The sequence below is a fragment of the Suricata suricatta genome, chromosome 5, assembly GCF_006229205.1.
Source record: "Suricata suricatta isolate VVHF042 chromosome 5, meerkat_22Aug2017_6uvM2_HiC, whole genome shotgun sequence".
NCBI lineage: Eukaryota > Metazoa > Chordata > Mammalia > Carnivora > Herpestidae > Suricata > Suricata suricatta.
The window spans coordinates 39,872,804-39,944,892 of NC_043704.1; the positions used below are offsets into that span (position 1 = coordinate 39,872,804).

The 72,089-nt window shown below is 36.8% G+C and overlaps 2 protein-coding genes across 2 annotated transcripts; one reads left to right on the top strand and one right to left on the bottom strand.

Moving 5' to 3' along the window:
• Positions 1-1,949: 1,949 nt before the first annotated feature.
• Positions 1,950-37,295, top strand: CHMP2B (charged multivesicular body protein 2B). Its single transcript, XM_029939152.1, has 7 exons — positions 1,950-1,999; positions 2,122-2,205; positions 15,321-15,412; positions 27,497-27,691; positions 31,046-31,148; positions 35,325-35,431; positions 35,615-37,295. The coding sequence occupies exons 2-7, from the start codon at positions 2,172-2,174 to the stop codon at positions 35,723-35,725; spliced, it is 642 nt and encodes a 213-aa protein (XP_029795012.1). The 5' UTR covers positions 1,950-1,999; positions 2,122-2,171; the 3' UTR covers positions 35,726-37,295.
• Positions 37,296-40,989: 3,694 nt separating this feature from the next.
• POU1F1 (POU class 1 homeobox 1) lies at positions 40,990-58,853 on the bottom strand. The gene is made up of 6 exons (XM_029940656.1): positions 58,655-58,853; positions 56,201-56,350; positions 45,632-45,856; positions 42,930-43,094; positions 42,174-42,234; positions 40,990-41,360 (listed from the first exon to the last, which is right to left on the bottom strand). The coding sequence occupies exons 1-6, from the start codon at positions 58,794-58,796 to the stop codon at positions 41,150-41,152; spliced, it is 954 nt and encodes a 317-aa protein (XP_029796516.1). The 5' UTR covers positions 58,797-58,853; the 3' UTR covers positions 40,990-41,149.
• Between the last annotated feature and the right edge of the window lie 13,236 nt (positions 58,854-72,089).

Consider the following 72,089-nt stretch of genomic DNA (forward strand, 5'->3'; position numbering starts at 1 on the left):
TAAATGCCTATATATCCTAGTTTTTTAGCTCCTTGGTATCTGCCTCTCAGCTATATTTAAGTGTACATTCCTTTAAATAAGGAGCAAATACAAAACATACTGGTGGTTTGGTCACCAACTAGTCAGAATGGATGCCAGTCAGTCTGGTGTGTATCAGGTAAATATCTGCCTGCTTCAAACTAAGGGCGAATCAAGCTATTAGAGTGCTGAGTTTAAATACTACATATTTTTATTTTGTCTTTATTGTAATGAACAAGCCCTGTCTTTAGCTCCTGCTGTGCACTTTTGGAGGGTCTTCCATATGGTTGCTGCTAAGTATTTTGGCATTTTCCCAACTGTTACAATTGGGTCAGTGGGGGGGATTGTATAGGAGTAATAAAACAAGGGTGACTGCAGCAGGGAGGAGTATATTTCTACACACATAACAGCTTATTGCCTCACGCATTCAAGCACAGCTCAGTGCCATCCATTACAACAGGCAGCGAGGGTAAGCTGCCTTTCGCCATAGAGTTTACACCAGAAAGGACAGGCGCAGGGACTGAGTGTTCTTGTTTACATTTTTTCCCAGTTTCCTTACTTCTCCATTTTCCCATAAAAGTTAGAATAATTTGAAGAGACAAATATACATTGCATATTACCATGGCATTCTGAGAACGTTTCATGAGCAGTCTTTTAGCCAAATTTTAGCAACAACAGCAGGATTATCAGTGGCATTGAGGACTTTGATACCAGAGAGAAACAAAATGGGGAAGTGAAGTCTGACTCCCACAAACACTTTAAAATCCTTGAGACATGATTCATAAATCCAGAGATGACTAATAGTATCGACACTATTACTGGAATGTTTTCCCAGGCAAAAATGACATGAAACAAAAGCTACTATTATTTTTATCCTATGGAAGGCAGTGTGGCTTAAAACTCTAACAGATTGGAAGGAAAAAAGTTCACAGTAAAATTAATATTCTAAACAGTGAATATATTAAGCTGAAATATGTGTGTGTGCGCACACACACACACACGCCTAAGTAGAACAATGAATTTAAGGTCTTGATCCTAAGATTGTATTTTCCATATTTATGCTTATACACACAAGTATTCTTTGAATAATTTAACATGCTTTTCTTTTAGGGGCTCCTCCCCCCGCATTAAGCACCAATATGCAGCTATATCGCATTCTAATAGGTACACTGTATAGCCATGTTTCTTTTCACGCAATTACAAGAAATCGAGATTTTAAGAATAGAGCTGGAGACGTTTAAACCGTTAAGCAAATATGTATGGATTTTTTTTTTAATGTTTCCAGCCAAGAATTGTAAATAACAAGTGTCGCATTAAAAAAGTTGCTCCTCATTCCCTTCCTTCCCCGTCATCCTCCCGCCTAGAAACAGGACTCCCAGAGACACACCGGGTGGTCGGATGCCTGGGCCCAGGACTGCAGGTGAACGCCTCCGGACCCACCCGGGCTGCGCGGGCGAGTGCCACGGAGATCGCCGGCGAGTCAGGGCGGGAAAGAACGTGAACTTCTTAGACAAACACCGCTGGGGCACGGACCACAGCACTGAAACCAGCCTCTGCACTTATGAAAGTATTGATACTGACAGCAACGGTGTGATCGTAAACCAACTGGTTCCGGGACAACCCACACTTGTCCTAAGATGCTGGGGAAGTCCACTTCCAGCTTCCCCCGAAGCAAGGAGGTAAGGGCCAACTAAAGCTCATCTCTGTCTGCATTCGGCAGGGAACCCACGCAATGAAGCTTCCCAGCACCGCTCACGGTGTCCTACGCTCTGATACCACCGCAAGCCCCCTTCTAATAAGCCACGCGGCGACCCCGCTAGCGGGAAAACCGGGCAGCAGCTGAAGTGAGGGCAGAAGCAGCAGCTTCAGGGGCTCAGTGCGCAAGCGCAGGCGCCACAATGCGCAGGCGCCGCCTAGAAGTGACTTCTCCAAAAAGTGCCTTAGTTCTTGGTCACCTGAGCTCGAGGGTGACTCGGCTGCGGTAGGCTTCCCAGATACCAGCCCTCCGCGGGTCCCGTCTGGTGATCCCTCCCCCTTCTCTTGCCCCTCGCTCCTCCACCCCCAAATCCTCTGAGGGCCTGTCTTTTCCGTCCCTTTTCCCAGTTGCGGGTCGGACCGGGCCGAGCCGGGCAGCCTGGGCGCGGTCTCTGACCATGGCGTCTCTCTTCAAGAAGAAAACCGTGGATGGTGAGTTCAGGCCGGGCCCAAGAGGCCCAGCTCGGCGTTTCCCTGGTGTGTTTTGGGGGCTTCCGGCCACGATTCTTTCTGCTATCCCTAGGGGCGGGGCTGGACCTGGTGGCCCCACAGGTGACCGCCCTCGTGCGTCACTTCTCTGCTTCCCCATCTCTTCTGACCCGCCACACCTCTACCTCACCTGGGCAGTCTGGCTTCTTCTCTCCGATAACACCACACACACCACCTTTACCACCCCCAGCCCACCTAGATTTTCCTTTAGCGAGGTGTTGAGCATTTTAAGGAGACAGGATTCAGCTGGCCCTTGAGTGTTGTTAAGCTGTGTTTGATCAATTACTTGTTGGTTTCAGCTGTTGGTTTGTTGCTCCTTCAATTTGTAGATATACTATTTACAAGCTAGTACCGGAAACCTGTACTGAGCTGGAGGAGGGTGTAACAGGCTCCAGTTACAAAACGATCCTGGCTCTGGGTCGTTTTGCCCCAAGAATATCCCATCAGAGAGATGTGAAACAAATGCTTCTTTACTGACTCCAGTAAAAATATAAAAGAAATCTAAGGGAAGTGCCTTAGGTTTAGTTTTCATAATGTATTTTTCCTTCCCTGTGACTGTCTTACTATTTATTTAGTAAGTAAGAGACGTGGTATGTGGTATGTATTATCTGCATAGAAGTTTACATTTTAAGATACTTGCATTGTTTCAGACATTTAGGTCCATGTCATCTTAAGAGGAAAAAAGTGAATGTATAAAAATATACAAATTGGTGTGTATTAGCAATTACTGTAATGTATATTTATATAACACTGATTAGTTACTCTTGATATTTTCATTGACTGCCACCAGGAATCAAATTCATTCAAGCTGTTTAAAAATCGTATTTCCTATTACATGTGGAGTCTAGGTTGCTGCTGGTTCAACTAAAGAATCACTTCTTTGTAAGGGTCTAACTCTGCCACAAAAGGAGCAGTGGTAGCTAGACAGTGATTGGTACAAGCAGGGTGCTGAGTCCAGACCTGGGGTAACTCCTTCATTCCTTTGTATTGACTGTTCCATTGCCAACAACATTATTTTGGGGAGGATAACAAAGACATCATTTTTACTTTGCGACTCTACCCATTACTTAATGTAATTTTAGCTCTAATTTAGCACACAGCATAATAAATTTTTGTTTACCCTAAGTGGTTAAAAAACATTTTTTTTAATTTATGGACTTTTTAGTTACTAAGAAGTACCATTTACAGTACCTGGAACACCTTCCAAGTTGTTTTAGGATGTAGTACAGTTATGAAAGATGGATTTTATTGAGAATGCTGCCTAATCTTTAATGGGGCACTCCTCCCTCCACTGTTTCAGTCCCAATGTTGTGGTTTACAGTTATTGTATAGCACTTCAGGGGGGAAAGGTTTGTTTCAGTTTTAAATAGTGAGAATTTACTAAGCAGAGGAAGGGAGTTGTATCTTTGTTGTATTAATTATATTAAAAAAACTTTTTTTTAACTTTAAAGGCCAAACAGCTTTAATTGCTTAATACCTGTCAAATATTTTCAAAGATATAAATATCAGTTCTATATACTCATTTCTGTGCTTCTTGGTGCTTTTGGCAGGCTAGTGACTATTGTGCTTGAAGTATATAGAGCAGAATAATAAAAAACAGTGAGGATGTGCAGTGAGGGTATTTAACTGTATACTCATTTGCAATTGGGTTAATTCATCCAAGAAATAATGTTTTTTGCTAAAGAAACTTTTTTGTGAAAATTAAGTCTAAGGACTTTAGCTAGGAGCTGTACTACTGATTTAAAGATCTGTGTGAAATTTCTGAATGTAAATTTGCCCACCATGAACATATACTATAACTACTGGTACTACTTTCTATAACTGCATATTTATTTTTTCTTTTGCATTATCACGTCAATTCAAATCACTTCATGACATTTTAATTATATATTTTACTTTCATCATTTTGATATGGAGCTTTGTTGATATTTTTACTCCTTGTTTTATTAAAAAGATGGTGTGGTGTTTTGTTTAAAAGGTGACAGCATTCTTCTTAGCAGTAATGAGGCTATATATTATGAAATGTAATGTATTTTTATGCATTTCTTCCAGATTCTTGGACTCGTTGATTATTGATCCTAAGATCTTTTGCTGTATATTGCCTTTTTATCTGTTTCAGCAGTAATGAAATTCTGATATATAAGGGAAATACGTAACTGCTTATAGATCTGGAGAATAATTGACTCTTTTTGTCTCTGGATTGGCTGGAAGAGTTGCATACTATATCGTTAAAGACTACTGCACTTGTAAATTAAAAAGGGAGACAAGATTACAGCACTTATTACTATTCAGAGTTATGTTTAATTCATTTTTGACACAAAGATGAACAAGTCTCTGTGGTGTATACTTTGTTACAGAAATTAATGAGAATTGTACCTCAATGCTATAGAAGAGAAAGATTCCTTTGAACTTGAAATTACAATTGAGTGTTTGATTTTCCTTTTACTGATTTATAAGGTATATACATATACACAGGGTAATGTGTATACAGTGTTCCCCTTCCCCCACCTCAAGTGGACTAATGGTGACCTATTTATTGAAACTACTTATGAACCTGTAAATCAGGATGCATTGAGGATTTGTCATAAATGGACAACGAAATGTGTCTTTTAAAAAGTGAAATTCTTTAAGGTGTGTGTGTGTGTGTGTGTGTGTGTGTGTAATTTTTGCCTGCTATCTTCAATAAAGAAAAATTTGAGGTCCTAGTCTAAGCCAGCATTGTTTTGGCATTTTTGTATACAGCATCTTCTTTAATTCTCACTATTATTATTCTTGCTTTATTGGTGAAGAAATTGAGATACAAGACTAAGTAATTTGCTTAGTGGCAAATCCAGGACCTCATCCCTTGAGTATTATCATTGATATTTTTTTCTTATGAGAGATCCTATGTCATGGTTTAATTTTGCTGTTCTTGCTAGCATATGGAATTTTCAACTGTTGGTAGGCACTGTGTGATGATAACCTTTTGTCTGTGAATCAGTCTCTTTTTCTCTTGGAATTAGTGGTAGAACTCTGATTTCTAACAGTGTTAGAGCTGGAAACAACCTCCTCTTGCTGACTCTCCATGGAGCCAGCATTTCTGGGGAAGTATTTTCCAATTTTCCAGTCTCTTTCTGCTCTTCATGCACGCTTCTTGAAGGAGTAGTGTTGTCTCCTATCTCCAGCCCTGTATTTCTCAGATCCCGCCCCCCCCCCCTGCATTCTACAGCAGTTTGCTTTACATCTTAAGTGATGAGATCTTGCTAAGATCATCAATGACTCCTAGAGTGCCAAATGGCCATTTTTTCAGTAATCATCTCTTGGGCCTTTGTTTTGCATTTGATCCTAATAATTTCTTTGTTGAAATTCTCTTGTGGTTTGCATGAAACTCTTCATATTGTCCCCAGATTCTTCTGACCACTGTTTTTCTCTTTTTTCTTTTAAGTTTTTCTTTTTTCCTTCTTCTCTTCCTCCCTCTCTTCTTTCCTTTCTTCTTCTTCTTTTTTTTTTTAAACTTGGTCCTTAAATGTTAGTGTTTTTGTTGGTTCTGTCTTGCACTACCACTGTTATAACTGTGCACTCTCTCCCTGCATGATCTTATCCAAACTCTTATCATTTTAGTTATTATCTAGATGCTGATGGGTCCCAATTTGTGTCTCTAGTTATATTTTTTTCTGAGTTTCAGACCAATGGCTTCCGAGTATCTCCACCTAGATGTCTCAGAGTACCTCAAATTAAAGAGATTCCAAACAATTCATCACCATCTCCTTGGAGTCAGTTCCTTCCCTGAGTCTCCTCCTTCCGTGTTGGCAGGTCCTGATTTTGCCTCTTACTTTTAATTATTACCAAGTTTTGCTTGTTTTGCCTCTTAAATATTTGACACACATGATTTTCCACCATGTGCCTGCAATGCCTGCTCTAATTTGGATCCCATTTATCTTGCACTTTATTACATCACCTTTTTGCTTTTCCTCCCTGTCGCTTCAGAGCTCTGTAATCATTCATCTGCAGAGTTGCCTTGTGATTTGATCTACCAGAAATGCAAATCAGACTGCTGCTCCTCAGTGTAAACCCCTTTTTTGTATCTCTGGTACCAACAAGATCAGAGAGAGCTCTTTGATAAGGCATATATGGTCCTTCTTGATCTGGTCCTTGACTTTCTTGTCATATCTCTGAACATTTTACTGTCCAGCAGTATAGTTCTTTTATTTATCAGAACATACCATACATACTCTTTCTCACTCTGACGTAGTTTTGGTGTCCTTATGTATAGGATCCTCTTTTTCCTTTCTCTGGCTAACCTGCACTGTCTTGGGTGTTTTTCTTCTCTGAGAACTTTTCTCTGATGCTGTCTCAGACTATGTTAAGTACCTCACTCTTGTATTCTCATTTTTTATCTCTGCTTCCTAACCTTTCATTGGAACTAGAGTAGATCCTTATGTCCTTCCAAAGTTGCAGTATGCCTTTTCTGAGTTTTTCCTACTTTCCATATATGTAAGGTAGCAGATACTCTTCAGAATACATGAAAGTATCTCTGTAGCAGTTTAAATTTAGAGGCAAAGTCTCAAAATAACAGTGTTTACTAACCAAAAGTAGTGTTTCCAAAATCCAGAGCTTATTATAGCCTACATCTATTTATCATTGTCACCCACCCACAAGTTCAAACATAAGTTGAGGAACCCTACTGACCGAAGAGGAGCAAGTTCTTGGTTTTTCCCTTATCGGGATTGTATCCATGCTAGTAGTCCAGAGTTCAGAATCTGTGACGTTTTGAGTAACTTGGGATGAACCTCCTGCCCAACGGTAGGCTGTGATGCCTCCTGTGTGAGGTCGTAAGAGAAAATCCACCATCTATATAAACTGAATCCCATCCAGAACTTTTCTGCTCTCTTCCAAATAAGATAGAACCTTCTGGTGCTGTCTGCGGTACCTAGATCTTTCCTAGGATGCTGTGTGTTCCTTTAGTGCTTGGTGTTCTGAATATTTATTTTTAAATTTTTTTTTTTACGTTTTTTAAAAAATTTATTTTTGAGAGAGAGAGAGACAGTGCAAGCAGGGGAGGGTCAGAGAGAGAGGGAGATAGAGAATCTGAAGCAGGCTCCAGGCTCTGAGCTAGCTGTCAGCACAGAGCCCGATGCGGGGCTCGAACCCACAAACCGTGAGATCATGAAACTGAGCTGAAACCGGACGCTTAACTGACTGAGCCACCCAGGCGCCCCTGTTATGAATATTTAAAAACTCAAATTTTACTTTCTGTTTGGTCCCTACGTTCTTGGCACACCAAAGAAAAATAATTGAACATGGGATTCAGAAGCACAGTACCCTCCTGAGGATTTTTCTGAGTAAATGTTCTCCATTCTTGTGGTATGGATATTTCTGTAGGAACATGTCTTCCTCTATCCCTAGCATGACCCCAAAGACTGGCATTTCTTCTCATGCTATTATTTTCTACCTTCTAAGTCCATAAGTCTGTGAAACATTCCTTTCATAGGAGCTTTCCTGGTCATACCCTCACTTATCTAAAGTGAGAAAATGCCCTTTCACAATTTTCTGAACTGATGTTGTTATTAATGATGGTACCAAAGCCTATGTCTTTGAGGACCAAGTGCGACCTAAAGATCTACTGACACATAGCCCATCTGAAAACCTTCCGTCAGCTCTTGAAAACACTGATATTTTACTAATAATAAATAAATCAGAATGAATTTGTCAGGGCTTGAATGAGTTGAGACTTTACTAGGAGGGGGAAAAAATGCTACCATAGGGCTAGACTCTCCTGTTTTCCTTTTAAGTTTATTTATTTATTCACTTATATAGAGAGATCATGAATGGGAGAGGGAGGTAGAAAGAGAGAGAGAGAGAGAGAGAGAGAGAGAGGAGAGAAGAGAGAGAGAGGAGAGAGGGAGGGAGAGAATCCCAAGTGGGCTCTCAACCTGATGCAGGCCTTGATTCCACCAACCTTGAAATCGTGACCTGAGCTGAAATCAAGAGTCAATCATCCAACCGGCAGAGCCACTCAGGCGCCCTCCTGTTTTCTCTTTAGTATTCCACTTCTGCCTTCCAAGAAAGGCCTGCTGAATTTTTCAACTTCAACCTAGTTTTTAAATGGATCCTTGGCTCCCTGGACCGTATGTAGAAGAAACCTCTTGGCACAATCCTCCACAGTCCTTTCTCTTTCCTATAAATGTTTTCTGTTCTATTTTTTGTTCTTATTTTTTTCTTTGCTATGTATCAAAACTGGTTAATTAAGCTGATACTATTCCTCCCTGATTTTGTTTGGTATACCATTTCCAAAGCCCAAGAAACAGATCTGCTTGCATATCGAATTCTGATTCCTACCCATCCATCCCTCATTGTCATTTTCCTTCTGCCTTTCGGTTAATTTGGTTCCCAGAGCCAGGATTTTCCAGGAACTGACCTTTAACATTTCTTTCTTACCCCTTAACTTTTGAGCATTTTTGCAGTTTTTTTTATTTTCCTCATCAACCCAAGAAGGTGATAGATCCCTGAATAGCCAGGACTCCTTTTCTCTTTATTGTTGGGTGAGCATCATCACACCTCCTTAACATGCGTGGTTCTCCTGTTCAGTCACCATCAGGGTGTGTCTGACGCCCATTAGCCCGTTCCGCCAGGGCCGCACACCCCCCACTTCCACTCGCAGCTGCTGCAGAGATTGCAGATGAAGTGAAGTGCCCTCTCGTCTCAGCTCTTGATCTCCAGAGCAAGTTAATGAAAACGGTAAAGCAGGATGTGGGAACATTTTGTGCTCCCATTTCAATCCATGTGATGGCTAGATTTAGGATGACTGATAGGCAATAAAATTGCATAGATCAAAACTATTTTTTTCTTTAAAGAAATACATTTAAAGCAGAAAATATGGTATATTAGATTAAAATTTCTGTCATGATGTTATAGTAATCATGACCTTGTAGTAAAGCACAAAGCATGTCTATGATAGAGGGTGCTGTCCTGTAGACCCGCTTGAATCCCACTGAATGGAGGGCATCTGCATGTTGTGCCTTAGGGCCCGTGGGGCAGTAGTCCTCGCCTACCCTGTAAACTTGAGGGAGGCTCCCTCCGTCCTCCCAGAAGAAGGGCACTTTAAACATGTTTAAAATACAACTCACAAATTAATGAATGCCTGTATGTAAAGGATTTGGGGCCTTTTGGTTTGTTTGTTTTTTGCTTTTTGCTTTAATTGTCAAATCTCTAAATTATATGTAAATAATCAGGGTCTAGAAGGACAGCCATAATTCAAGTTGGGGCCTGGTCTCAAATCCCAGTAGAGAATTCTAGTGAATTAGGCTGGACCACGTCATGGAGACCCCTTTTGTTTTGTTTTTATTTTTTACTTATTTTTTCTATAAGCAGATGTACCTAATTGATTCAGAACCAACAAGAGCAGAGTGACTTTTTCTGTCTGTATCTTAAGTCCAGAATTGAAGTCTGTGATCAGTCTAGTGCATACATGTATGTTCCATTCAGTAAAGAGTCTGCAGAGCTTAAGATGGGCTTTTAATGCCTACAGAGGAGCTGACGCGGGGGGCCTGCTCTAAGTGTTGTGCTGGATATGAGTGGATGAAAAGGGTGGTGGGTGGCGTGGCCCTAGACCCCTTTCACCTCCTGGAGTGGTGACAGAGAACATACCATAGTCACAGCCAGTACCGTTGCCATTTTAACAATGTGAAAGGTTTTTTTTTTTTTATTACTACCTATTATGAAGTGCTTCACAACAACCCCACAAGGTAGATGAAGTGCTGGAACATAAATCTGGGATTTTTTTTTTGATCTGTAGAAGGAAGACAGTATGGACGGGAGCCCAGCACTCTGTCTCCTAGATGTCAGCAATACCCAGTACAGGTCTGTCATTGTCTGGACTCAGAATGAAAAAAGGGGAAGTAGAAATTGTAAGGGAAATATCTGGTTAGTCAGTGCTCGTTTTTTCCACTGTACAAAGATATCTATCATAGTTCAGGTTTTGTTTTTAAATTATCGACCATCTTTCTTGGTAACCAGTAGAGTTTTTTATACATTTTAAAGAAATGTGTTAACTGTGCCTCCGAGGCACATTCTTTAACATTTCAACATATGTTTGCAGTCCCTTAGGTCACTGCTAACTGTGCTGTATTGGGATACTAGTTGGCATTAAGTGCGGTGGGGCTACAATAGATAAAATACTCTTAAAGAGCCTGTAATCTTGGGAGGAAACTAGATCTACCAAAAAATAAATAGAATGGAAAATAAACTTGGCCCAAAAAACATTTGCTTCTCAGAACTATTCTCAAATTATTCCTTCTGAATTATCTAGAAGACCAAATAATTAAATGTGGGTTTAATGTAGGGATTTTTTCCCCCTAAAAGTTAAAGGATATTGTAAGTTTTATAGGGTATGCCTATCATCTTATATGAAGAAAATGTTTTACTATCTTTTCTCACTTACCATAATATGTTTTAAAGTGTTATTACTGTATTTTAGTATGCAACATTAGATGTTCTCAGTTTATAGCTTAGAACTGTTTAAATATTAATAGGTCTATTAACTATGAGGCTATGGAATATGCAGTAGTTAATTTTCTTTATTTTTCTTTCTCTAATATACACTGACAGTTATGGTACACATATATACATAAAATTGAAGTAAAACTATTTTGATTAAGTTGTATGTTTTGGTAAAATTTCCTGTCATCATATGTGTTTCTCCAACAAAGATGGCTATCTCTATTTTCTACTCTCTGATACCAATGGGGGGGAGGGTGTCCAAAAAGACTCTAAAAATCCGTCTTAACACTCTCTGGAGTTAGCACAGAGTCCTCAGGTCCAAGGCGTAGTCCTACAAGACTGAACTCATTTTAGATGCCAGTCACAAGTCTCAGGTTGCCCCCAGTACTTGTAGAGTCCCTGTCACTCTTTCCACCGTTTGATAATTTGCTAGAACAAGTCGTAGAACTCAGGAAAGTGCTGTACTTAGGAATAGCCAAAAGGAGGGAAATTTTGGTGGCTGTGAGTGGCACGAGATCTTCCATGGCCTTTTGTGGGCGTGCTGTCCTCCTAGCGCACGAGTGTGCTCACCAACCCGGAAGCTCTCCTGATCTCGTTGTTCGAGAGTTTTCTATGACCCAATCTTCTGCCCCGCTCACTCTTCCTTAGGTCAAGGGGGTGAGGCTGAACTTCCCATTGTCTGATCAAGTATCTGGTCTTTCTGGTAACCAGCCCCCTCCAGAAGCTATCTAGGGGTCTCCCTTCTTGAGTTAAAAGATACTGCTATCACTAAAGAAGTTCCAAGGTTTTAGGAGCTCTGTGCCGGCAACTCCAGACAAAGGTCAAATACGTGCTTTTTCTTGTGTCACCCTAATAATGATAAAGTATATGTTGATAGAATTCTAAATCTTCACGATCAAGGCTTTCAGCGGTTGCTTTGCATCCGTGTCAGTTATCTGACTTGTCAATACGGTGGCTTCTCTTTCACTTCTGTACTCTTGTGGTTTTAGAAGATCCTCACACTATCTCAGTATTACCATTTCATTTTATATTAGTTGAGTTTAGGGAGTTTTCAGTACACAAAGATGTTATACTCCAAAAGTTTATTTGTAATTTCATAGTTTTAAACTTAGAACATATTTTCTGTTGAAACAGTAGAGTAAGTGGTGAATGTTTTTGTACCAATTCATTGGCTTTGGCAAGATAGGGTGCTAAATTCAAAAGAAGAAAATTGGGAGTATTTGAGTGTTGAGGATGAAAAGGCTAATGGTTGCTTTTAAAGATAGGGAAATAAGAGCTTTGCCATTTGGTGTCTATCTGCATTTGTCAAAGGAAAGGAGAGAGAAAATTCCAAGTAGGCTTGATCCCATGAACCGTCAGATCATGACCTGAGCTGAAATAAAGAGTCAGATGCTTAACTGACTGAGCCCCTACAAAATTCATATTAAGTCCTAACCCCCTAATGTGACTATGTTTAGAGATAGGATTGTAAAGAGGTAATTGAAGTTAAAAGGTTATGAGGATGTGGCCCTAATTCAGGAGGAGTGTGATCTTATAGGAAGAGGAAGAGGAAGAGGTACCAGGGATGGGCTCACAAAGGGCCATATGAGGACACAGCAAGAAGGCAGACATCTGTAGCTTAGAGAGAGACCTCAGGAAAAATCACACCTGACAGTACCTTGACCTTGGACTTCCAGCTTCCAGAACTGTGAGAAAATTAGTTTTTTGTTGTTTAAGGTACCCAGTCTGTGGCATTTGTTATAGCAGCCCTAGGAAACTAATAAATTGTGTTATTTTAGAATAAAATCCCAGCCAGTGCTCCATGGAACATTAACATCTAGGAAATGTATTAATAGAGATTTCTTAAAAGGAATCCTTGACTTAATAAATAATAGGAAATAATCTATAGTATGTTCTCCCCTTAAGAATCGACTACATATTCATATGATAAATAGTCTTAGAGGCCTCAAAGCAAAGAAATCTATTCAACTATTAGGGGCAGAGGGGCAGAGAGAGGGAGAAAGAGAATCTCAAGTGCTTTTGCACTGTCAGCACAGAGCCCGATGCAGGATTCGACTCAACGAACCCTGAGATCATGACCTGAGCTGAGATCAAGGGTCAGACACTTAACCAACTGACCAACCCAGGTGCCCCTAGTTATTTTTATTCTGAGTAAAGTTATACATTATATACAGATATGTGTACGTTGCAATGTTCTATCAGTAAGAGAATAATGGGTGTTGGCTCTCTTGTTTTATTTGAGGTGAACTTCATCTAACACTCACCATTGTAAAGTGAACGACAGTTCAGTAGCATTAGTACTTTCACAGTGCTGTGTCACCATCAGCTCTGTTCCAACATTATCATCACCTCACACTAAAGTCCTGTATACAATAAACAGTGATTGCGTTCTTTCTCCCCAACCCCTGGGAGGTTTTCCTAAACATTTTTTTAATGTTTATTCTTTTTTGAGAGACAGAGACAGAGCATGAACAGGGAGGGGCAGAGAGAGAGGGAGACACAGAATCCAAAGCAGGCTCCAGGCTCTGAGCTGACAGCACAGAGCCCATCACGGGGCTTGAACCCATGGACTGTGAGATCATGACCTAAGCCAAAGTCAGATGCTTAACCAACTGGGCCACCCAGGCACCCCTATGATTAATTTATTCTGATATTTCATATGAGTATAATCATAAAATGTGACCATGTATATCTGGCATCCATCCTTCACTTAGTAGTATGTATCAGCACTTCATTTCCTTTTATACTCCAGCTCTCTTATACCTAGAAGTAGAGTTGTTAAGGTCATATGGTAATTTTAGGTTTAACTTTGTAAGGAACCAGCAAATTGGTATCCACAGTGGTTGAGACAGTTTACATTCCTGCCAGCAGTGTAAGGTACCAGTCTTCACATCCTCAGTAACACTTGTTATTGTCTTGTTCTTTTTGATTATAGCCGTTCTGGTAGATGTGAAATGTCTCTTATTTCCCTTATGACTAATGATGCTGAGCATCTTCTTTTTGTGTTTATTGGCCATTTCTGTATCTTATTTGGATAAGCATCTATTCAAGTCCTTCAACCATTTTTAGTTAGATTTTTAAGAGGTATTTATATATTCTGGATACTAGACTCCTAACAAATACACACAACACACGCATGCACGCACACACTCACATATTAACATGCACGCATGCGCACACACGCACACACATGTATGTATATATTTTCTGCTTTTCTGTGGGATGTCTTTCCACTTCCTTTGGTGCACAGCCTTTAATTTTCATGAAGTCCAATTTATGTTTATTTTTCTTTTGTTGTTCATGCTTTTAGTGTCATGTGTAAGAATTGCTAAGTCCTAGATCATGCAGATTTACTCCTATGTATTCTTCTAATAATTATATGACTTCAGTTCTTATGTTTGGGTCATTAATCTTTTTTTAGTTAATTTTTATATACATTGTGAGGTGGGGTCCAATTTCATTCTTTTTCATATGGACATCCTATTGTCCCAATGCCATTTGATAAAGAGACTATTCTTTCTATTAACATTGTTTTTAAATCTACTTCTTGACTAGGAAGGTACTCTAGTGAAGTGAGTAAGATTACTGATTCAGAAGACAGAACACTTGGGTCCAAATCTGGCATTACTGCTTACTATGTGTGACCTTGGGCAAGTTATTGAAACTTCTCAACTCTGTTTTCTTTAAATGTAAAATAATAGAAAAATCAACACCATAGCATTATTGTGAATATTATATTATAGATTTACTGTAATATATGGACAGCACTTAGCAAGATTCCTGGTAATGAAAGATCAGTTTTGGCAAGAATTACCATCAATATCTGTGATCTTTGAAGAAATTACTAGTTAGTAACAACTAACCCAAATTATAGTCCCTCAGGCTTAAACTAGTACTTTAATTCTTCAAAAGATGGGGCTTGGTGGATTCAAATGACTTGAAATAAATTAGAAGAACTTTCAGATTGAGTGGACATTTAATAGTGTATCACAACATTGTGTGTTATTTACTCCTTAACATTTATCCTTTTTTTATGAATAAGAAATCTGAGGTTTAGAATATTACCCACCTTTCCCAGGATATCATCATATAATGATCAGGTAGCAGAGGGGGGATTCAGATTCAGGTCTGCCCCGTTGGAAGGTCTACTGCTTCAGTCTGTTATGATGACTTAATGTAGGAAACAAGATTTAATAAACACATGACCTGTCTTCCTTCCTGGAACTTCATATACTCATGGGGTCAGGAGAGATGAAGCATGTGTGTGTGACATATATATGTCATATAAAACATTGTATAGTGTGAGTTCTCTAAGGGAATCTTTTATTGTGATTTATATATACTTTTGGAGACTATAGCATATCTATACTTATATTTTGTAGTTCTTTATATAATTAATATTTATAATCCAAGTTTTAATATATTTGACTTTATATATGTATATTATATCGAATTAAAAAATTAATACCTATTAAAGCAAGGTTTCTTTTTTTAGTAAGGTCTCCATGTCTAATATTTTAAATGGTATTGAAGAAGATTTTAGAATTCATACATTTAGGTTTCTTTTGTGGTTCTCTTAGATGTGATAAAGGAACAGAATCGAGAATTACGAGGTACGCAGAGGGCTATAATCAGAGACCGAGCAGCTTTAGAGAAGCAAGAAAAACAGCTGGTAAGTAGAACATTAAATTTCAGCTTAACTTTTCAAACAAATTTGGAAATTACTGTTAGAATAATTAGCTAACTAAGAGAAAGACACATGGCAGGTGGTAAGTGATTTACTAAGAAATGGCATTTTATGTCTTCCTGAATTTTCTGCTTACCTTCGTTTATTGTGTCATTCTGCTAACATTTATCAGGATTCTGTGTATTCTGGTGATTATAAAATGAAATTATTCTTCAGTCTGTAGAAGTCAGGAATGCCCAGGAGGAAATACTCCTCAAAACACAGCTACTTTAGTCTCAGTTAACAGCAAAGATAAAATGGTCCTGAATAGTACGAGAGGTTACATGAAATAATTATGTTAACTTGTACATATCTTGATGTTTTAGTGATCATTGTGTCTGTGATCCTTTTTTTTTGAAATAGGCTATCTTGCTTGTCTTTAAATATTTTTATGTTATGTTTTTATATGTTGCTTAAAATCTTTTAAACAGCATGATTGAAGTATTAGTGATGTGCAATAAACTCCATTATTTAAAGCCTATAATTTGATACGTTTTTGGCACATATATATATACATACACTGATGGAATCTTTATTACAACCAAGATAATGAACATTACCACCATCCTGAAAAGTTTTCTTATTCCCCTCACAGTTACTTTTACCTGTACCTCCCTGACACCCTCCTCTGCAGCAAACACTGGTCTGTCCCTGTAAATTAGTTTACATTTTTCTAGACTTCATATAAATAGAATCATATAATATGAGTACTTTTTTAATATGGCTTCCTTCACTCATAATTATTTTGAGATTAATCACAGTTACATAATTAGTATTAATTTTTTGATTGATGAGTATTACTTCACTGTATGGATGTTTCATAATTTATTGATCTATTCACCAGCCTGTGGACATTTGGGTTATTTCCAGGTTCGGGCTATTTTGAATGAAGTTGCTATAAAGATGCAATTGGAGTCTTTGTGTGAACATATGTTTTCATTTCTCTTGGGTATACTCCTAGGACTGGGATTGCTAGATCATGGGGTAAAAGTATGTTTAACTGTGTAAGAAACTACTAGACAGTTTCTTAAATCGGCTGTAATGTTTTCTCTTACCACCAGTTATAGATGAAAGTAAAGTTGTTCCACATGTGCTGGCCAATAGTTGGAGTTAACAGTCTTCTTAGTCATTCTAGTGGTGTATAGTAGATGATCATTTTAAATCACATTTCGCTAATTGCTAATGACATTCAGCATATTTTCATGTTCCTGTTTGCCATTTACATATCTTTTTGCCAAAGTGTCTATTGAAATATTTTACCCATTTTTTTCATCAAGTTGTTTTCTTTTGTTTATTTGTAAGAGCTTTTTATATATTTCAAATGTAAGTACCTTATTAAATATATATTTGATAAATATTTTCTCCAGTTATTGGCCTTCTATTTTCCTAATAGTGGCTTTTGTGAAACAGAAGATTTCTATTTTAATTAAGTGAAATTTCTTCTTCTTCTATGACTAGTACTTTTAGTATCCTAAGAAATCTTTCTCTAACCCAGAGTCGCAAATATTTTTTCTTCTGTTTTCTCCTGGAAGAATTATAGTTTTAGTTCTTACATTTAGGACACTGAGCCATATTGAATTAAGTTTCACTGTGTTACCAGGTGAGGTTAGAGGTTCACTTCTGCATCTTTTGATATGATGGTCATGCAGTTTTTCTTCTTTAATCTGTTAACCTAGTGAATTGTAGTTATTTGATTTATTGAAGTTAAAATCAGGCTTTTGCTCCTGGGATAAGTTCCACTGGTAGTGATGTGGGTTTTTTTTGAAATATTATTTTCAGGAAGCTAAAATTTGTTAAGAATACAGCAAAACCTTGGTTTGCGAGCACTGTTCATTCTGGAAGCATGCTTGTAATCCGAAGCACTTGTATATCAAGGCAAATTGCTTCATAAGAAATAATGGAAACTCAGATGATTCGTTCCACAACCCAAAATATTAATATAAAAATGATTACAGTACTCTAATATAAAATATTAAGGAAAATACAAAATATAAAGAAAAATAAGCAAATTAGCCTGCACTTAACCTTTGAAAACTTCGAGGCTGGCATGTGAGAGACAAGAGAGAAGAGGATTTTGTGTAGGGTGACTTTCACAATCACTAACAGAATCACTGCTGTCTGTTGGCTCAATGGAATCTTTTTTTTTATGCAACTTTACAAAGAACATATCCGATAATACTTGCTTTTGCTTTCTTTTGAGGATTTCATGGAACTGTGACATTTCATTGTCATTAAACAGATTCGTCGCTTGCAGTGCCACAGCCTTATTTGGGTGGTGCTTTTCTACAAAATTTTGCACTATTTCCCACATTTTGCACATCTCCTTAATCTCATTTGAACTGAGGGATTCCTCCACCTTTTTCTCCTTCACTGCAGACAAGATGCAGACATAGACTTCTCATAAAATCTTGCCATTTCAGCCGTTCACATACCTTGTTTGTCCTCAGTGATTTCCTTCTTAACGTCCACCGTAATCGTCCTTACTTTCCCACCTTTCTTTTCAACCTTTTCATGCATGGGGGCCATTGTATATGCTCACACAGCGGTTGATTACAGTATTAACAAACTCTTATCATACACTGTATTTAATGTAACTGGCAATAAGGCAGCAGGGGAAAGGGTCTATATCTGCAGACATCCTGGCCTAAATGAAGCAAAGCATTCCTAAGCTTCTCTTGTATGGAAGAGCAAAAAAATGTGTCCATTGGTGCTTTGAAGTGACAAAAATATACACTAGTGCCAATTGTGGGCACCTTCCAACATTCTGAAAAATCAGATTTCTGCCAGACACCTTGGCCTAAGACTGAGCATCTGAGCATGGGAGATGATCACCCACAATTCCACAGCGAGCAAGACAGAAAGAGAGAGAAAAATGAAGAGAGAGAGAACTATTGGCTCTGTTGTGATCATGTGACACTCAGCATCTGTACTACTCGTATTACAAGACATTGCTTGTTTATCAAGTTAAAATCTATTAGAAATGTTTACGCATCTTGCAGAACATGTGAAGAACAACCCAGGGTTTTACTGTATTTGCATCTAGGGGTGCCTGGGTGACTCAGTTAAGTGCCCAACTCTTGATTTCAGCTCAGGTCATGATCATGGTTGTGGGATTGAGCCCGTGTCAGGCCATGCTGGGTGTGGAGCCTGCTTGAGATTCTCTCTCTTTTCCCCTTCTGCCCCTCCTGCATGCTCTCCTCCCTCTCTCTCACAAAGAAAAGAAAAAAAGAGTTTTTGTATCCATGTTTGTGAAAGATACTGATTTGTAGTTATCTTTTCATGCAGTGTCTTTATTTGGTTTTGACATCTGAGTGATGCTGATTTTAAAGCATGACTTGGTTTCTTTCTTTCTTTACTGGAACAGTTTGTGTATTTCATCCTTAAACATTTGATTGGATTCATCAGTAAAGCTATCTTTGTGGGTAGGTTCCTAAACTACCAGTTCAGTTTTTAGAAAAAACAGATACAGAATGGATCATCAGATAATCCGTCTTTTTAAATGAGCTTTGGTAGTTAGCATCTGTCAAGATCCATGCTTACTAAATGTTAAAATGTGATGACCTGTTATTCATAATATTCCCATATTATCCATTAACATCTTTAGGAAGTAAAGTGATGCCCCCTCCCCCCTTTGCATTTCTCATCTTTGCAGTTTCTGTGCTCTCCTTGTATCACTTTTTCCCCTCATCTATCTGGCTAATGGTCTATCAATGCCAATGGTCAATCTCTTATAAAAACTGGCTTTAAAAAAACTTCTTTATTTTAATTTTTTTTTTTTTTTTTTTTTTACTTATACCCAAGTGAGTTAGCATATAGTGCAATAGTGATTTCAGGAGTAGATTCCTTAGTGCCCCTTACCCCTTTAGCCCATCCTCCCTCCCACAACTCCTCCAGTAACTCTGTTTGTTCTCCATATTTGAGTCTCTTATGTTTTGTCCCCCTCTCTGTTTTTATATTACTTTTGCTTCCCTTCCCTTATGTTCATCTGTTTTGTATTTTAAGATCTTCATATGAGTGAAGTCATACGATTTTTGTCTTTCTCTAATTTCACTTAGCATAATACCCTCTAGTTCTATCCATGTAGTTGCAAATGGCAAGATTTCATTCTTTTTGACTGGTGAGTAATACTCGTGGGTGTGGGTGTGGGTGTGAGTGTGGGTGTACACACACCACACCTTCTTATCCATTCATCCATCGATGGACATTTGGGCTCTTTCCATACTTTGGCTATTGTGGACAGTGCTGCCATAAACATTGGGGTGCATGTGCCCCTCTGAAACAGCACACATGTATCCCTTGGATAGACACCTAGTAGTGCAATTATTGGGTCGTGGGGTAGTTCTATTTTTAAATTTTTGAGGAATCTCCATACTATTTTCCAGAGTGGCTGCACCAGTTTGCATTCCCACTGGCAGTGCAAAAGAGATTCTCTTCCTTCACATCCTCGCCAACATCTATTGTTGCCTGAGTTGTTAATGTTGGCCATTCTAATGGGTGTGAGGTGATATCTCATTGTGGTTTTGATTTGATTGGTTTTCCCTGATGATGAGTGATGTTAAGCATTTTTTCATATGTCAGTTGGCCATCTCTGATGTTGTCTTTGGAGAAGTGTCTATTCATGCCTTTTTTGCATTTCCTCACTGGATTATTTGTTTTTTGGGTGTTGAGTTTGATAAGTTCTTTATAGATTTTGAATACTAACCCTTTATCTGATATGTCATTTGCAAAAATATTCTCCAATTCATCAGTTGCTTTATAGTTTTGCTGATTGTTTCTTGCGCTGTGCAGAAGCTTTTCATTTTGATGAGGTCCCAATAATTCATTTTTGCTTTTGTTTCACTTGCCTCTGGAGATGAGTAAGAAGTTGCAGCAGCCAAGGTCAAAGAAGTTTTTGCCTGCTTTCTCCTTGAGGATTTAGATGGCTTCCTCTCTCACATTTAGGTCTTTCATCTATTTTGAATTTATTTTTGTTTATGGTGTAAGAAAGTAGTCCACGTTTATTTTTCTACATGTTGCTGTCCTGTTTTCCCAGTATTACTTGCTGAAGAGACTCTTTGGACATTCTTTCCTGCTTTTTCAAAGAGTAGTTGGCCATACATTTGTGAGTCCATTTCTGGATTTTCTATTCTGTTACATTGATCTGAGTGTCTGTTCTTGTGCCAGTACTATACTGTCTTCATGATTACAACTTTGTAATACAGTGTGAAGTCTGGGATTGTGATGCCTTCAGCTTTGGTTTTCTTTTTCAAGATTGCTTTGGCTATTTGGGGTCTTTTTTGGTTCCATACAAATTTTAGGGTTGTTTGTTCTAGCTCTGTGAAGAATGCTGGTGTTATTTTGATAGGGATTGCATTGAATTTGTAGATTGCTTTGGGTAGAATTGACATTTTAATAATATTTGTTCTTCCTATCCAGGAGCATGGGATATTTTTCCTTTTTTTTTTGTCTTCTTCAATTTCTCTCATAATTCCTATAGTTTTCAGTGTATAGATTATTTACCTCTTTGGTTAGATTGATTCCTAGATATTTTGTGGTTTTTTTGTACAGTTGTAAATGGGATTGGTTCCTTGATTTCTCTTTCTGTTGCTTCATTATTGGTGTATAGGAATGCAACAGAAATTAGTTGATTTCTGTGCATTGACCTCACATCCTGCAACTTTGCTGAATTCACGTATCAGTTCTAGTAGTTTTTTGGTGGAATCTTTTAGGTTTTCCATATAGAGTATCATGTCATTTGCAGAGTGAAAGTTTGACCTCCTCCCGGCTGATTTGGATGCCTTTTATTTGTGTGTCTGATTGCTGAGGCTAAGACTTCCAATACTATGTTGTATAACAGTGACGAGAGTGGACATCCCTGTCTTGCTCCTGACTTTAGGGGGGAAGCTCTCAGGTTTTCCTCATTGAGGATGATGTTAGCAGTGGGTCTTTCATATGTGGCTTTTATGATTTGAGGTGTGATCCTTCATTTCTTACTTTCTTGAGGGTTTTTATCAAGAAAGGATGCTGTATTTTGTCAAATGCTTTTGCTGCATCCATTAAGAGGATCATGTGGTTCTTGTCCTTTCTTTTATTGATCTGATGAATTACATTGATTGCTTTGCAGATATTGAACCAGCCCTGCAGCCCAGGTATAAATCCTACTTGGTTGTGGTGAATAATTTTTTTTTAATGTATTGTTGGATCCGGTTGGTTAATACTTTGTTGAGGATTTCTGCATCCATGTTCATCAGGGAGATTGGTGTATAGTTCTCCTTTACAGTGGGGTCTCTGGTTGGTTTTTGAACCAAAGTAATCCTGGTATCATAGAAAGAATTTGGACGTTTTCCTTCCATTTCTATTTTTTGGAACAGCTTCAAGAGAATAGGTGTTAACTCTTCTTTAAATGTTTGGTAGAATTCCTCTGGACAGCCATCTAGTTCTGGACTCTTGTTTTTGGGCAATTTTTGATTACTAATTAGATTTCTTTACTGGTTATGGCTCTGTTCATATTTTTTGTTTCTTCCTGTTTGTAGTTTATATGTGTCTAGGAATTTGTCCATTTCTTCCAGATTACCCATTTTTTTGCATATAATTGCTCATAATATTCCCTTATTATTGTGTGTATTTCTGCTGTTTTGGTTGTGATCTCTCTTCTTTCATTCTTGATTTTATTTATTTGGGTCCTTTCTTTTTTCTTTTTGATCAGACTAGCTACAGGTTTATTAATTTTGTTAATTCTTTCAATCAACCAACTTCTGTTTTCATTGATGTTTTTTTTTTGTTTGTTTTGTTTTTTCGGGTTCAATAGTATTGATTTCTGCTTTAATCTTTATTATTTCCTGTCTTCTGCTGGTTTGGGGTTTTATTTGCTGTTCTTTTTCTATCTCTTTAAGGTGTAACATTAGGTTGTGTATCCGAAACCTTTCTTCCTTCTTTAGGTAGGCCTGGATTACTATATACTTTCATTTTATGACCACCTTTGCTGCATCCCAGAGGTTTTGGGGCTGTGCTGTTATCATTTTCATTGACTTCTATGTACTTTTTAATTTCTTCTTTAACTTCTTGTTTAGCCCATTCATTCTTTAATAAGATGGTGTTTAGTCTCCAAGTATTTGTTATCTTGCCACATTTTTTATTGTGTTTGATTTCAAGTTTCATAGCATCCTAGTGTGAAAATATGCGTGGTATGATCTCCTTCATTTTGTACTTGTTGAGGGCTGATTTGTGTCCGAATATGTTATCTGTTCTGGTGAACATTCCTTGTGCACTGGAGAAGAATATGTATTCCGTTGCTTTAGGATGAAATGTTCTGAATATATCTGTTAAGTCCATCCAATACAGTGTGTCATTCAAAGCCATTGTTTCCTTGTTGATTTTCTGTTTAGATGATCTGTCCATTGCTGTAAGTGGCGTGTTGAAGTCCCCTACTTTTATGGTATTATTATCAGTGAGTTTCTTTGTTTGTGATTAATTGATATATTTGGGTGCTCCACATTTGGAGCATAAGTATTTACAATTGTTAGGTCTTCTTGGTGGATACTCCCCTTAATTATGACATAATGCCCTTTAAAGTCTAGATATATATAAGTATGGCTACTCTGGCTTTCTTTTGTCGACCGTTAGCATGATAGGTGGTTTCTCCATACCCTGACTTTAAATCTGAAGGTGTCTTTCAGTCTAAAGTGGATCTCTTATAAACAGCATATAGATGGATCTTTTTTCTTACCCATTCTATTACTCTGTGTCTTTTGATTGGAGAATTTAGTCCATTGATGTTGAGTGAGTACTGAAAGATACAAATTTATTGCCTTTATGTTGCTTGTAGAGTTGGAGTTTCTGGTGGTGGTCTCTGGTCCTTTCAGTCCTTGTTGCTCTAGTCTTTGTGTCTCCCCCCACCCGCCATCTTTTCTCCCCTCAGAGAATTCCCCCTTAAAATTTCTTGCAGGGCTAGCTTAGTGGTCATGAAATCTTTTAAGTTTTGTTTGTCTGGGAAACTTTTTCTCTCTCCTTCTATTTTGAATGGCAGCTTTCCTGGATAAAGATTCTTGGCTGCATATTTGAATCCAGCACATTGAATATATTGTACCACTCCTTTTTGGCTGGCTGAGTTTTGTGGATAGGTCTGCTGCAAACCTGATCTGTTTTCTTTGTAGGTTAAAGACTTTTTTTCCCCCTTGCTGCTTTCAAGATTCTTTTCTTGCCTTAGTATTTTGTGAATTTGACTCATGTGCCTTGTTGATACTCAGGTTTTGTTGAATCTAATGGAAGTCCTCTGTGCTTCCTGGATTTTGATGTGTGTCTTTCCCCAGGTTAGGAAACTTTCTGCTATGATTTTGCTCACATAATTTTTCCACCCCTTTTCTCTCACCTCATCTTTGGGGACTCCTGTGATTCTGATTTTGTTCCTTTATAATGAGTCACTTATTTCTCTAATTCTTAAATTGTGCTCTTTTGCCTTACTCTCCCTTTTTGTTCCTTGCTTCATTATTCTCCCAAAGTTTGTCCTCTGTGTCACTGATTTGCTGCCCTGCCTCATCCATCTCTGCTGCCGTGGCGCCGTTCGGATTGCAGCTCAGTTATAGGGTTTTTAAACTTCATTCTGACCAGCTTTTACTACTTCTATCTCTGCAGAAAGGGATCCTAAACTATTTTCAACCCAGTTAATATCCTTATATTATGATTCTGAATTCTGGTTCAGACATCTTGCTTATACCTGTGTTAAGCCCCTGGGTGTTGTTTCTGCTCTTTCTTTTGGGGTGGATTCCTTTGTTTTGTCATTTTGAAGGAAGAAAAGGAATTCATAAGGTAAAAAAAAAAAATTAAAAGAATTAACATACACACACACAGATCAAATAAATGATGCTAGATATTGTGTGTGTTTTGGTCTGGTTGTTTGAAGGAACTTGAAAGATTAGAGAAAAAAGGAAAAGAAAAAAGGAAAACATTTGAAACTTTGAAAAAATGAATATGTTAAAATAGAATAAAATGAAATGATGGCAGTAAAATAGATTTTTAAAAATTTCAAAAATATAAAAAATATAGTAGAAAAAATTAAAAATACATTTAATGAAAATGGAAAATAAAAATAAATTTTTTTCTCTTTCTGTATTTAAGAATAAGAAAAGAAAAATAATTGAATACATGGACCAGCAAACAGACTGAAATACGATTGAAATTACAGTGGTTTCCCCTAGAAGTCCAACTATGAAGCACTTTTTAGTCTGTAAACAAGGCAGGCTGAGAGACTTGTGTTCCTGAAGAGCAAGGTTGGCCCAGTTGGGTAGGACTTAGTGTGACAGCTCTGCTCTCCACTAGATGGCGCTGCTTGGCTTACTGGGGTGGATTGTTGTGGCGCATGTAGGTGTGTGCACATCCGCAGGAGGGCTGAAAATGATGTCGCCCAGCCACCCAGTCTCTCCTAGTTTAGGAACTTTCTTCTCCCCGGTCAGCAATCGGGCACCATCCTTTGTCTCTGGTTTCTGTCTACTCTAATTTTACACTGTCCGTGACCAAGCCGTCAGGTTGCCAGACGGCACCTCCCTCCTGCGTTTTATCTCAATGCAGTTCTGTTTCCCAATCCCTCACCTCTGAAGGACTGCGGCTTTGACCCCCCCAGACCCTCTGGGGGTGGGTCTCACCTATCAGTGGCCGGGTGCCCGCCGTGCCCAGGGACGTTCGCAGGACCATACTGCTGCTGATGCCCAGAGGCTGCGGCTGGATGCCAGCCTGCCCCAGAGAAGGTTTACGTAATCGTGTAGCAGCAGTGTTTCAGGGATTATAGAAAATCACAACACACATCTGGCACCAGGCTTCACCCTTCATGTCCTTGTTCCAGCACCAGCGAATGTGGTTTACTCTGGGGTCTGCTGGGATCTTTGGCCGTGATGTGGGCACACAGCCCCTACAGAATGTCCTCCCAGCAGGGGGACCGCCTCTCCCTACGTGGCCCGAGGACCCCTGGACCTCATTTTCTGCTCCTGGGGATTCGCCCTTCTCATCAGAGCACTGCCAGTTATCAAGCTGCAGTTTCAGACTCTGTACTCCCCATTTATGGAGTCTTAATAGAATGTAAGCCCTCTTTCTCCCTTCTTTGTTCAGTCTCTGTGGCTATTTCTACTTCTCCACTTTCTCTCCAGCTCTTTGTGTGTGTGTAGGGGGGACTTTTTCCATACCATCCTGCCCCACCTCCACCCTCTCTCCACAAGCAAGACCAGCTCCCTGCTCTCCGTGGCTTCTCTGCCCCCCAGTTCACCTCTCTGCACCATGGACTTGGGAAGTTCTCTGGTTCAGCTTGTGCAGAGTGTTGTGTTGATACTCAGTTTTCTAGGTATGAGGGAGGGTTTGTGTTGATCTGACTGTATTTCATGGGTGTAAGACACAAAAAAAAAACGACCATGCTGTTCTGCCATCTTGGCCCCTCCCTCAACAATGCCTTTTGATTTCATTAATTTTCTGTATTGTTTTGTCTTTCTTATTATCTAGATTTCTTTTATTGTTTCTATTTTTTCCTTGTGTTTAGTTTCACTTTTTTTTTACTTTATTTTGAAGCTTGAGATTTTCATGTCTTTCTAATATAAGCTTTAATGCTATAAAGTTCTAAGAAGTGTTTTAACTGTAGCCTACACTTTTTGAAAAGTTGCATTTTCCTTTTTATTAAGTTCAAAGTATTATCTTCCCCTGAGATCTTTCCAACCCATGACTTATTTAGAACCGTGTTAATTTCTGCTTCTTTATGATATTTCTTCCTTTTCTCTACTGATTTCCAGTTTTATTTCAATGTGGTTAGAGCACGCTTTGTATGATTTCAGTCCTCTTAAATTTATTGAGCCTTGTTTTCTGATGCAAAATGTGGCATATTTTGGTGATTTTCTTTTTTGTTCTGTTGGTGATGGAATTTTTAAAACTATTGCTTAGGTCATGTGTGTGATAGTGTTTTTATAAATCTGTATCATTACATATTCTCTGTTCACTTGTTCTAACAATTCTAGCAATGTACTTAAGAGAGAAGTTGTTGTACTGCTCATACTGATTGTGTATATTTGCCTGTTTCTCCTTTCAGTTCTGCTTCACATATTGTTTTAATTTAAAAAAACTTTTGTAATGTTTATTTTTGAGAGAGAACGAGAGAGAGAGTGTGTGAGCAGAGGAGAGAGGCAGAAAGAGAGGGAGACACAGAACCTGAAGCAGGCTCCAGGCTCTGTGCTGGCAGCCCAGGGCCCAATGTAGGGCTTGAACTCACTAACTGTGAGATCCTGGTCTCAGCCAAAGTTGGATGCTTAACTGACTGAGCCACTCAGGCATCCCTGTGCCTCACGTAGTTTGGAGTACTGTTCTTAGGTACGTGCACATATAGGATTGTTCTTACATCTTTATATATTAAAACCTTTATTATTATGAAATGCCCACTTTTATTTCCTGTGATATTCCTTTCTCAAGGTTTTTTTTTTTAATCTGATGTTAATGTAGCCACTCCAGATTTTTAGATTTTAATAAATAATTATATAGAACATATTTCCTGTCTTTTTACTTAGCTTTGTTTTTGTAATTAAAGTTGGTTTCTTGATATGGCACATAGCTGGGTTTATATTCTTCTCTAAAACGACAACTTGCCTTTTATTAAGGTGTTAGATGAACCTTCTCATTTAATGTAATTGTCTATATAATTAGCTTTAAATCTACATTTGTGGCTTTTGCTCTGTCCCACCAACTCTTCTTTGTTTGTTTGTTTTGGTCGTTTGTTTTGTTTTTTTCTTCTTTATCCTACTGACTTTTGGGTTGAGCTTTTCCATTTTCTCCTGGGGCTCTTTGTGAATACTGTTTTGTAGACTTACTTTGTATTTATGGGTGAAGGTACTAGTTTTGTCTTTCCTGTGTAAATGTGGAATAAATTGCCCTCTCCAATTACTGTTTCTCTATGACTCTATGAACACCTCTTCTCTTCATGGTCAGGGAGAAAAGGGCATACAATGTGTGTTTGATTTTGCTTCTGAAATAAGTCGTTGGGAACTACCTACCAATGATTTTATTCCCTCTTTTTATTTCCTTTCTTAGGAATTAGAAATTAAGAAAATGGCTAAGATTGGTAATAAAGAAGCTTGTAGAGTTTTAGCCAAACAGCTTGTACATCTACGGAAACAGAAAACAAGAACTTTTGCTGTAAGTTCAAAAGTCACTTCTATGTCCACGCAAACAAAAGTGATGAATTCCCAGATGAAGATGGCAGGAGCAATGTCTACTACAGCAAAAGTAAGTGAGGATCTTTATACCCTTACACTTATAGTTCTAAGATATTTAAATGTCAGCATTCAAATCAGATTTAGAAGCACCTCCTGATGTATGTGGAGTATGGAATCTGTGTAATATTTAGTAAAAGGAGTTACAATACTAGATAATCCAGGTAACTTCTTATAGATTTAATTGAAATATAGTCAACTTAAAATAGTATATTAGATTCAGGTGTACATAGATTCTTTAGTGATTTGTTTTACTATAAAATTTCATATGTTAGAACATTTTGATTGTCCCAGGGCCGCATGTAGCTTCTAAATTTTTTAAACTGACTTAAAGTATTGTTTTCTTTTTCCCTTAAATTGTCAGAAGGTTTTTGGTCCTGTTATTTCATTAAGCTATAAGCTTTGATTACTTTTGAGTAATTTCCTCTTGATTCATTTTCATGTATGTGTCAGAAGGACACACAGTTTCTATCAGTAGAATTTACCAGTTAGTTTTGTCAGGAACTTACGTTTAACTTATGCCCTTTGTATAAAAAATAAATGTTTTTACTATGGAGTTTAAAGGGTTTGAGCTTTTTGATTTTTTAATAACTAATGAGCCCCTTGATCTATATGAAGCTCTGTGAAGAATAAGAAGACATTTAAGACAAAGGCCCTGCTCTCACAGATTTTACAGTTCAGTAAGGGGTGGCGTGGGGGTAGGAGCGGGGACATTAAGCTGTTTCTAATGGGCAAACTACCCACTATACATCAGTGTGTGCTAAATTTCGGTGACCTGTTCAGATCTTTGAATTGAATGATCTGAAAGACTTGCAGAAGCCCTAGGTCTGAAAACTATCACTAGGTGTTAAACATAAGGAAGGAGGAGTATTTGAATATGAGGACCAAAAGAAAAGAAAGCCACAGAGGAAGAGAAAGTATGAGGTTTATATTAGAAAAAAATGGTATATACAGTTGATTCTTGTTATTTGAAGTAGTTAATGTTCCATAAGGTTCGGAACACTGAGTTGGTGAATATTGAGTCATTGCTCCTAAGGGAAATACAAGGCTAGGTTCCTTTAAGCCTTTGGTGACAACATTTTTATCAACCAACTTATACCTAACATTGTTTAATGTGTGTTTCTGTTGAAGGACACCATATTTAATAAGTGTTATTGATTCATTAACATTGAACTCATGCCTAATCAAAGCTAATATGTATTTTCTCCACCAACACAGCATAGCTTCCTACACTGAGGAGCACTTCACAACCCTTTAGTGCTGTGGTTGGGGTCATTTTAATTGGTCACCACCAAAAGGTACAAAAATCTGGCACTAAATAGACACAATAAGGACACTTGTTTACGGTATGAGAGTTGAGAGAAGAAAGCAATGTCACCTTGTTTGACCTCAGCTAGAAACAACCACATTGGGCAACTTAAATGTTTTGCTGTTCTCTACATGTCCACAAAGGAACAAAAAAACACTGAGTATTGGTTTGAGGTTACAAATAAATTTTAATGAGTAGGTAGATCCACAAAATATGGAATTGAGAAATAATGAGCAACTATCATTGTTTTTTAGATTACAGAGAACACGAAAATAGAATTTGCCCATCTTAGGTGCAGTAAGTACAGTGACACATTATGTTCTAAAAAATATAGAGGAAGTTTAAAAGAAAGGAGATTTCAATATAAGTTATGTTCTGTTAGTTAACTTAATCTTGATGGATCTTTCTCACTTTTTAGTGAAAAATACACAGTTAAGGGCCAAAACTTCTGTTAACCCTTTTTTGTTTCACAAGTGGACAGAACTAAACATCTAATTTGGGAAAAGATTGTATGTGAAGATCACACAGTTGAGCTGGGTAACCTTTCAATAATGAAAAGGGGAAAGATACTTACCTTGCAATTTTTTTTTCTTTTTTAGAGGTGGTAGGTTAGGAAAAGGTACCAAATATGGTCCTGCCATACAGAGATGGTTGAACTGGAATTTTCACTTAATTATTTTAGAAATGTCTTAATTCAGCAAATACTTGTTTAGACCCTAGAGGTAGGAACTATAACAAATGATAGGTATGAAGTAGACAGCAAAACCAGGTAAGGGCTTAAACTGGACAGTCTATTTAAAAAAGAGCTCACTTGAGAGGCAGTTCAGCGTAGTGATTAGGAGCATACATTCTGGACCGGATTACTTGAGTTCAAGTCTTATTTCTGTTCAGTAGCTTTGGGATGTTCGTCAAGTGAATTTGCATTTCTGCGCCTTCATTCTCCATTTATAGTGTATGGAAAATGGCGGTACCTATGGTACATAGGATTTGTCAGGTTTAAATCTTTTAACTTTAAACGTAATATGTGAATAACTATGCTTTAGGTACAGGGTCTGGTATAGTTAAGGCTATATAGGCATTTACTGCTTTATTATTATCATTATCATTGTTATTAATGTTAAGATGCAAGTAAAGTAATATAATTTATATCAATAAATAGAGAATTTCGTCTATAATGAGTGAGATCAGTGTGGCTAGAGGGCAGCGGTACAAGACAAGACTAGTTAAGAGTTTGGTGCTGTTTGGTCTCATAGGGAATTACGGAATTTGGCTTTTAATACTAAGAGCAATGGAAAGCCACTGGGAGGTAGGTGTGGTCTGGAGAGGGATGGGGGAAATCCAGTGATACAGGTTATTTTGGCTGTAGCATTGCATACAGATTGAGAAAAGACTGCTTGGTATCTTTGAAACTGATGGGTTTTATATTGTATAGTGTCTTTTACTAGTAACTAACTGGATGTAGTAAACATATATATGCAAATTCTCTAATATGTAAGAAATATTTTGCCCATACTAGATAGCATTAATCTCTTCAATGAAATAGCTTGTGAATATAAAATGTAATAATTCTTTTCACATATTTTTGAAAACTCAGTGTCCTGTACATTTCTTTAAACCATGATTTAAAATATGTTAACAGTTTAAGTATTCATGCTGTGTATCCTTTTTCGTTTAGACATCAAAAGCTTAATGACAAATTTTGTGAAATATAAATTACAATTTTCAGTTTAGACATTAATTGCTTGGCACAAAAAAGGCAAATGTCGTTTTCCCATTTGAATAGCAGTGGATGTTTTTGTTGTTGACAATGTTTTTTAATTACTTTTTTTTTTTTGCCTACTGCTCATGTGAGTTTTTTTACCCTCGTCTTTATTATATACGTTAAGCAGATGGTTTCCAAATATTTCACTTTTTTCTAGAATACTAATACTCTTGTTTGATTATGGCAGGATGTATATCTTTAGAAAGCCTGCAGAAAGATGTGTTCCCTTTGAACTTATTTTATGGTAAAATTTTCCCAACTATGCAGCCAACACGAATCTTTCCTTATATTTAAAGACAATGCAAGCAGTTAACAAGAAGATGGATCCACAGAAGACGTTACAAACAATGCAGAATTTCCAGAAGGAGAACATGAAAATGGAAATGACTGAAGAAATGAGTAAGTTTAATAATTTGTAATGAAATTTATAGTTTTTCATCTTTGAATTAGCCAGGTTTATTTATTAGCAACCTCATATTCTAATCCATAAAAGCACAAATGTTGAAAAAAATGATACAGCACCCTTCTGAATAGACACTTACATTTTAACTCTAATGCGTTTTTTAAAATTAAACAAACTTTTTTAATGTTTATTTGTTTTTGAGAGAGACCGAGCAGGAGCAGGGGAGGGGCAGAGAGAGAGACACAGAATCTGAAGCAGGCCTCAGGCTCTTTGATGACAGTGCAGCACACTAACCCCGAGACCACGACCTGTGCTAGCTGGGTGCTTAACCAACTGAGCCACCCATGCACCCACCCCCAGTGCATTTTTAAATTGGCAATGTTTAAGGCTCAATAGTCTATCGAACTGCAAGTAGAAGGAAGAATGTGAAATATGTCATATTGGCCTCAGTCATTTTACTTTAATGATTAGTGTGCCAAAACCAACTTGTGAATAAAATAACTCTTCCTGGTATGAGTTTGATAGTTTCAGTGTTGTGTTGATTCTTTCACACTGTAGAAGAGATCTGTTTTTATTGGAGGTAGAGATAATGGAGCTCTTTGTTCTTATTTTTTTTCTTTTCCTTTCCAAAGTTATTTAATATTTAGTTTTCTTCTTTTTGAGTATAAGCTAATTGCATGTTGTAGTGGAAATATAGTTAATATTGTTTATTATATTTTTCCATGTCTTATGGTAGTTAATCCTATTGCATGTGCAATTTGGAACCTTGTTCTGTTTTTAAAAAACATGATAGTATGACATAGCTAGGTACTCATGACTTTAAGCCTTTTCTGGTCTTTTATTTATTTTTTACTTTATTTTTGAGAGACAGCAAAAGAGGATGAGCAGGGGAGGGGCAGTCAGAAATGGAGACACAGAATCTGAAGCAGGCCCCAGGCTTTGAGCTGTCAGCCAGAGCCTGACGTGGGGCTTGAACCCATGAACCTGAGCCCAAGTTGGATGCGTAACCGACTGAGCCACCCAGGCAACCCTTCTGGTATTTTTTAAAATGGTATTAATACTGTATAATATCAATATTAAATACTACCAATCTTAATTTATTGTACCATTCTTAGATTGGTCAGTAAGACTTTTAAAATTTGTAGTGTATTTGATAATACTTTGATAAATATTTCTATGAGATTTAGAAATGTAGACAAAAATAATAGAGTATTAACTTTATAAGACTTTTGTTTTATACTACCAAATTCTTCCCAGAAAGACTATACCAATCTTTGTGTTGCCAGTTACAGCATCTGGTCAACATCGAATAATGTCAAAACTGATATTGTGCCAAGATATTTCTAGTTGTTTTACAGTTATGTAGAGCTATGCCAGATTAGTTCTGCATAGCTACCAGCATTTAGTTTAATGACATGTAGTGTATAAAATAGTGTCTGATGAAATTACCAGGATTACTAAACTCACCACTGTTCAAGTATTCACCTTCGGAATATCTGTTTTCTTTGTAGACGTTAACGAAGTTGTATGTGTATCTTTGATAGTTCAAAACAATTTTTAGCTTTCACTTTGAATATTTACTTTGAAAAATATGACTTTTTGAAACATCATTAGTGAATTTTTAATGACTGTGAGAATTGTCATTTGTATAATGATTACAGTATGTAACATGTTCATGTGGGTTCTGGTGATGGCACAGGTGTGAGCAGATCTTAGAGGAATTAACTGTTCCATTAAGCTATAGTGAAGAGAATCAATAAGCTCATACTTCAGCTCTTCTCTATCATAGTTTTCATTTTTATTTTAGTACTTTGCAAATGAGTCTGCAAGAACAGTAGTCATTGGTAATTACTCATTTCTTCTATAACCTACTAAATTACATTAACATTAGTATTTCATTTAAAGGTAGATTCAAGGATTCAAGGTTTAAATTGATCCATCTTTTTCCAGTTGGAATTTGTGTTGTGCACTGCTGCTCCAGAACTTGCTCACATTCAAGTTTTGGAAAGGATCTTTGAGAAATCGGTATATACAAATATATATAAGTGGTTAATTTTTTTATACTTTTTTTTTTTTTGAAAGCATTCTTTTTTGTTATCCCTGATTAGGCCTCTCTGTTCTTTCTCATCTATTCCCTTCTTTCATTTTTTTCTGCAGCTGCTGCTTTATTGAGTCCCTTACAGACTTTGGGATTCCTCCCCGCCATTATTATTTAACTAGCATCAGAGTAGTACAGCTGCTAAATTAGTTTTACAGAAACTTACCTCCGAGCATGCCAAGGAGATTCTTTTAGTGGCTTCTTGCTGACTACAAAATAAAATCCCCAGATGTAAACCAAAAACAATTTTCAAGTGATGCCCCTTTATTTTGCCAGTGAGCAGAGGTAAAATGACGGTCTCCACAAGTTGAATAAGTACTAAATGGAAGAATTGAAACTCTAATTGAAACCTTAACATTTTTTTTCTTCAGAGTTGATATTCCATGTTTTTTTCCTTAAATCTAATATAACCTTCTCCAAATTTGTTTTTGAGCTAACACCAAAAATACAATTGTCAAATCATCCTCATAGCAACCAGAGATCTTAACCAGTATCAAGCTTTATTCATATTGTCAAGAATACAAGCAATTAAGATGCACATATGAAATGAGGAGAGGGCTGGGACATCCCAAATTATTCCCCAGATCTTTCTTCCCCCCATATCAGACATAAGCTCTTTGACCCAGAATAATAGATGATGTGGCTAATGAGGTTTGCATATCATCTCATGTTGAAAAAACGTTTAGGTTGTGAAACAAATTTATCCCTCAGATGGTTGTCTTATCTGCTATTTTCTAGGAAGTCATGGCATATAAACTCATATGTTGTAGGTTTGTTTACTATGGCAGTGCTAAACCAAGGATACTCTTACTGGCAAACATTAGTCTGTTTAGCAAGAGTAGAGTTAGCAGCATACTTGCAAGGAGATAGACTAGGTTACCTGTCTTTCTTCCTTAGGGGGTATCCCCCAGTAATCAGGAGAATAATTATGGTCCAGCTGCTTTCTTTCCCTCCTAACCATTTTCCATTCATGCACACAACAGAAGATTTAATCTTCCTTGAATCTCTGTTGTCTTCACCAAGTCTTTGCTCATCCATTTCCCTCTCTGTTTAATCAACAGCCTCGCATCCTTCAAGGACCACCTCACATGTTACTTCTCCCAGTTGGATACAATCTCTTCCTTTTTTATAATCATCTTTCTTAGTTACCACAATCTGATTTTTTTTCTTTTCTACTTAAGTGTAAACTACTTAAAGTCTTCATTTTTCTATCCATTAATTGTATTTGTACTACATGCTAGGCCCTTTGTTTCAAGGATAAACAAGGCATAATCCTAACACGATACCTTCTGTACAGAAGGCTTTCCATAAATATTTTGGGAAGAGAAGGCAAGGAAAAAAGGGATATAGCAGTAATAATCTTTATAAGGCTAAATTGGACATCGTTCTTTACACAAGTTTAATAAAATATTGAACCTTTGTTAGAATATTCTACTTACAAGTTGAATGAAAATTTAAGGAAGTTGAAATATAAATATAGATATAAGTAAATTGTCTCCCAAATATTTACAGGATATTTGATTCCTACATAGTCTTCCATGGTCGGATTTAACAGCTACTCGCTCAGTGAATACAATTTGTGGAATCATATTTTAAAACTTAAGGGGTGCCTGGGTGGCTCATTCAGTTGAGCATCTGACTCTTGGTTTTGGCTCAGGTCACGATCTCATGGTTCATGAGGTCAAGCCCCACTTTGGGCTGACAGCATGGAGCCTGCTTAGAATTCTCTCTCTCCCTCTCTGCCCCTCCATCACTCTCTCTTGCTCAAATAAACTTAAAGACATTTTAAGCCTTTAGCTGTGACTTTCATATAGTTGTTGTTTATTAAAGACGCATTTTTAAAACTCAGGATAGACTTGTTTTATTATAGGAAAATATGTGTTGCAACGAAAAATTACTCCAGATTTAGTAACTCAGAAATGTATCAGTTAACTTAATGGACATTTGAAAAGATTATCCTAAGTTTGCCCTTGCATACTATACAAATATGTACACATTGTTAGACCACCTTCTAAGATTGTAAATTTAACTTGAAATCTGTTTCAAAGTAACTGTTTTTCCCCTTCTTCCCAAGTCAATGACACACTTGATGACATCTTTGATGGCTCTGATGATGAAGAAGAAAGCCAAGATATTGTGAATCAAGTTCTTGATGAAATTGGAATTGAAATCTCTGGAAAGGTAATGAATGTCTTCTATTCTCAGAAAGCATTTCTACCACTTTTTGTCGCTTTAAGTTGCCCTTTCCTGTCAGATATAGGATTTTATATTTGTTTGAATGCAAAGTAAACATCTTTGAAGCATGTCCTTGGTGTCCTTGCCCCATGTTTGATAATGCGCATGTCCCCCCTTTACCTTTCATAGATGGCCAAAGCTCCGTCAGCTGCCCGAAGCTTACCATCTGCCTCTACTTCAAAGGCTACAATCTCCGATGAAGAGATTGAACGGCAACTCAAAGCTTTAGGAGTAGATTAGTCAGAACAAATCATAATATTTTGCTTACTTACAGTTATTTAGTATAAATCAGGCACAGTGCAGATTCCTTTTACAAAATACACTTATTTGCAAAAATGAAGACCATGAGCAAACAGTTGTTTCCTAACCCATGGCTATTTTGAATCTTTTACCAAAGAATGACAAGGATGCAAAAATGGGAACAGTTTGGATTTTAATTAGAACTATTTAGGAGTGAGGATGTGTAAAAAGTTGACTTCTTTTTTGCATGGCATAGAGAAATTATATTCATTACTTGGTGTTTATGTTCTATGTGTTTTTACACGGAACACAAAAATCTTGTTAAATGCCACTAGGCACCAACTAAAGAGACTTGTAAAAATATTAAAAATATATCATTAATTCTGTATCTGTTGCTTGTCCTTTGTGAGTGATAGGTGTTATGACATAGGCGGTTCAGCTGCCAAATTATTTTTAAATGACCCAAAAGAAGAGTGCTACATAAACATCTGTCTTAAAAACTGTCATGAGTTTTTCCTGTTTGTTTTTTTTTTTCTTTCCTTTGGGGGAACATTCTAGTTGGTAAGTTTATTACCTTTCAAAATGTGCTTGGCACCTGCCTTAAATAGCACAAACATATTGTGCACATCTTTAAATTATTTTAACTGGCAGAAAAAAAAATTACATTTTTAAATATTGAGGCCTCTTAGAGAAATTACCCTGGTTGTCTTTTGTAAAAACTTATAAAAATGAATATAATTAGCAAACATGGACACTGAATTAATAACATTTTGTAGTAATAAAACTATATTTCGGTTGGTCTTCCAGGAACTGAGAAAAGTTTCCCCATGTGAGATACTATTTAATATCTGATTAATTTTGATCTTTATTAACGTGTATCTTGAACACTCTAAATGGAAGTGTTCTTCCTTTCACACTATGAAGACAATACTTGACCTGAATATTAAAGTAAAAATTAGCATTTTTTTCTTAGTAAATAAACTACAACTTTGTCAGAAATTCCTGCCTAAATGTGTATTAATGTATTCACATTTTGTTAAGGTGAAGTTGCTATGGTATTTATGTATAGAAAGCAAGAAAAAACGAAGTGGCAGATTAGTTAGAGATAGAATTTAGGATTAGGTTAGTTTGAAAAAGTTGGTGGAATACGTGGGTTCTAGCGCATCCCACCGTAAACACTGGAGGAGAGACCGCCTAAGTGTGACCAGGTCAGCATCTGACCACGGACACTTTGGCCTAGCATTGACAGCGTAAATCCATTTTAGGGCTAGTATCCATGTGGCATTTGGATTGATGGAAAGAATGAAAAGAAATAATTTATAATTCATAAACCATTGTATGATGTTCAAAAATAAGGTTGCATTGTTTATAGTATTAAATAGTTTCCCTGAACATTGATGGGTCAAAACATTTTACTGGATTATGGAATGTTAACCCAGAATTTGTTTTGATTCTTGGATGTATATAATAATGCCAACTAACTTTATTTACTTTCCTGTTTACATGCGGGGGCTTTTGTTTTTAAAAATTATTTTGTTAAAAAAATTCCAATAAAGATTTATTGCTGTTATGCTTTTTTCCCTTTTTACTCTGTTTTTGGCTTCAGCTAAAGTTAACATTTTTATGCAGATCTGGTAATTTTTCAAAATAATGATTTTTATTATTTTTCTGGAAGGAAACTCAGGTAACTCTGCTTCTTAAATTTTAACAAATGTCTTTTCTAAGAATTAGCAGTTGGTACAGCATTGATGTTTGTGAGTGAATAGAGGAAGTCTCAAGAAATTCATATGATGATTCCTTTTCTAGAACTTCCAGGGGATAAACATTTTTAAGTGTTATTATTTTTAAGCAGATAAGTCTTAGAGATTTATTTTCAGCCAAACATGGATGCTGCAGAAGGATGGATACTATCGAAGGCTTTGGGACCCAGGGTAGAAAGAAGAGCCATTTTGATTTGGGTATATTTATAAAATGCTCTGTGGCAATTCCACAATCATTATAAAATTACATTATATTGTGCTTTACTAAAAATGAAACTTTCAACACTTAGGATTAGGAAACAAAGGATTCTTTTACATTGAGTTTAATGAAAATAGAGTTGATCTTTTGACAATTTGTGGGTGTTAGGGGCAGTGACCCCATGCAGTCACAAATCTACATATAACTTTTGACTTCCCCAAAACTTGACTATAGCCTACTGTTGACCAGAAGCCTTACCAATAACATAACAAATCAATTAGTACATATTTTGTATGTTAACTGTGTTAAATAGTGTATCCTACTATAAAGTAAGTTAGGGACAATAAAATGTTAAGAAAATCATAAGAGAAAATCATAAGTGGAAAAGTATAGCAATACCTCTTTTACCAAGAAGGATACAATCCAGTGTTACATTCTGTTGGGATGTAAAAGTCATGGGTGGAGGAGATCTAAGAATACCAGAGAAGTAGAATGTGGTTAGAATACATAAAATGATCACTTGTCAGGGGACTGTGTTGCATAGACTATGTTCTGTGCTCAGAGAAGAGTGCTTGGCTAAGGCAAGGGCCAGTGGAAAGGGGGTCAAGATTGTAACCCTGTAGACAGAGGGACTCTGGCAGCCTTGGGCTTTAATCAACCTGCACAGTGATGTATATTTTATTATTTGCAGTTGATTGCCTTTAGGAGAAAAGTGCACTCTCCCCTCAGCCACAAGTACGTTCCTTACTACCCAGTGGCCACACTTCTAGCCTGATCACTGGGGGCCTAATTTAAATATGTGCTCCTATTTTAGATAATCCTATGTTAAAACTCGGTGTGTGTCCAGGGCCTGTAATGACTTTCTCCTTTGATTACCATGATTCTGCAAGAATAGGCTTTTTGCAGCTGCAGAGAAATGGATCAACTTTCCAATTTCCTCTCTGTAGAAATTGAGTCCCATAAAGGTATGTAACATCATTCTTCTAAACTTAGTTCCTTTAAGAATCAATTGGATTGAATTTAACTTAGAGGAAGCCTGATGATTGTGAAGTCTGATTTAAGGCACTCTAATTTTTGGGACACCACACCACACACACTCACCTTCCTCCCCCCCCCCCCCCCCCCCCCCCCCCCCCCCCCCCCCCCCCCCCCCCCCCCCCCCCGCCCCCCAGCTCCCCCAGAAGTTGAGAGCACGTGCACAAAGACGCACTGCTCCCATCCACAAATACTGAAAATATTTTTTCACTGGATCAATTTTTCCACCATTAGAAGTGGAGGGTGAATGGAGGAAAGTCAACCATCTCTGTGAGATAAAATTGAATATACCAATTGGTATAAGTGACAGCTCTTTCCATTTTAATGAACTATACTGAATTCCTAAAGATTTACCACTGAAAGGTTCACAAGAACCGTAAGATGGAAAGACTGTTACTATAGTCAGTTTTTGCCATTTATTCCCAAAAGTATGAACACATAAGTAACTGCATAGCAAATTACATTTGTCTTTTAATTGCAGTTTAGGATTCTAAATAATATTAATCATTTTCTATTTTTTAAAAAGGTCAGTCTATATTAAAATATCTCAATGTAGTTAGAAGAGTCTCAAAAACTTATTAATATCAAAATAGCAAATCTGTAGTTATTCATATTAGTTGTAAACACATTAGTATTAGTAGTAACTGATTTGTATTGATTCAGAATAATTCCTTTTAGGGAGAAAATTATTTCCCAATGCTAGCTGTATCTAAATCCAAATGACTTTATGGATGAATATCTGATATGATCATATATATGTGATGATGAAAAGCATACATACATGCGTATATTTGTTATATGAGGTCAGATTAAACATTCCCAGCAGATTCATATTTAAAGTGCAAAAAAGTCACTATTCTAGATTTATAGTGCATTGCATTTTTTCCTATTTGCATATATGCATTTCTGTGTATGTATGTAGTTATACATGTATGCATGTGTGTACATCCTATTCCAGCCTTTTGCAAACTAAAGAATCCATTCCAAATTACTGTATGTGGTAAGCAGATGGATTATACAGAGAAGAACTTACATATCTATATGGCTCAATAATATGGAATTTACTCTGAAAAATAAGTCTTTGTATATTTTGTTCAACACCTCTTGGGTGCTAGATGTGTACTTAAGCATAGATGATTAAGCCACTGAAAACTATCTCTTTTTGTTGATATATCAAAGTTTCTAGCCATCCAGTTAATGGTGATTATGTGTCCATAAACATAGGATCTACAGAGATTATAAACTATATAATGCATGATCTTTATTATATCACCAAAAGCAGAAGACTGGACTGTGTAATTTATTTAGTAAGCATTCTAAATCAGTTATAAAATTTGGTCTAATTGTTTCCATTGAACATTGCCAGCAGATTTATATTTTAAATGCAAAAAAAGATCACTTAGATTGATATTATGTTAGTTTGCTTCTACTTGCAAGTTTCAAAGAAGTGCATTCTTATAAATTAAATAAATATGTTCCTTAGATATAAATCCCTAAATTGAAATACTCAATATGTCAAACTTTTGCATCAATAACAAATCATATTCTAATCAATTAAACCAAAGTGATAGTCCTTTTTGATAGGATCCTGATGATTTTCTGGGTTGTGAGACTTAAATAATATTATTAAGTTAGGTACCCTTCAAGTTTGTAGCGGTTAGCAGCACACACCTTCTGTTGGTAATAGCACAATGGCACCTTCCACGCCCGCCTCACGCTCGCACTTTCCTAGGCACTGAGACACAATAGGAAACAAGCCAGACTTCATTCCTGCACTGTTGCAGCTTACGAAATAGCAGTTTGGGTCCAGAATCCATAAAGGATATTTTCTATAAATAAACATCAAAACTAAATCTGGGAAAAATAAAAAGATCAAAAGTGTCACTTCTGATTAAGATTTATTCCTAAATGCACTAATAAAATTCTAATTCACCTCCAGCTCTTAAGTGCAAACAAAGATCTAATTCAAACAAACTATTAGAGCTGAGGGTAGACATGGCACTGGTTACAGTTTTCTAATTGTATCTTCTATGGTGATCTTCTTTATTTAACATGATGACTGAAATATTAAAAAGCTAATAAATAGCCTTAGGAAAAGGAATCTTTAAATGACCCATGTGCACACTGCGCACGTGTGTGTGTGTGTGTGTGTGTGTGTGTGTATAAAGAGTGAGAGAGAAAGACTGAGAAAGAATTACTGTTTTATTCCTATTGGTATCTTTGGCTTAAAAATATAGTTTGGCTTCAGAGAATATTTTAAAGAAGTGGCTAATATTTAAGTTGTACTTTTTTTTAAGTAGAAAAGCTTCTGCAAAAGTTGTTGGTATAAAATGACTTTTTGAAGCCAACCGAGTTAACTAATTTCTGTTTTTGTTGGGGAAGAGAAAAGAAAGAAAAATAGAAAAATTGGATGTTACACAATAGTAAAGTTTATCTGCATTCAAGATGCTCCTTAGAAATAGTAAATAAACTCTGATTCAGACTTGTTTTCACCCGTTTTTCTCTCTGCCTTCTATTGCAAAACCAAACTCTTACTACTTCTTTCTCAAGATTCAGTTCTTCGGCCATTCTCATGATCTCTTGAGAGGAAGGTTTATTCTGTTCTCCAAAATGTCTCTCCAGAGCATCTTTAGCAGCGATACTGAGTGGGGAGGAGTACAGAGAAAGGTGGGATTAAGGTGTTTTTTTGGCAGATCAAAATTCAGTAATGTTGAATTTCATAAATATCAACATGAAACTAAAGACTCTGAAAACACTTCCAAAGCTTCAACCAAGGTAAGTAGCAGTCTGTAGAACATTAGGATGCTTGTGTTATGCAGGGTACCCTAAGCAGAGCCACGGGAAGAAATAAGGGAATCTAGACTTTGCTATGTTTATCCTACTTTGTGCCACTAGAGGGCACTGACTTCCTGAAAAGGAAATGAGCACTTGTGTAGACATTTTCTACATGTCCCTTGGGTGATATTATAATGGGTGAAATGTTTAGTGAAGAACTTACCGACCAAAAGAAAACGTGTATTTTAGCATTTCCTCTGTAATTTTCACACAAATTAGTAAGAAATCAGCCAACAATCTTTCTAGCTTGAAATGCAAAGAATCACATCGGACTTTAAGAGACTGAAATACTGATTGCTACTTTTGCTGTTAATAACAGAGATACCATATTGCCAGAGCAAGACATATCTAACAGGGCAGCAGAAATAGTCACTCTCTGTTTAATTCCTGTTTTACCCAAAAACTTGTGGATCAAATGTTCTTGAATCAAATAACACACTTTTCCATCAGATGTTAAAAAGTTACTATCTCTAGATTATTAACTTATGCTTTTTCACCAATCTTTTCAGTTGACTATTCACCACACATTTGTGTTATGTTGCACCTATATTATCCTCAAATACTCTTCCATTTATATACAATATATTTCGTTTCCTCTTTTAATATCTCAATAGAATACCTTATAGTTGTTCTTCGCTTCCTTTTCCTTTCATTTGCTCCCACTTTTTCATTGTATAAAGCTGTAATGGGGAGAGAGAAACAATCACAAAAACAAAGTAGGTTTTAAAACACTTATCAGAGTTGAGTTTCAAATTTTCTTTATAAAACGATGCAAAATAAAGTCACTATACTCTTTTAAAGTTTTGCATTCTATGTTATTTTACAGTACAAGACCCAACACAAAAATGTTAATACAGAAATATTAACTTTGCAAAGACAATGGTCTATAAATGATTATCCTACCATGCTTTCCTTGGAGCACTTTATTCTGTTCCAATATCCAGCCTTGACAGTAGTATGAGTCGGTAATTTTATTACATTAGCAATTGCTTAGGTACTTATTTGGAAGACGTGTGTAGAAATGTTCTGCCTACATTATACTAAGTTATAAAAATTCCTGTACAATCACTAGGGTGTAGCACAGAGCCAAAAAATCTGGGTGTGTTAAAAAAAAATCTGTCACCACCTCATGCCTGTGCCACGTTATCCAGAAACCTGTCCTCCTATAGCTTATCTTCTCACTCACTCTGTTTACCTTCTCCGTAAAGTGATTTCTATACTTTAATTACCCTTACTTTTTTTAGTAGTATGAAACATTTATTTTTCATCTGAAGGAGAGAAACGAAACGAAGCCTCAAAACTCTCACGTTAGCATTACTCCTACCATTGTTTCTAGGTTAAAACATCACAGTCTTCAGAGATCTAACTTCAGTACCTCCAACTTGCTCTGCTTCCTCCAGCCATTTCGATAATATTGCTTTCAGTTTGCATGCGTTTTTAAAGCTGAGCTGCAGGTTTTCAAATCGGCAGATCGTCGTTTGACTGAATTCGGAGCCATGCACTGCTGCCAGGGCCTCCCCAACGTTGGTTTGGGTGTATCCTGTGAGAGGGCAGCAGAGACCATTAGCTCCAGCTGGTCGGGATGCATCCACTCCGGCCCTTTAGGACATAAGTCTTTTGGTCTTTCTTAACTGTTAAATATTGCTTTTTAAAGAATGTTTATTTTTGTGAGAGACAGACAGAACATGAGTGGGGGAGGGACAGAGAAAGAGAGAGACAGATTCTGAAGCAGGCTCCAGGCTCTAAGCTGTCAGCACAGAGCCCGACATGGGGCTCAAACCCACAAACCGTGAGAGCATGACCTGAGCCGAAGTCGGACGCTCAACAGACTGAGCCACTCAGGTGTCCCTTAAATATTGCTTTTAAGCATAGATGCATTGGCAATTTAGAAATGTTTAGCAACCTCCATGTAGAAATGTTCAGTACTTCAAAAAAGAATTTAGATAGAACGTCTGCCATTCACACTATTTAGTGAAATTGGATAGATGTGTCAGAAACATTTTATAAGACACTAAAAATGTTTTGCTGTCTTTATTAAATATCTGATGATATATATTCAAAAATACAGCATATTAAATATGCATAAAATAGGTGATCTGTCACAAATATTTTTATCTCAACTGGAAGAGTAAAATTTTCAACTATATTGTTAAAAGGTACCTAGTAAAACTAAGATTTATGCTTACTTTCCCTAAAAACATGTCTATTAAAAGATTGTGATCACCCAGTATTTTATGGTATCTTTGAGCACATTTATGATATTGTTTGGTACTGCTTCAGGCCAAAGATCCTCATGGACTGTTCCCGAACATTGTTAGAGTACAAGTTGGTATCAACCATCAATATTGGGTTTGAAATATTCACAGCAACATAAATAGCTCACTGAAAATGGTTGTTGTTAAGATGCCTATTGCTGTGTTTATCATCTATAGTCACTGAATATTAATTCAGGGCCTATAGCTATATATCTGCATTCATAGAATGGTTACATACAATGCCCACCAGTAAATATCATTACAAAATTACCTGTGCAGAGGGTGGAACTATCATGTTCAATCCATTTAAAAGATACACTATTTTATGAATTTAAATCAAGATTAATTTTTATAGTTATTTTACATGAAAAAACACTATTGAATAGAAAGTGTGCAAAGGCTAGGGACAGACAGTTCACAGAGAAAGAATTCCAAATGACTATAAAACACATGAAGTACCACTTTTCAATCTTCACTCAAATTTAAAATGAAATTACCATGAGGTACCACTCTGACCTATCAAATTTACCTGATTTGCAAAGACCCAAAAAACTAAACTATATTTTTCTTGCAACAATTTTATTGTTTTCTAAATGCTGATGATATGTTCTTAAGGAAAAATAAAAATAAATTTAAAAACCCTACCTTCATAAAGATTATATTCTGAGGAGTTTGCCAAGAGATACTCATGGTGGTGGTAAAATTTGCTACAACCTCTATACAGACCTATTTGACAACATCTATCAAAATTACAAATACACATGCACTTTAATTAAGAAAATGTACTTTTAACACTTGGCCTATATACAAATTTATGTAGGTACAAAATGGCATTTATGAAGTGAATCATCATAGGATTTTTAAAATTTATTTCTTTAGAGAGAGATGAGCATAAAAGCAGGAGGGGGCAGAGAACGAGCGAGCGAGCGAGAATCCCAAACAGGCTCTGTCAGCATGGAGCCCAAAGTGGGGCTCAAACTCATGAACCATTGAGATATCATGACCAGAGCCAAAATCAGTTGGATGCTCAACTGAATGAGCCACCTAGGTGCCCCTGTAGGACTGTTTTTAACAATGTAAGTTTGGAGAGAACCTGAATTTACCATCAATGGAGGACTGGCTAAATAATAAATTCATGAAATGGAATTTGATAGACCCATTAAAAATATTAGGAAAGCTCTCTAAAATACACAGTTAAATTTTTAAAAAGCTGGGGCACCTGGGTGGCTCAGTTGGTTGAGCATCTGACTCTTGACTTTGGTTCAGGTCATGATCTCATGGTTTGTGGGTTCGAGCCACATGTTGGGCTGGTGCTGATGTGGAGCCTGCTTGAGATTCTGTCTCCCTCTCTGTCCCCTACTCCTCAAAATTAAATAATATTTTGAAAAAATTTATCTGAAAAAATCTGTAGAGTTGCTTATATGTACGTAAGGTATCTGGAAAGATGCAAAGAAATGGGATAAACAGGAAAGACAAACAGGATATATTTCACTTATACTTTTTATCAATTTGAATCATGAATGGCCTATCTATTCATAAGTTCAAATAAAATAGGAAAACAAGTACTTCGAGATGAATCTTGAGGTAAGTAAGTGGAAAAAAATACCATTGACTTAAAAATCTGTGTATTTATGATGCTAAGAATTAACAAGGAAATAAGGATTTTTGTAGGATTACCATAATTGGAGGAACTTAAATCCACAGCACAGATGTGGAATGAGAACTGTCTTGGACTTCTGAATAGAGTATAAGAGACTAAACAGTAAAATAGTAAGGGTTTGCGGACCAAGTTGCATGCCCGTTACTCCTAAAAAATGCATACCTAGCTTAATTCTTCTCACTTTAAATTCATTGGCAAACTTCTCAAGTTCTCGGATTTCTGGAGAATCCAGGTCTATCGGCTCTTCACCCAATCTACTTTTCCGCCTGAGCTCCTGCTTGAAGTCCGTGACGGTGGGGTCTTCTGCCAGGAGAGGCTGGTGCACAGGAGGAAAGCCGGGACCCAGGGTGTGGTCAGGAAGCTTGTACAGGCCGGGGGGTAAGCCACCTGTGAAGGAGCGGAGGAAGGGGAGGGGTTTGTAACCCTCCGCCGTTTCTAGACAAGCAAAAGTTTTGCACCTTTGAACCCATTATTTCCCTACAGCTGTCAAAATTAAAAATTTTGTTTTCACGTTTATTTTGAAAGAGAGAGAGAGAGAGAGAGAGAGAGAGAGAGAGAGAGAGAGAGAGAGAGAGAGAGAGAATCCCAACCAGGCGCCATGCTGTCAGCTCACAGCCCAACATGGAGCTGGATCTCACCTGGGCCAAAATCAAGAGTGGACACTTAACTGACTGAGCCAACCAGGCCCCTAGCTGTCACAATTCTGAAGGGTTAAGTGACGTTCAGCCTTCCAAAATAGCAGTCAGAGTAGCTTAGTGTAAAAGAGATTTCTTTTCCACCTTCCCCAGAGCAGCAAAAACAAAAATAATGTCAAAGGAAAAAAACGGAATTGCAAGTAATTAAAATAGAAATAAGCCAGTTCTCTCAGAAGTATGTTTTCCATTATATCATTTTTCTCTTAAAAGACACCTGTTCTTGTGAATCTGAGGTTCAGCTAAAGTGGAATGGAGAAGTTCCACTTCTCTTAACTCATTACACAAATAGTCTGTGATGTTTATTATAAGCAAGGCGTGTGGTTAAAGTGCTGTGCTGGGAAGTTTTCTTAGGATTAGAAAATTAATTTTACAACATTAAGAAGCTCCACTGTTTTCTCAGTCAATACTGAATTTCAAGGAAAAATGTCTTTTTTTTTAATTTAACAAAGGCAGGTGTAAAGAAAATTATAAGAACATGAAATATGTTAATATGGTTAAATAGATTCAAGAAGTAAAAGGAAAAAAGGTAATTTTTACAGTTCTATTAAAAAGCATCAAGATTTCTTAAAATATATATAATATAATGGAATCAGTCCTTATGATTTAAGAAGCAAAAATAATGACAAGGAAGGGTGCAATTCTAGATATGATAGAAAATTACCCATAAATGATGAAGCATTAGATCAATTGATTGGGTTAAATAATAAATCACAAAAATGCTACAAGATGTAATTTTTTAAAAAGTGCTTCCAGTTTCATTCTTTCCTAGGAAAGAAGAGTCAGCCTCTGTTGGGGAGCATGGGTGAGTGACAGGACAGCATTAGCCACATTTCCACACGTCTTATTTCTGTTTTCCTCATCAATACATCATGTTTTTATTGGTAGAGACTTCACTTCAATTTATGGTAAATGACACTTGTATAACCAAGACATTTTGATACAAATAAAATACTTGGTAATTCATCACTTTTCTTATGAGTGTAAATAAATATTTAAACTAAAAATAAATTACTATAGAATATATGCAATAATCATTCTTGGAAACACTGAAAAAATATATCAAGTTTATGCTACCTATTATTTCTCTATAAATATATTCACAAATCAAAGACATGTAGTAATGTAATTTTCTAGAATATATAAATCATATTAATATATCAATATGTAATGACCAAAGAATAGTGTAAGTCAGCAAGTGATTGGCTTGTATTATTTATATGACAATATGTAATTATAAAGTGTGCCCCTTCCCAACAGACTATGTTCTTTTTGGAAGCAAAGTAATATACAAGTGAGGAGCTGAACAAAAATAGCATAAAACAAATTTAGCTGCTGTGAAAAATATTTGAAAGAAACTATTCCTGTCTAAAAAAATTCATGCTTCTTTACAAATCAAAGTTACCCAGTTTTACTTTTTAAAGTCAGTTAATTGTCTACTCTATGCTTTAGTGGGTGGTATATTGATCAGACAAGACAAAATTTTCAAAAGCAGTTCTACCAATTTTTAGTTTATTACACAGTTCGTATTTTAAATGTTTATTAATTTTTTTAATGTTTATTTTTGGGGTGGGAGAGGGGGAGAGACAGACAGACAGACAGTGTGATGAGCAGGAGAGGGGCAGAGAGATGGGGAGACACAGAATCTGAAGCAGGCTCCAGGCTCTGAGCAGTCATATCTCAACACAGGGCTTGAACTCATGAACCATGAGATTATAACCTGAGCCAAAGTCAGACGCTCAACTGACTGAGCCACCCAGGTGCCCCAATGTTTACTAATTTCTATTTAGCTTTCGATTAGCTCTGGATTTCTGCTAGTTGAAGTAAAAGAAAATACATAAAAAGAAACCAATCATGTTTATTTTAGGATTTACTTAATTATCTCAAGTGATACAAATCAGGTAATACAAAATCTCAAGACTTTGCACTTAGGCTTTAAGCGTTGGTTCTCAGATATAAGAAAAAAATCTTCACTTCTCTTGTCATTCAAAAACACCAAATGTCACTCAAGACACTTAATGATGAAGTACTATAAAAGTAAAAGCAGTGAGGAAAAAAATAGGCTGCTGAGTTTTTTCTCTACCTTACTATTTTATTGTTATCTTTTGTATTGAAGGGTAGTTGACATGCAGTGCTACCTTAGTTCAGGTACACACCATAGTGGTTGGATGATTCTGTGTTATGCTATGCTTGCTCTAAGTATAGCTGCTACCATCTGTCACCAGATGATGCTGTCACAGTACCAATGACCACGTCCCCTGAGCTGTATCTTTCATCTCTGTGACTCACTCATCCCATACCTGGAAGCCTAGGTCTCCTGTTTCCCTTCATCCATTCTGCCTATTTCTCTACCCCCTGGCAACCATCAGTTTGTTCTTTGTATTTATGGGTCTCTTTCTACTTTGTTCATTTGTTTTTTTAGATTCCATATATAAGTGAACTCATTTGGTATTTGTCTTTCTCTGACTTATTTCACTTAGCATAATGCTCTTTAGTTCCCATGTTGTCACAAATGGCCATCTCATTTTTTTTAAGCCAGAGTAATATCCCACTGTGTGTGTGTGTGTGTATGTATGTGTATGCAGTCTGTTGTGTGATTATACAAATTTAATGTATTTTATTTCTTTTTATAAATGTTGTTTAATGTTTTTTAATTTATTTTTGAGACAGAGAGAGACAGAGCATGAGTGGGGAGGGGCAGAGAGAGAGGGAGGGAGACACAGAATCCGAAGCAGGCTCCAGGCTCTGAGCTCTCAGCACAGAGCCTGACGCGGGGCTCAAACCCACGAATGTAAGATCATGACCTGAGCCAAAGTTGGAGGCTTAACCAACTGAGCCACCCAGGCACCCCTCATTTAATGTATTTTAAAGCACTTCAGATAACTCATTTTACCTATGTCAAATTTCTATTTTCCATAAATAATTTACATATCTTTTATATGATATGCCATAAGGTCTAAATTTATTAGCCTTTGTGGTCATTATTTTCAATATTTCTTGCTGATCATAGTCGCACGCTACTACAAATCTGATACTTTGTGCTGTGTCCATTTCACACTTGTCATCTTCTTATATATACATCAGTGAGATAGAAAGAAATTTTGTTCACAATTTAAAATTTAGAAAACTTAAGTAAAAGGGACTTAAATAACCTTCAGTGGATGCTACAATGAATCAACTATACAGTTAAAACCAGATCCAAAGTCCAATGAGCATTGTCGTAAACCACATCAAAATAATTACCTCATTCAATTTGTTGGCAATCTGTACTCGGGTAAGCCAAATTGGCTTTCCTTTAAAGACATCTGCAGTTTAAATACATTTGGCTACATTAAACATACTTTCAGATAAAAATATTATAATTTATTTATTAAACATTAGAAGAGAGCCACCTCTATTTCTGGAAAATTATAGAGGTAGTTTATACTACCTGGGAAAGGGCACCTGGGAGGCTGAGTTTCTTAAGCATCTGACTCTTGAATTCAGCTCAGGTCATGATCTCGCAGTTCATGAGTTCGAGCCCTGTATCTGACAGTTCAGACCCTGCTTGAGGTTCTCTCTCTGCTTCTTCCCTTCAGTTGCACTGTCTCTCTCTCAAAATAAATAAATAAACTAAAAAAAATACTCTGGGAAAAAAAATCAACATTTAAAATGTAAACTTGAACATGAGTCCATGAAAAGTACACAGGAGATACTATGTTCAAAGGTTTGGCATCCAGAGCCCAGGAAAACGAAACGTGTAATATGTTTATATTTTTTCATTAAGTGAAAAATCCACAGTTATCTGCACAGACACATTGTTCCTGGAACTAACAAACAGAAATCATGACAGTCGTTAAGTATAGGCAAACCAAGTGTCTCTCATATGATCCTGTATTTGGGGGAGAATGGACAGTGACTGGTGTGGTATGGATGGCAAGATATTTTTTAAATCTTTCTGAAGCACTGATTTTTTAAAAACATTTTAATGTTTTTTATTTATTTTTGAGAGACAGAGACAGTGTGAGCAGGGGAGTGTCAGAGAGAGAGGGAGGTACAGAATCCGAAGCAGGCTCCAGGTTCTGAGCTAGCGGTCAGCACAGAGCCCAATGTGGGGCTCGATTCCACGAACCGGCGAGATCATGACCTGAGCTGAAGCCTGACGCTTAACTGACTGAGCCACCCAGGCGCCCAGAAGCACTGATTATTTTTTTTAATTTTTTTAATGTTTTATTTATTTTTGATACAGAGAGAGACAGAGCATGAGAGGGGAAGGGGCAGAGAGAGAAGGACACAGAACCGGAAGCAGGCTCCAGGCTCTGAGCTAGCGTCAGCACAGAGCCTGACACGGGGCTCGAACCCACGAACGTGAGATCTGACCTGAGACGAAGTTGGAGGCTTAACTGACTGAGCCACCCAGGAGCCCCAGAAGCACTGATTATTAAAAAAAAAAATAAACAAATAAAACAACAGGGGCCTGGGTAGCTCAGTGGGTTAAATATCCGACTTCAGCTCAGGTCACGATCTCATGGCTTGTGGGTTCCGGCCCCGCATCAGGCTCTGTGCTGACAGCTCATACCCTGGAACCTGCTTTGGATTGAGTCTCCCTCTCTCTCTCTACCCTTCTCTACTCATGCGCTTCTGTCTGTCTGAAAAATAAATAAATGTTAAGAAAAACAGAGAGATGTCATAAAAAAAAAAGAAAAAAAAATGGGAAGATAAAAGAAGCAAGGAGTTATCTGAAGCAGGAGTCTCAGAAGCGAGTTCCAAAACCCTGATAAAGCAAAATCGTCCATGAGCCTGGAGAAGCACGCCTCTAAATGGCTTGGAAGTGTTTGCAGCTTCTTTACCTCTAAAGTATATTTTCACATTGTAGGTTATCCACCAAGTTTATTTATTTTGAGAGAGCGAGCGAGCGAGCACGAGCAGAGGGGCGGCAGAGAGAGAATCCGCGTGTACTCCAATGCGGCGCTTGAACTCACAAACTGTGAGATCGAGATCTGAGCAGAAGGCTTAACGGACTGAGCCACCCAGCCAGCACCCCCTCCCTCCCCCAGACCTTCATCACCAAAGCTTTCCTGAATTGCTGTGTGATATATTTCTGTGTGGTGGACGTGGGAGAAGAAAAGCGGTAAATCTTTTAAAGCTGGCAATGGGGAGCCAGAGGTGCTGGTTCAACACTGTGCTAAGGGGCAAATCGCTCTTCCAAAGCACGTGGCTCTGCCAGAGGCCAACGGCGTCGCTGAGGTTACGGGCTTGAAGCCTTATAAGAACATGCAGGGGACACAGTAAAACCCACAATTTTGCCCGGAGGCATGCAAAAGAATGTGTATTTCAATGTTTCCATTTATTTTTTTTTTTCTTCACACCCAGCAAGGTGAAGCACACCTGAAGTGTAAATTGTAATCTTTTCTGTGTGTGGAGAAAATCCTAATATACAGCAGGATCCTCTGCCTGGATTTATAATGTATTTGGAACACAGCCATGCCCATTTTGTTTACACATCGGCCTGTGAATGCTTTCCTGCTACAGAGTTCAGATTGAGTAGTTGAGAGACTAAGAAGACTTAGGCGAAATACTTCGTGTTACTGCTACTGAACAGCTTTTTCTGATTCAGAGGTAAAAATAAAAAAAAGTATTCAAAATTACTTCCTCCCTCAGAGTCAACACAACCAGAACAAGTTAGGGAGAAACGTAATGAAAAAGGAGAAGTAGAAAAAAGGAGGAGAAAGAAGGAAGAGGAAGGAAGGAACAGGGGAGGAAGGAGGAGGTGCAGAGGGGGACATAAAGGAGGAGAAGAAAGAAAACACTTTAAGAGATGGGCTCCAAAGTTGCCCATTTCTCTATGTCAACCATCAAACTGATTTCTTTTGCCTTTTGCATAAGAGCAGGAAGAGAGGCATTTTCAGTCATAATTATCTTTTCTTATCCACTTGTTAAAAAAAAAAATAGGGTGCCTGTATGGTTCAGTCAGTTGAGTATCTAACTTTGGCTCAGGTCATAATCTCACAGTTCATGGGTTTGAGCCCTGCGTCTGGCTTTGTGCTGACAGCTTAGAGCCTGGAGGCTGTGTTGGATTCTGTGTCTCCCTCTCTCTCTCTGCCCCTCCCCCACTTGCTCTCTCTCAAAATTAAATCAACATGAAGAAAAAAGAACATTTGTCTTCTTGGTTAATTTCTAAACCTCAGCTACTTTGCTTTCTAAACCTCAGCTACTTTGCTTTTCTCTTAAAATTAATTTTTAAATGACTCCACATATCATCTTGGCGTGGCCATTATATACATGACCTTGCTGGGTTTAATACTCTTTACTGTGCTGATTTGTTCAGTTTTCCTAGGATGGTGGGCAGAGTGGACAGCCCATTGAGCATGTTGCCTAGCCTTCACCCACCTTCATAAACTGGAGAATATCAAGAATTAGTGTTTGTAGTCTTTTTGTTGTTCTCTTGTTTTGTGTTGTGTTTATCTAGAAGAGGTTTTGAATAGCTTTTTAAAAACATTTTTTAACTGACATTAAAAAAAATTACTTTCTGGGGCTCCTGGGTGGCTCAGTCAGTTAAGCATCTGACTTCGGCTCAGGTCACGATCTCACGGTTCATGGGTTTGAGCCCCACATTATGCTGACAGCTCAGAGCCTGGAGCCTGTTTCAGATTCTGTGTCTCCCTCTTTCTCTGCTCCTCCCCTGCTCATGCTCTGTCTCTGCCTCAAAGATAAACAAACATTAAAAATATTTTGTTAATTCGTTAAAAATTCAAAGAAAGAGAGTGGGGGAGAGACCATCTTAAGCAGGCTCCTTGCTTAGTGCAGAACCCCACGATTCTGGGACCATGACCCCCGCCGAAATCAAGAGTTGAATGTTCAGCTGACTGAGCCACCCAGGCTCCCCTTAAAGAGTAATTTTAATTCACTGTTACCTGTTATCTATATTGTAAGTTGTTGAATAATCTAAATTCTCAGGGATGAAAGGACAGAAGGCATTTAGCTGCAACTGTATCCAGAGAAAAGATCATGAGAAAGCCAGGTCAAGTCGGTACAAATACGCCACAATGTAACTTCAGTCAAGTTGTAGCTCTCACCACAACTCAGATAGAAAGAGATTGAAACTCAGAGAAGCTAAGTGACTTGAACAAGGTTTGTAATTAGTTCATGGTGTGGCTAATTCATTGCTCCCAATCAGTCATTCTCTTTGGTGTGCCCACATCTGGACTATAAGGCACAATGGATTCATCTGATAATTTAAAAAGTCCTCCCTACCAACTTTCACAAAACGGTAGCTACATAGCTCTTTCCTTCCAGTGTGTTATTAATTGAACGAAACACTCAAACTACATGTAAGCGTCAGAGTGCGGGTTATAAGATTACCACATTAAAATAAAGCAATTTCACATCCTTTGAAATACAGGGCTTTCTCTGGATTTCCTCTCATATAGCATGCGTGACAGTAAACCGGTCGTTATTGTAGGTACGATGCTTCTGCGGAGTGCGTGCAAGTGGCCTGTTGGATGAATGCCGAGACTTCTCAGAACATTCTAATGACATAACCAGGTTTCTCTTGTGTATTTTCTATCTCTGCACTCTTATTTTTGAATTCCTGTGTTTTATAGCTCAATTTGTGTGGCTCCTCTGGGGATAAAGACAGGGGAGTTCAGAGTTTCTGAGGTTTAATCTGCTATGATGCAAAAACCAATACTAAGCATATCAAAATATTGGCACTCTGATAATAAAGCGTATCGTTCTCAAAAGATATTCAAACGCAAGCTCACTGCTTGCCGTGGCAAGTTTTTCTCTCGGTGACTAAATAGAAATACTTTTAAGACTGTCGGGACACATACAGATCTTAGGATAACCATGTAGCTCCCGTTACTGACCCAGGCTTTGGGTCATTTTAAAGGGTTTTTCTGGAGCCTCTCCTTTCGACTGCAGTGAGGAAGAGGGTTGGCTGAGTGCCTGCCCAGGGAGCTTGTCAGCACAGTCCCCGCTGCCTGTGGGCTCACCGTGAACCTGTGACTAGAACTGGGTCAGAATTCTCACAGCAGCTGCAAACCCACTAGGCCAGTAGCCTTGCAGGGAAGGGAGATGGTAGCAAAAACCATCTCAGTGTTTGGTCTGTGGTTAAACTCCATCCTCTGCTGCCTGTGGCTGGTCGAGAAGGCCCCTCAAGGTGGACCTGGGTTTGTGGGAATCTCTTTGAAGAACAGCAAGGCCGCCCCTCCAAGAGACAGCCATGTACAGCCATGCGCTTGTCATCTCCAGACTTCATGGTCTCGGTGTGCTGTGGGCCATACAGAGCGTTCTGCCTACACCTCTAGTGGCTCAGTGCGCATTTTACTATTTTTACAATGAAAATAGTTTATCATCAACAAAGGCTGTTCTCATTAACCATGAATACTGATTATTAAATATATGAATCATAAATAATCAGTCTTCAAAGGGGAAAAATATGGCCATCCCTATTTCATAATTATTTACAAAAAAGAGATTCTAGGATTTACAAGTAATCATTAAGAACATTAGTCTTCATTTTACCATAAAGGTGAGGATACTAGTTTATCCAGAATGCTGCTTGGTGGAATGTAAGTGGAGCTCATTTGTTTCTGGAATAGCTTCAAGTTTTAATGTTTTATTTGGTCTCAAAATGAAAAATTTAGAGAAATTACATGTTGGTGAACTAAAATACTTGTTCAATTTTATTTCAAATTTATAGTTGTAAATTCATGGGCTTCCACCGCCCCCCCCCCATCATTTATATGTATGGTAACAAGACACAGCAGTTAGAAAAGATTTCCTTAAGAGTGTGTGGATGGCTCAGCCAGGTAAGTATCTGGCACTTGATTTCCACTCAGCTCATGATTTCATGATTCCTGAGATCAATCCCTGCATCAGGCTCGAGTTGACAGCATGGAGCCTGCTTGGAATTCTCTCTCTTCCCCTCTCTATCAAAATAAGTAAACTTAAAAAAAATTTCTCTAATATAGAATTCCTTTATCTAAAGCTTCTCCCTCAGTATCTCTCACACACACACACTCTTTCTCGTATTTTCTCACATAGATCCCTAGTAGTTTATTGTCACCCATAAGGTTTCTCTCCCTGCTGTAGTAACCAATATCAAAGATCAAAGACACCTAAAAAATATGTATACATTATTAAACCCTTAAAATCTTTTGTCTGGCCATATCCTAAAAGTAAGTCATAAGTTTTGTTGTGAATAGGTCAGATTTTCCTCTTTCTTAAGAAATGTGTTATCAGTGCTTTCATGCAAGCATCAATAAATAGTTAACCTTGATCTAGTGATGCCTTATTTTCCCGGAGGAGAAACAAAAGTAACTTCAATTGTTTAAATCTCATTTAAGACTAACAACAATTCAGAGCCACCACAGCTTCAAACAACGATCACTAAAGCTGCTGAAACGCTGAAATTTACTTTCAATGTCTTATTTATCTTTAGGGGCCAAACGTCCAGAAGAAATACTGCAGTGAGGGGGATGTTTTGAAGTCTGAGCTGTCTGCTTCGGTAACCACCTGAGATTATTAACACTTGAAATGTGGCTACTGCAACTGAGGAACTAAATTTTAAATTTGACCTTATTTTAGCTAACTTACACTTAAACTTAAATAACTACATGAGGCTAGTCGTGCCCATATTATAACTCATGACATCAATAACATCAAGTGACAATCAGCAGTTTGGAAGTAATGAATTAGAGTAAAAATCATACAAAGCAAACAAAAGAGTGAAGCACAGAAATTCAGGGTTATGTAGAATAGGGGAAATCAGGTTTAACCATTATGATTTCTGAAGGTATCACATATTAGGGAATATTTCAATAAGTAGTCGTTTACCAGCAATTTTCAAGGTTGAGAGATTAGAATTTTATGACACATTCTGGTAAAGATCCCCTCAGACCTTCCGACTACACTGTCCGCCAAGACTACACTGTATGTTAACTAACTAAGAATGAAAAGTAAAAAATAGTAAAAAATAAAAAGATTCTCTCAGACCCAAGAAATCCATCTTAGTGTCCCCAAACTCAACCTCACATAGGCAGACAAGTTTTCTTACCTGCCATCACTCCATAGGTCGATGGCTGGTTTCCATAATGACACGAAGGAACAGAATAATGAAGTCCTGTTGCTGTGTTTCCCAATGATGTCACCAAGATGTATGCGCACAAACATTTAGGAGTTTGGATCAAAGACAAAATAGACGGGACTGGTAAGAAAATGTGTGAGGATTCAAGACACAGTCACTGTATTGCAAAAATACACATACATTTATGTGATTCTTAGAGTTATATGGCAGTAATTTGTTTTCACTTGTCGGAAATTCTCTGAGTAGCCTAAAAAGCAGGAATCAAATTTTGTCTCAGGTAATCAGATCATAAATCATCAGTGTGGATAATAACACTCCTTAATTATGCTGTGCTCTTGTGAGGGGTGACTGAACAGTTTGGACATTGGCCAATTGAGAATTTCAGAATTCTTGTAGGTTCCATCCCATATAGACATTACGGTAAACTGACTAGAGGAATAATCTCTTACAATTCTTGTATGATATGGTAGTATATAGTGGTCTTTCCCTAAAAGAACGAATACAGAAATCAACTCTTGAACAGTCTTTACTTCTACATATTCTCCTAACAATTTCTTCCATCTTAGAGAAAATGGCTAAGCAACTGATCTCTATTTGGATACCATCATAAAAATCCCACTAAGTTCAGATGTTTATGAAAAATCTGTGACAATGGATGATGTCCTCATGTTGATATTGAAATCAAGTAGTTTTCTGAATTCCCACAATCAATGCAACAATTCTAATAATAAAACTGGTAAAAAAAATTGATTGTTGTGTGACTTGAGATCTATATAGGTTGAACCCAGTATATAAACATTACCTCATTCAGAAATAGTTATTTGCCCTGTGGAATCAATGTGTATTAGAAAAGTAAATTTGAATTGCTAAATTTTAATCAAGCTTTAAAGCATGAATCACCAAGTTGACTAAAAGTATGGGCATTGACAATAAAACCGTTCCTTATTATTCCTCATTTTTTTTCATATCCTGAATATAGGGATAGGTTTTCCTAAATATAATATGATCATAAATTCTTGAATATAAGAGATATTATAAAGGATAGAATTATAATCCTTTGAAAATATTGAGATACAACCTAGTGATTAAAGATACAAGGTCACTTCAGAAAGTAAAACATTTTCTCTTACTATTGATAAATCTTCCAATTTTCATCTTACAACTGACATGTGGAAAGAATGGAAGTAATCTTAATATAAAATATTATAATGATCAGATATAAAAATCTTACTATGCAATCCAAAATTAAACAAACATGAAACCCGTGTAATTCCCAATGCTCTTCTCATTATATGCAGCGTTTCTAGTTCCTTACCTAGTATACTATAACATGATGGAAAAATTATAAAATCAAATGCTATTATCATGTATTTAAATATTATTTAAATATCTACTTAGAATATCTTATTTAATATATATAATTAGCTATGTGATAACCATTTAAATTTAGTTATAGCACATATTTTTGGTTAAAATACTTTATTATATTTTCCAAAAAGTATGTTTGGGAGACTTCCATTACTGCCTTTCTATTTAAATTATGAGAATCTTTGGTAGATGAAAATAAAACTCTTTACATTAATAATTTTACCAAAATTCATATATATATATACATATATATATATACACACACACACTCTAGATTTTTAAAAATTTACCTGCAGATTCATCCCAAACTTACATATGAAAGAAATTTACTCAATTTAAGACTTTGCCCATTTATAAATCTACTTTAAATATTTTATTCATTACTGCATAAAGAAAGGGTGCATTAGCAACACATACCTATTTGGATTTGAGACAATATATTCAATTTTTCAAGTTTAATTCTTACATAAGAAAGTTCTGTAAGAAAATATTAAAATTTCATTAGAAAGAATGGGCTCTAAATGTTACATATTTCTTCTAGTTTAAATTTTTGAGTTTGAAATTATGCTAAAAATGTTAAAAATCATTTAATCATTTAATTATTTTATTCTTTGAAATCTATTGGTTTTGGTATTGGGAATCATTCAGTTGAGTTTAATATGAGGGATATAGCTGTTTTGGAACATGGTAAAACCAAATAAATCCTTAAGATAAAGAAAGAACACCTTTTAAACATTATTTAGACTATTTCTTTAGTTTTGCTCTTTATCCATAAATGTTTACATAAAATTGCTTTTTGGATTAAAAGCACCCAGACTGTTTACTTATGTAGAAAATAGATCTTCTTTATAAGAAGACCAACAATTGAAATTACAATGCTTACTAATAGTTCTTTAAAAATTTCTTAGGTCCTTGGCTTTTCAATGTCCTTAATATTTAACTGAAAATAAAGGAGAAAATTAAAGAAGCAAGGAGATTCTCAACGAACAAGATGCAGAGCACCCATGCTGAAATCCTCAGGCCCAGTCACACGCAGACCAGGACGGGGGTCAGTACCTGCGGACATCACGTTGGTGGCGTGGTTGGAGACCGGGAGGCACTCGGCAGCGCTGGGGTGCATGATCAGAGGCAGTGTGGCAGAAGACTCGGAATTCAGAGGTATAAACGTGTCAGCCGAAGTAAAAGGTTGGCAACTCATTCCCACAAGAGAGTAGAAAAATGAAGGAGAAGTGCTGCTCCCCAAATCAGAGTTTGATTTTATTACTGTTTCAAAGGGCCGTTTCAAATCTCACTACCTGCATATATACATCAGGAAGGCTCTGAAGCAACCAGGAGGGCGCGTGCTGGTATTTATACTGCAGGGAAATCCCTTTCTACATGTTAATCATCTTTTCCCAGGGGTATTGCTTTATCAATCTGAACCGTCTTCCTCCTCACCCACACATAATCCGTGCCCAAGAGGGATCCTGGGTCTGGGGTATAGATGGGTGGAAAGGAAGAAATCTGAAACTTTGACAACTTCAGTAATTCAGACCTTTTAGAAAGGAATCAAGAACTTCAAAAATAAGTGTTCCTCAAAGAAATAATCCTAAAATGAATGGAAAAATACTAGGTGTCTTTTTGCTACTAGCACAATAACAAATATTTATAGATGAGGGATTTTTTGAAAACTTCTCAATAGATCTTGAAAATAGCATATAAAGCATACAACACAATTTTAAGAAACTATAACTATTAAATGTTTAAATCAAAAGATCCGTAGAAAACTAAATATGAACAAGTATATTGCCAACTACTGATTCAGACTCAACAATGCAATTTTGGAAAAACTATGAATACCAATTTGTTACTATATTATAAATGGAAAATAGAAAAATATTGAATAAAATTGTAGTCCTGTGTCGAGAACATCAACATGAGTGATAGTATATTTCCCTGGATTTCTATTTACTAAGAATGAACATTTAGTTAGTCTTTACAAGATGCTGACACTATCCTAGGCACTTTCTACAGTTCACGTAATGCAAATCTCACAGCGGTGGAAGTTATGTATCATACCATCCTCACTGTTCTCGACTGTTCCAGAGCCCTGAACTTAGCCCCTCCCCTCCAGAGCCCGCAGTAACCATGGTAGCACTGGGTGCAAACCTTCCACACAGAAAATACCAACATTAAGTGGGCATGAAAAAAGTATGTATACTTTGCAAAGAGTTCACACAAAGATAAATATGTTAGCATTAAGTACAATGATCATGATTTCTATAAATAAATGAGTGAAGGCGAATACCACTTTTAGGAAGTATGCTGGGCGAACTATAACAAACAGAAGTAACCCGAGAGGGATAGATATTACTGACATAAGCAATGGCCATGATTCATAAGATTTTTTTTTTGAAATTTTATATTATGGAATGTTTCCAGATAACATGGAATTGGTTATTTTGTGCTAAACTTAATATTGACAAGAATACTTTTTCAAAAACCTTGCAACTTGGACACTGTGGTAGTAACCAATTGATATTTTGTAGGAAAATGTAAGTTTACTCAAATCATTAGATACTGCCTGGAAAATATTCATTGTGAAAGTGACATATTGTTTTCATTCTGAATTCTGAATCTTTGAAGCTCTATTAGTTTTCTCTGAGGAGAGAATGTTACAGGTAATCGAAAGTATTCATTGCACCCTTGCAGTGATTTTTAATTTTGTAGACTACACAAATGAAAAAATGGTTTTTCAATTTATTTATTGGGCAATGACCATTTTTAAAAAATAAGCTAAACAATAGTCATTGGAATATGCTGATAAGGTATACTCACCCAGGGGTAGATGGCGAGGAACGCTGTAAAACTTCCCCAGACAACAACAACATGCTTTCCCAGCAGTTTGTCATTCTATCTAAAATTCCACCATTGCAATCTTAAACAGCATTTCTTTGGCAACAGTTTTAAAAATTTTTAACTGTGGTGTGAAATGCAAACCAGAATGCCCGAGTTAAAATTATATAAAACCAGAAAATAGATGTGTTCACTATGATCTTCTCACTTAGTACCATCAACTGTAAATTTATCAGTTTTGTAAGCAGATTTAATATTGCATAATATTGAGTTGTATAGATATATTACAATTTGTTTCTTTTTTAAATTTTTTTATATTATTTCTAATTGAGACAAAGAAAAATAGAGCATGAGTCAGGGAGGGGCAGAGAGGGAGACACAGGACTCGAAGCAGGCTCTAGGCTCTGAGCTGTCAGCACAGAGTCTGACACAGAACTTGAACCCACAAACCGTGAGATCATGACCTGAAACAAAGTCGGATACTTAACTGACTGAGCCCCAGATGTCCCAAATTTTTAATGTTTTTTTAAAATATATTTTTGAGAGAGAGAGAGAGAGAGAGAGCGCACAAGTAGAGGAGGGATAGAGAGAGAGGGAGACACAGAATCCGAGGCAGGCCCCAGGCTCTGAGCTGTCAGCACAGAGCCAGATGGGGGGCTCAAACCCACGGACTGTCATATCAGGACCTGAGCCGAAGTCAGACACTTAACCTACTGTAGAGTCATCCAGGTGCCCCTCAGTTTGACTGTTTCTTTATTGTTGGGTATTTATATCACTTACTACTTTTCACTTTTATAAATTACAATGCAGTAAATGTTTTTAACCAAAATTTTTTTACACAATGTATTTTTCACAATATAATCTGTATTTTACAATATAATCTAAATATCCTCCCATAGGAAAGATTTTTAGATGTGGGATTACTGAGTTTGTTTTATAAGATTTTTGAAGTGCTGATCTGAAGAGGTACATGCACCCAATGTTTATAGCAGCACTATCAATAATAACCACATTATGGAAAGAGCCAAAATGTCCATTGACTGGTGAATGGATAAAGAAGGTATGGTATATGTGTATGTGTGTGTGTATGAAATGGAATATGTATGTTATATATATACATGTATGATATATATGTATGTATATGTATGTGTGTGTAGAATACATATACATAATGGAATATTACTTGACAATCAAAAAGAATGAAATCTTGCCACTTGCAACTATACGGATGGAACTAAAATGTATTATGCTAAGTGAAATAAGTTAGAGACAAATATCATATGATTTCACTTTTGTGTGGAATTTAAGAAACAAAACAGATGAACATAGGGGAAGCGAAGGAAAAATAAGATAAAAACAGGGAGGGAGGTAAATGGTAAGAGACTTTTAAGTACAGAGACACACTGAGGGTTGATAGAGGGTTGCTGGGTGGGGGATGGGCTAAATGGGGGATGGGCATTAAGAAGGACACTTGTTGGGATGAGCACTGGGTGTTATATGTAAGGGATGAATCACTAAATTCTACTCCAGAAACCATTATTACACTATGTTAACTAACTTGGATTTAAATAAAAGAGAAACACATTAAAACAATTAAAGGTCAGAAAACAAAAGATTTTTAAAGTTCTTAAAACACATTCCCAAATTGCTTTAAAAAAAACTTTTAATTTTTAAAAATTTTTTAAAAACTTTATTTTTAAAGAGTAATTTTATGTTCACAGAAAAACTGAGCAGAAAGTATGAGCTCCCATATTAGTCCCTCCTCTAAACATGCACAGTCCTCTTCATTATCAAAATCACCCATCAGAATGGTGTATTTGTTACAAATGATGAATCTACGTTGATACAGCATTATTGCCCAAAGTCAGTTAAAGTTCACTATTATATATTCTATGGGTTTTGATAAATGTATAATGACTTGTATCTAGCACTGTCTTACCTAGAAAATACAAAATCGTTTCAGTGCCCAACACATTCCTGTTCTCTACCTATTCATTCCTCCCTTCTAACCTCTACCACTTACCTTTTTATTGTCTACATTGTTTTGCCTTTTCCAGAATGTCATATAGAATGTAGTCTTCAGATTGACATCATTCACTTAAGTAATACACATTTAAGATTCCTCTAGGCCTTCCATGTCTTGATAGCTCATTTCTTTTTAGCCCTGAATAATATTCCATTGTCTGGATATACCAGTTGATTTATCATTCATTTACTGAAGAATATCTTGTTGCTTCCAATCTTGTGAATTAGGAATAAGGATGCTAAAAAAAATTGTGCACAGATTTTCATGTAGACATAAGAAACTACCAAACTTCCACCCAAAGTGGTTGTACCATTTTGTATTCCCACTAGGAATGTATGAGAGAGAGAGAGAGAGAGAGAGAGAGAGAGAGAGAGAGAGAGAGAGAGAGAGATTCTGTTGCTCCACATCCCTGTCAACATTTGGTGTTATCACTATTTTGGGTCTTAGCCATTCAGGTAGGTGTGTAGTTGTGTCTCATTGTGGTAATTTTTTGAATTCCATGATAGCATATGATGTTGAGCATCTTTTCATATGCTTATTTGCTCTCTATGGATCTTCTTTCGTGAGGTGCTTATTCAGATCATTTGTCCATTTTGAAATGGGGTGTTAGTTTTCTTATTGTTGAGTTTTAAGTGCCCTTTTTATATTTTGGATTACAATCCATTATCAGATCAGTCTTGTGCAAATATTTTCCCCTAGTCTTTGGCTTACTTTCCAAATTAATTTTTCAAGCAATTTATTCTATTATTATTTTGTTTTAAATATCAAGACTAAGTTGAGCAAAAAATAGTTGTTTGTTATTAGGAGACATGGGGCTTCTTGGAACTCACAGAAATCAGGCCTTGGGAGACTAAATAGAAACTGGGAAGCCATCTGCCAAACTCTCTGACTCACCTATCTCCTTTTGTCTGTGTCTCTCATTTTCCTCAATCGCTGCAAAACAGCTGGCTGATTTTCCATCTACGGCCACTTCACAAATCTCCGGGTCACACCTTAAGGTTTTGTTTTGTTTTTTAGTGCTTATTTATTTTGAAAAGAGAAAGCACGAGTTGGGGTGGGGCAGACAGTGAGGCAGAGAGAGAATTCCAAGCGAATTTTGTGCTTTCAGCACAGAGGCCTGCATGGGGCTCAGACCCACAAACCGTGAGATCGTGACTTAAGTGAAAATCAAGAGTCAGATGCCTAACCAACTGAGCCACCCAGTTGTCCCACGACTTGAGCGTTCAGCCAGGCAAAAAGATTACCCTGCTACTTCTCAGTTTACATTCTGATTGGTCACAGCTCTGGATGTATTCTAAAAGCACACCATTGCTCCTGGTACCCACACCTATCAATGGATTGGTTTGCACTGGAAGCACTCAGGCATTTATAGACAATAAGGGATAGACTGTTATCTGGGAACACATACATAAAATGGCACAGGTGCTGTGCCGCCATATTACAAAAGCACCGGAAGAGTAAAATTGACAATTTTCTTGCATTTTCAATGTCAATAATAAAGACTAAATACTTAGGCTTTATTAGTCTGTTAAGACAATGGCATTTTATTAATAGAATTTGCATTTTTGATTGCTAATATACTATCTTTTCATATCTATATTAGTTATTTATACTTATTGTTTCATTAAGTGTATTTCACCTTAAAAAATTTTTTTTTACTTTTAATGTTTATTTATTTAGAGAGAGAGAGAAACAGAAAGAGAAGGATAGAGAGAATCCTAAGCAGGCTTTGAGCTGTCAACACGGAGCCTGACACAGGGCTCTAACCATAAACTGTTAAGATCATGACCAGAGCCAAAATGAAGAGTTGGGTACCCCACTGAGCCACCCAGGTACCACAGTCACCCTCTTCTTTAGTATCTTTTTGTTTTAGGGACGCCCAGGTGGCTCAGTCAGTTAAACATCCAACTTCAGCTCAGGTCATGATCTCTCAGTTGGTGAGTTCGAGCCCCACATCTGGCTGCTGACAGCTCAGAGCCTTAAGTTTCCTTTGGATTCTGTGTCTCTCGCTTTCTTCCCTCCCCTGTTCATTTTCAGTCTCTGTCTCTCTCTCTCTCTCAAAAATAAATAAGCATATTAAAAATATCTTTTTATCAATTTATGTATTTTAAAATATATTAATGTTTAGTGTTTTCATTTTATGATCAAAAATGTTCTAATTCCTTATATTTTAAATTTATGTTGGACCCTGACATACATAATATTTTAGGTATGAGCTAAATAAGTCGACCTTTTGTGCATTTCCTAGTTTTAAGTTTTTAAAGGTTCTCATATTCAGAATATTTTAGGTATGAGCTAAATAAGTCGACCTTTTGTGCATTTCCTAGTTTTAAGTTTTTAAAGGTTCTCATATTCAGAAATTTTATTTTCTTTTGTTTGTGGTTTATTATTTTGGAGACTTAAAAATTCCTCTTGGCTCCTGCATGGCTCAGTTAAACATCTGACTTCAGCTTAGGTCATTATCTCATGGTTTGTGGGTTTGAGCCCCACATAGGGTTCTACGCTGACAGCTTAGAGCCTGGAGCCTGTTTGAAATTCTGTGTCTCCCACTCTCTCTCTGCCCTTCCCTCATTCGTGCTCTGTCTCTCTCAAAAATAAATAAATGTTAAAATTAAAAAAAAATCCTCTTAACATTTTAAGCTGGCATATTCATTTGTTTCTAGAGTTTCTTTTTTAAAAAAGATTTTTTTAATGTTTTTTATTTATTTTTGATACAGAGAGAGACAGAGTATGAAAGGGGGAGGGGCAGAGAGAGAAGGAGACACAGAACTGGAAGCAGGCTCCAGGCTCTGAGCTAGCTGTCAGCACAGAGCCCGACGCGGGGCTTGAACCCACGAACGTGAGATCTGACCTGAGCCGAAGCCGAAGGCTTAACCGAGTGAGCCACCCAGGCGCCCCTCTAGAGTTTCTTTATAATTGCTTAGATACTAATGAATTTTATAGCACAATTTGAAAACTGTCAGATAAATAGAAAAATCTAATAAGGTTAAGATAATAAAAGAAAATATAACAGAAGTCTTTGTCAGGCATATTTTTTAGTCTCATTCATTAATTGTACCTCCTCTTCAATTAAGCCAAGGATTTTTTTCTTAAATACACTGCCTAAATTTTGACAGATTAATCATATTTTGAGAAAAGCATAGAAATCTAGAAGACATGCTATTAAGGAATAATATAAGATAAAATCTATTTATCTTCAGGTAAGAGAATTTAAAGTATTTTCCTTTTTTCATGTCTATATTTTCTAATTTCTCTATTTTTTGCTGAAGTTGAAAACAATAGTATAGGGGCACCTGTGTGGATCCGTTGGTTAAACATCCAACCGCAGCTCAGGTCATGATCTCGCGGTTTGTGGGTTCTGGTCCCAAGTTGGGCTCTGCGCTGACAGCTCAGAGCCTGGAGCCTGCTTCAGATTCTGTGTCTCCCTCCCTCTCTGTCCCTCACCCACTCAGGTTTCTATTTCTGTCTCAAAAATGAACAAACATTTAAAAACATTAAAAAAGAAAAAGACAACTATAGTATAATGATTCAGTGCGTGGATAAAATCTCGAGCCAGACTGTTTGGTCTTGAACTCAAGGTTTACACCTTAGCAGTTATACTATTAAAAATACTCATTTAATTTAGGACAATGCCTCAATACACAAATGAACAAATTCTCAATAAATGTAGCAATTATTACTAAGTGCCTTTTTACAATAATGTTTATGCTTACTAAGTCTACATTCTTTATGAGCATTCCTTTTAATCCTGACATTAAGCCAATGAGGCAGGCACTACTGTAGAGACTGGGCAATTGAGTCATAGAGAGCGTAAAGACTTATGAAAAGTCATACAGTAAATAGTGGAGCCGAGATAGGAATTTAAAGCCCGAGCAAGCTACACAATACCTCCTACCTTTTATTGTATAAGGAAAAGGTATGTTGGTATTGAGATTTATCTAATTCCATTCCATATCTCTCTGCACCTCTATATGTAGACTTTTTGTTTGTCACATGGATTCAGAAAGAAAACACGGCAAAAAAGATAACTCTTGATAATATGTATGTCCTGTATTTTCAGCATCTGGATTACTGTACCAACCAATATGAGTACGCAGGTATATTTCATGAAAAACACAGACATTACCTCTTGTGGGACAATCGACTGGCACTGCTGAATAACTTGACCCTATCCAATAATTCATTCAACTGACGTTGTTATTTCTTCACCACCTTGCAATTCAAAGCATTTCACATGATTCAAATTTGTGGGTATTTTAAATATATGGAGCATCTGGGTGGCTCAGTCAGTTAAGCGTCTGACTTTGGCCCAGGTCATGATCTCAGCTCTTGAGTTCAAATCCTGTGTTGGGCTCTGTGCTGACAGTTCAGAGCCTGCAGCCTACTTCAGATTCTGTCTGTGTCTCTCTCTGCCCCTCCTCTGGTCACACAGTCTCTCTCTCAAATGTAAGTAAATATTAAAAAAAAATTTATATTTATATATATATATATATAGAGAGAGAGAGAGAGAGAAATCTTTATCTGTAACTATTTACTTATATTTATATACATAAAGAGAGAAAAGCAATTAAGATGGGGGAATTCCCATCAGGATATGAAAATGAATCTAAATTAATTTATTCAGATACTCTAAAGTGGCAATAAGATGTAGTATTCCCACAACTCATAACTTTTGAAAAGATAATGAATTTTACTCAAAGTAGTTTTTTTTAAGGGAAAGATTATACAGCCATATGGCTTGAAAAGGAACTCTGTCACATTGGAAGCAGACATTATTTCAAGTGCACATCAGTCACGCATGCCATGTTTGGCTCTTTATTGATTGTGAAAACAGCGTTGAATGTGTGCATTATTCAGTTCTTTCCTACGTAAATTCTTTCATATCCAGAAATCAAGGTTCTTTATTGCCCAAGGAAGAGATAATGTCAATGGCTTGCAACCTTCCTGAAGATGAATGCTCTCTTAATGCTGTCTAAAGGGTAAACTCATTACTTATGGAAAATAAATGTCAAGGTGAGACACTGAGTTAGGAATGATGCTCACCCATAAGGGCCATTTCCCCGTTGTACTACAGTTCATGGATAGAGTTATCATTTGTCTCACTCACTTAAATAGAGTAAGTCTTATCTAAACAATGAACTGCTGTGTCTGAATTAATTTAGTTGGGAAACCTCTTTGCTCTGAGTTTCATTAGATGGTATTAATACACGATGCACAGAAGTACATTTTGAAGTGTATAAATCTTTCACAAGAGATGTTTTCAATTTGAACCTGAATTCGAAGTTACATTTTTATTTCTTAAACTCATGAAGAGAAAAAACTGATTACTCTTTGTAGTCTTACTGAGTGTGACACAGGCATATCATATGGTGTAAAAAGAAATAAATACAGAACCCAGCAAATTAATTGATACTATGCTGGGTGAGGCTGCCTTTTTTCATTTAGGCATCTCTGAAGATGAAAGAAGCAGAATGTTTTCCTTAGTTACTGCAATGAGGTTATTTAATTATAATCATCTGGCTATGGCTTAGTTCATGATACAAGATAATCTAGTGTAGAGGGTTGTAGAAGGGAGACAGGTAAACAGGGGTGTGAAGTGGGAGAAAGAAAGGTGTTCCAAATCCTTGGATAGAGATCAAAGGCTAAGTTTGATTATTTGGGGTTGCCTCGGTGTTTTGTTGTTTTTGAGGAGGGCAGAATATGTCAACTAAAAAATCAGTCATTTCTGTGTAAATTACAATGTTCTGTTAAAAAACTTATAAAAGTGAAGGTAAGCAAGACTTAATACAGATCATGGTGAAAAAATAGAAGGCTTCCGGAAGACAGAGTCATACTATGTTCTGGTTTAACACTATCCACCCCGAAATGTTGTCTATACCATTCATATCCTTTTCTACTTACTCTTTTTTTTACTGCCATGTTTAAAAGTATAATTTATGCTGCTTTTATATTTCCTACTTATACTCGAGGAATGTCACGAGTAGATGAAGTCCTTGTAAATTTCTGTGTCATCATTTGAGGAACAGAAGATCTAATAACCTAAATTTTCATAAATCCTTACTATTCTGAATCGGATATGGCTTAGTCTCTCTCAATAATTCAAATGGGGCTTGATGCTTGTGGAAGAACTAAGCGGCAGTAGACGAAATGTACTGAAAAATTCTAGAGATTGGGAAACATTATTAAAAAACAATGCTGAGGACGGTTCTTGGCACATGCGCACACAGTACTGTTTGTGCTCAATTATTAGAAAAGAACAATCTCTATCTTTAATAAGACATTTCTAATATGAATTCCTATTCAACACTGTTTACTGAACATCTTGTGTTCGCTTCGGCAGCACACGAACCGTTTACTGAACGTCTTCTCTATGACCCATTTGTCCTAAGTGCTTTGAAATATGTTATTTCATCATTTTATTTAAATGACTGTAATTCTAATGATCTCCAAGCAATTTTATGCTGATCTTTGTCCTATATTTTCCCAGCATTGTTAGATAGGTTTCATTAACTATGCTACTTATATATCTTTACTTGAAATTACTTCCTTTATATTTCTTGTAGTGTTACCATCACAGAAATATCCAAATACTCACACTTCACTTTGAAAATAGTAATCTCTCCAAGTACTAGAATTCTTTCAAAGTAGTAACAGAACAAGTCTGTGGAGAAAAATTCAAGCTTAGTTCTCTTTAAGAAGCAATTAGATTCTGTTGGTCTCTGCAAGGAAAAATGGAGAGTATAGATTAAGAGAATTTAAGGAGAATACTTCCTCATGCCCCGAATAATAGCAGTTAACCATATAAGCATGTACACACACACACACACACACACACACACACACTTATATTTGTGATTAATCAGCTGTCTAGATCTTAGGTCTCTGAATAAAAACAAATGTAATTACATTATTCTTGATGGAAACCCAGAAGTTTAAGAAAAAATGAAGGTTCAATAAAGGGTAAATAAAATTAGAATTTCTTTCACTGAGCCACCTGCCTTGCACTATATTGAGTCTGCAAATCAAAGCCACTGTGTTTTACCCTGAAGAAAGGAGCTATCTCTGAGGATAAAGCTGTTCTTCCCACGGTTCTCAGAGAACATGTAGGGTGTAAACAAAGTGTCTTGACACAGTTTTATAAACTAGATAAGCTAAACTTTGAATTATAAAGGATGACCATCTAAATAAAACAATGAGCTCAGCTGGACATGTTTATGACAAAACTGAACACATAAAAGAAATAAAACCAGTGTCATAAAAGCAGTGGCATTGATATTCTTAAGAAACATGGATATATGAACATTAAAATGTGAGTTTTAATAAAGTCATCTAATGAAATACAAAGTTGAATCTGACCAGAACCACTTAATTACTTCACACTATGAAATAAGATCACTTAAAAATATATTATGTATTAAATTGAATATAATGCTATTTCTAATGAAAAGTTGAATCGTTGATTCAGAAGTGATAAAATGATGAATTAAAAGACTGATATTTACCAAACATAAAAAATGCCTGACAATTGCTTTTCCAAATCGATTTCCCTTTAATAAATATATGTATTGACTAGTTGATACACAGTGAAATGAACATGTTTCTTACTTGTATTTACTTTACCTCTCTGTATTTCCAAGTCAAACAGATGGGAAAGGGTAAAGGAAGAAAATAAGAGGGCGATTTAGAGGGACTTGGGGGAAGGGAGGTGGGGGGAAAGGCGTTGGAGAGACTGAAGGGGATTAATCATATACGATGTGTTTAAACACCCTTGAGAGGGGCGCCTGGGTGGCTCAGTCAGTTAAGCGTCTGACTTCAGCTTAGGTCATAATCTCACGGTTTGTGAGTTCAGCCCCACATTGGGCTCTGTGCTGACAGCTCAGAACCTGGAGCCTGCTTCTGATTCTCTCTCTCTCTCTCTCTCTCTCTCTCTCTCTCTCTCTCTCTCTCTCCTGTCATTCTGTCTCTCTCGCTTAAAATTAAATAAACATTTTAAAATTAAAAAAAAATACCCTTGAGAATCCCATTTAATGGTAGGTAGGAACAAGTGCATGGAACATAGATAGAGAGAATGCTACATATGTTTCACATATGACAGAAAAGCAAATTATACCGTCATAGAATTCAGCTCATTATGATGGAGGTAGTAAGCACGATATAAAACCTTATGAAGAATCTTGTCTTCTTAAATCATTATTCTTAGTATTTCCTCTATGACTTGATACCCATATTCTACAGAGAAAATTTAGGGAAATATAGATGAAAATAGGAGTAGAACAACTTCCTAGAATTAGTCAATTACGCAAGTTTGTAAAGCTAACTACAGAATTTCAGTTTGCAAATGATTAGTAATGAGAACAAAAGTTCTTCGGAGTTCAAAGGGGCTTTGTAATATTTTAATTGCTTCTTTTATATTGAAGAACAAAGTACAAATCACAATGGTGTTGAGAAATAATGACCTAATGGAGATTAACAGGTAAGCACCCAGAAAAGCCATTTCATTTTTATTCATACCTGAACTTTGGACACATACTTCTGTTTAATGAATATTAGTGTATTCAGCAGAAAAACATCATCTGTTCAAACACAGTTGGTAGTTTAAGGTTTCATTTTTCTATCAAACATCTTGCAAGCCAAGTGATTTCATCAGCATATTCAAATCAATGCCCAGCACCTGTAAAAGGTCACTTGTAACACTTTGAAACATAAGACAGGGAAGACTTGAACCTAAAAACATTACAGTGAAGTTGTTTTCTAACAAAATCGTTTTTAATCTTTCTTATTTACAATTTGTCAAATTCTAATAATTTCAAAATCATTCATATAAATGTCAATGTGAGAATTTTTGTTTCTGGTGAAAATGTTTTTAATAATCAGTGAGAAATGAAAGGGTTATTTAATAAGTGGTCCTGTGACACTTGGCTTATTTTTGAAAAACACTGGAATAAGACCTTTGATTCCGAGCATAATTCAAATAAGTACACATGGATTAAAGTGTTTGTTCTTTTAAAAAGCAATTTTTCAAGCAGAATTTATAGGTGACTAACTCATGATATAAACTAACTTAAAATTTTTCTTTTAATGTTTATTTATTTTTGAGAGAGAGAGAGGGAGGGAGGGAGGGAGGGAAAGAGGGGAAGGGGGGAGAGAGAGAGAGAGAGAGAGAGAGAGAGAGAGAGGGGGAGGGAGGGAGAGAGGGAGGGAGGGAGGGAGAGAGAGAGGGAGGGAGGGAGAGGGAGGGAGGGAGAGGGAGGGAGAGGGAGACACAATCCAAAGCAGGCCCCAGGCTCTGAGCTGTCAGCACAGAGTCCAAAGCGGGGCTTGAACTCACGAGCCACAAGATTATGACTTGAGCTGAAGTTGGACATTTAACCAACTGGGCCATCGAGGCACCCCAACTTTTAAAGAAAAAAATTCTTAAGGAAAAGATGTGCAGATTTTACTACACACACACACACACACACACACACACACACACACACACATTTTAAAAGGTCTTTATGTAAAAATCACCATAAACACACTAAGTTTGATACTTTGAATTCTGGAAAAATGGCACTCCTATAACATAGAAAACTTTGTCACAAATAGAAATGCTGCATAAAATCAAGGACTTTTTTATATCTGTGTAGC

What these genes read in the sequence shown, in the direction of transcription:
- CHMP2B (XM_029939152.1), top strand. Translation starts at nt 2,172, where the DNA reads ATGGCGTCTCTCTTCAAGAAGAAAACCGTGGATG. An exon ending in CAATGTCTACTACAGCAAAA is followed by an intron (nt 27,692 to 31,045) that starts GTAAGTGAGGAT and finishes TTATATTTAAAG; the next exon opens with ACAATGCAAGCAGTTAACAA. An exon ending in GAATTGAAATCTCTGGAAAG is followed by an intron (nt 35,432 to 35,614) that starts GTAATGAATGTC and finishes TACCTTTCATAG; the next exon opens with ATGGCCAAAGCTCCGTCAGC.
- POU1F1 (XM_029940656.1), bottom strand. Translation starts at nt 58,796, where the DNA reads ATGAGTTGCCAACCTTTTACTTCGGCTGACACGTTTATACCTCTGAAT. An exon ending in GGAAGCAGAGCAAGTTGGAG is followed by an intron (nt 42,235 to 42,929) that starts GTACTGAAGTTA and finishes TCCCCATTACAG; the next exon opens with CTTTATACAATGAAAAAGTG. An exon ending in AAGCGAAGAACAACTATAAG is followed by an intron (nt 41,361 to 42,173) that starts GTATTCTATTGA and finishes CTCCCCACTCAG; the next exon opens with TATCGCTGCTAAAGATGCTC.